Source organism: Seriola aureovittata, chromosome 5 (genome assembly GCF_021018895.1).
Source record: "Seriola aureovittata isolate HTS-2021-v1 ecotype China chromosome 5, ASM2101889v1, whole genome shotgun sequence".
NCBI classification, from domain to species: Eukaryota; Metazoa; Chordata; class Actinopteri; order Carangiformes; family Carangidae; genus Seriola; species Seriola aureovittata.
Genome location: NC_079368.1, coordinates 24,441,465 through 24,513,553, shown reverse-complemented (window position 1 = coordinate 24,513,553; position 72,089 = coordinate 24,441,465). Strand labels below are relative to the sequence as shown.

General features: G+C 39.4%; 1 protein-coding gene and 1 long non-coding RNA gene across 2 annotated transcripts; both read right to left on the bottom strand.

The window, feature by feature from the left end:
• Positions 1-41,182: 41,182 nt before the first annotated feature.
• Positions 41,183-55,333, bottom strand: LOC130169971 (uncharacterized). The gene is made up of 3 exons (XR_008827925.1): positions 55,262-55,333; positions 55,044-55,179; positions 41,183-41,258 (listed from the first exon to the last, which is right to left on the bottom strand). It is a non-coding gene; the product is annotated as an uncharacterized LOC130169971 (long non-coding RNA).
• Positions 55,334-63,734: 8,401 nt separating this feature from the next.
• LOC130169265 (uncharacterized) lies at positions 63,735-71,870 on the bottom strand. The gene is made up of 4 exons (XM_056375844.1): positions 71,590-71,870; positions 70,315-71,353; positions 68,514-68,725; positions 63,735-67,431 (listed from the first exon to the last, which is right to left on the bottom strand). The coding sequence occupies exons 1-4, from the start codon at positions 71,759-71,761 to the stop codon at positions 64,862-64,864; spliced, it is 3,993 nt and encodes a 1,330-aa protein (XP_056231819.1). The 5' UTR covers positions 71,762-71,870; the 3' UTR covers positions 63,735-64,861.
• Between the last annotated feature and the right edge of the window lie 219 nt (positions 71,871-72,089).

Below are 72,089 nucleotides of genomic sequence, written 5' to 3'. Positions count from 1 at the left end.
AATGGCATAAAGCCACATAAAAACCACCTATTTTTACCATTGCTAAAATGCTGTGGCTGCAAAAGTCATGAATCCCAGGAAACTGCTTTTCTCTTGGGATAGGAATGAGAAAAAACAACACTGATAAACACTGATATAATATAGTTTTCAGGGAATAAGCACCATTTACTTTTCTCCCTATATATAGTTTGATGTGCTAGAAATTCAAACGTCTTACCTTTCCTTCTTCAAAATCCTGCTCAACAGGCAAAATGTTAAATGAAGTGTTATGGGGGCGGGATTGTTCCTTTAATCAGTAAGATTAAAGTCATCCATCATGTCAACTAGGCGCTGATCCTCCTGACCTTTTTAACACAATCCACTGCACTTTCAATTCTACAGGATTCAACATCATCTGAAGACAAACTTTCAAAAATAATTACTGCAAGTGTGACCATTTAACAAGCTGCAAAGTATCCTTAAGATTCTTCTTCGTCTCAAATCCTCAAAATCAATCAATGAAGGAATATAAGAACGATGTAATAATCTATGAATTTAAACCGTATCAGAACAACTTTGTTTAGAGCACAACTAAAACTGTCAGTATTAAACAATATGTGACAAAATAAAATGAAATGATGAACCTTTCATTCTCATATCGATCTCCACTAATTTGCCGTCTTCTCTCCATTGTCGATATCAAATAAATAGAAACAAAAAAGGAAATGGATGTTTGTGTTTTTTGCTTTGTTGTGATACAAAAGGAAAATGGCGCCGTAATCAAACTTCTATTTTGCACTTGTTTTGCCACTTAACAGACTTTACTTTTGGTGGCTCCATATCCACACCTTGAGGCCACTCTGCAACAACAACTTTTTTTCCCCTGGATGACAACCTTGTCTGTCTATTGTGGGAGTCTGCTGGCAGGATAATGGTTGTATCACCCACCCCCCCACCCCCCGGCAGCAAAAACACCTTTGGACAGCGCTCATGTTGACCCTCATGTCAACTAACAGTGAAGTCCATTAGGGGTGGAGCATGTGCTTTTAGAAGTGTAATTACATCCAGGTAACTTCTGCAGTATTTATCCAGACAGATCTCTATGAATCTCTACATGGCTTCCACACAACACATATCACACAAGCAGCTGTTGCAACATATGCTGCTCAGCCGTCAGCCTGCATGAGCGGCTGTTTATACAGGCCTGAAGGCCTTTCATATCACTGCAGACAAACACCAGCACATATGGACCAACCAATAAAGACCTAACCCCCGACACAGACATATGACCTTAATCTCCTAAACATGGAGTTCAGCAAGAAAGAATTCAACAATATAAAAACACAACAAAGCATACACATAATCAGTTAGACCACAAGTGGTAAATATTCCTGATCTGCTGTTGATGAAAGGCTCAGTTTCGTTATACAGAGCAGTTACAGAGAACTGTGACAGTCAAACCTGAACTCCAGTATAAACCGCATGCTTTATTAATGCAAACTATACCTAAAAACCTCTATTCAAGTTCAACACCGTAGATGAATGAATATAAACATAAACATAGCCTTTAAAGTACTTACTTTTACTTTATCTTTCTTTATACTATTTCTTCTTACGATTGTTATGCACCAAAAGAAATTCCTTGCATGTAAAAACTTACTTAGCAATAAACCTGATTCTGACTCTGATTGTGCTAAACCTGATTTTAGATAAACTATACGAGTGGGAAAGGTTCCTGACTCACATCAAAAACTCTCATAAAAGAATAACTAAACAGGGACATGGGCACATTTTGGTCGGTACTGAAGAAGTGTTGAGGGTCAATACTATCACAGTGTTTTAATGTTACTTTAAGCTATGTCTTTATCACAGTCCCAGTGTCCCATTAACTGTGTTCACAACAGACGATTCTGCAGGTCACGGTGTATGTCCAATGCCAAAGTTCAGTGCAGGAAGTGGTGTGTGTGTGCTATATGTAGCAAGGCAGAAAGTAAGGGTATGCTGGGTGGGCATGTGGCACATTTAACTTTATACAGTAGACCACGTTGTGTCTTGTTACAGACCCACAATTAATGTTAGTGCCAATGACATCCCAATGTCCTAAAATGTACTTTGCGTTAACTGCTAATAAGTAATAATTTAAACACACTAAACAGTTTTGAATTAAATTATTATTATGCTTCTTTTTCTCCCGTTGAATGACCTCGTGATAATGATAATAACATATGATAATGTGCTACACAAATGCATTTAAGATAATGAGCATAGCTCTTACTGTGAGCATGTTAGCATGCTAGTGTTAGCACCTTAGTACAGCATCACAGACTTGAATAATGGCTGTACAGTCCTTTAGTCGGTTTATTAACTACAACCATACTAGAACCATAACTATAATATACTCTTTCTGTAACCTTACACCTGCAATAACTTGGGGGCGTCAGAAACAAGTTGTAAAAATAACACTGATGATGTCATCACCTTATTTGTTAGCAAACAATTGCTTATTTATACATCCAGCATTTATGAAGCAACATTATTAATTTGGAGTCATGTTTCTGGCCACCAGGCAAATGTAAATCTAATATTCACTCTCTTTTAGTGTTTTATGTCTCTACCAACTCCTGAGAGAAATATCTGCCAGCTAAATATCTGTTCATCAGCTAGTTGCTAACTGTGTTCGTCTGCCGCTTGGTGTAGAGAAGGTAGTGTACAGTAGGGTTTTCACTGAAAACAGTGGCCAGAAATGAAGCTATGAGAGCAGTGAGACCGGAGCAGTAAAGCCGGACAGCTGATCAGCTCTGTAAAGCCGAGGGAAGATGAGGATCCAGCTCCTCTCTGCTGAATCTGCAGCACACATTGTCACATTATTTTCCATGGTCATTTGATATTCTTACAAAAAAAATATTGATTATAGCGGCTTTAACCAAGTGTTTTGGATGCCTAGCGCTAACCATACCTCGACCATGTTATATTTACCATAACCACACTCAACCCTTATCCTCAACCACAGCTTAGTTGCCAGGTCCCAGTGTTGTAGAAAGTGAGTATTTTAAACACACAAAAGAAATACACTCCACTGAACTTCTCTGTGCGTCTGTAGCATTTATGCCACCCAGTCTCGGAGTGCACAGTTGATAGGATATGTAAACATCAGAACACACAGCAGAATGCCATCTCACCATCTCGCACCGCTTTCAAACTTGTGTCCCATAACCTCCTGCAGTTTTTCTGGCCGGCCTCCAAACCTCGAGTACCAATTTAAGAGATTAGACCCAGAAAGAGCACACAAGACCAAGACAAACGGCCCCCCCCCCCCCCCCCCCCCCCCCCCCCCAGATCTCCCCCCACCAAACTCTGGCATCACAGTCTGCTATAGAGACGTCAAGTAGTGCGAGGGGGAATGTGAAACCCTAGCATGTTCCCCCATTTGGCACGTTCCTGAGGCTCCAACGCAGTTATGAGGCCACTTCATAGGAGTGTAAACTGTGTATTTAAAAAGCCGTCATTGTGGGACTAACATTGGCCCTGGTGTAGGTTGTTAGAATAACTGAATGACACAATGGTTTCTTTTCTAAATAAACAGATGTGGGTAGGCTGTTAAAACCTTCATTTTTTTTTTCTCTTCCTCTTCGTCTCCTCCTCCCCTCCTCCATCCCATCTGTAAGTGGCCTCACACACATATACTCTCTCTCTCTCTCTCTTTCACTCTCACTGCTTCACTCTCTCACCCTTCCTCCCTCCGTCCACATGTCTAAGAAAGGCAAAGGGCCGGTTTCCTCCTGCAGCTGTTCAGTACAGACGGGCCTCTATTCCAGCCTCCGCAGTGAAGTGATATCGGTCGTCTGCTCGGGCTGATTGATTGCGTGTCATTCTTAACTCCTCCAAGACCACTGCCCCTCTGCAGCCCTGCACAGCACCCCCAAGCCCCCCCACCCCACCCCACCCCCATCCCACACCCCACACCCCACGTCCTCCTCCCACGCTGCACATGGAGGAAATGAACTCACCACAATCCTGCTGGCATTGGACTTCTATCAAATCTAATTCTCAGTGAAAGATTACTGTGGTATTTCAAAAGGACTGAGGCCGGTCCAAATAATAATAATGATTCATAAGTTCTGTGGATTGATAATGAAAAGCAGCTTCCCTCGCAATTAGAGCAATAATGTGAGAAATATTTTTCACTAATCTCTTTTCACTGAAGCTTAAATATTTTCTACATTTGTCAATCAATTTAAAGTTTGGTAAATAACAATATCTTGTACGAGAAAGAAATATGCTTGAAAAATGCTTTATCTCATCGGAGGAAACAATTTTTTCTTAATTAACTACAAGTTACCTAAAAAAAAGAAAAAAGTTTCCTTTGCAGAAGGAAGGTATTACTTGTCAAGTATTGCCCAATGTGTCTGATTTAAAGCAATCTCCAGGAAGGGCACCATAATGACAAGTTAGCATTAATCTACTACTGTTGATTCTGAATGGTAATGATAAGGAAACTTGTCTAATAAGGTTCATGGCAACCAAAAGATCAGGGCTTAGAGGAGCTAAAACTACAAAAGGTCTGGAGCTACAAACATCTGCAAAAGTGCAGAAAAGGCACTTGTTGAACTCAAATTGTGTCTTTAGTACAGAATATCCAAAACTGAAAGTTGGAACCAAACTCTGGACCAGATTTTTAGGCTTGTTTTCTTTATTTTTGATGATATTTCCTGATTCAAAATCACGTTAGTTTGTACATTTAAAGAAACTCTATCATACTGGAACTGGCATTAACCTTTTAAAGATTTGGTCCATTATTTTTACACTTCTGTTCATTAACTTTCCTCTGATCCTCGGTTCCTCCTGCCTTGTTTTTTCTTGTCTGAATAAGGATAAAGGGTGTGGTATTCTTTGAGGCAAATTTGTGATTTAGATTTTGGGGTTATATAAATTAAATTGACGCAGCCTGAACAGATGCTGAGTCAACATTTTGTAAGACTCGCACACAACTTGTATTTGAACAATAAGCAATATCCAGTTCTGTAGTGCTTTATGGCCCATGGAAAACTACTGCCTCTGTTGTGGGGACGAGTAAAAACTAAAGCAAAAGAAAATTCAATTGAGAACCTGGTTCTGTCAGTGGAAAAAGACAAAATCTTTCTGAGGTTGTTTTGATTTGAAATACTGGGTGGAAATGTGGCTATAAAAGAAAAACACACAATGTGAGCATAAGAACTACTGAAAGTATGATCAGGATAAGTGAATGTAATTATCCAACCTAAGATGGAAGTGTCTTTTAAAGTCAGAACATTTCAAACTTCTCCTCAATGTCCCCAACAAAGTAGTGCAGGAGTGCATTCCCAGCTGGTTCTGCTATGCTGATAAGGCAGCGAGGCTGCCTGGTGACCAAATAAAAAGCACATGTCTCACATAGCATCAGAGATGCATCAATCCTCCATGAACTCTTGACTCTGAGGGGATTACTGTGGATAAGAATGATGTGACCAATCGAGATATTGCAAACTCTGAAGACACACAGGCGCCATTTTGGAGTGTCAGCTTTCAGAAAACGTTTCTGGAAAAGAAATACATTTGAAGGGTTTAATGTTTTAATGTTGACTGTATTAACTTTTGAACCTGCAGTCCCTCTGTTAAGGGCAGTTTTTCTTGTTTAACATAGCATACAGTATTAGAGTTAGCATACTGAATGTGTTGTGTAGCATTGTCCCTTTGTTTGAATCTATATGTAAACTCCCGTTAAATTATAAGGTGCAACATACAGGTTTTTAAAATTACAAGTCTTCTAGATGACTACACTGTGCCTGTGTGTGTTGATCCCATTCATTTCCTCAAAACAGGCTTTTCAACACATAATAACATTATCAGAAAGGAGTAAATTACGAATGCTAAGCCAAACATGTGAAGACAAGACCCGCTGAGAAACCATCGCCAACACCAGTAGATTCCCTGCCTTCACCTTCAGCTTCTTTTGGCTTTACCGATGCCAGTTACCTTGGCCTCAGGCTCGGGGCTGTTTCACTGCTGACAGCACATCAAGATGACTGACAAGTGTTTGAGCAACAGCTGGGGGAGGCGGGGAGCGGGATTAAGAATACACTTCACTGAACCAAAAAGACAAAAAAGAAAAAAAATGTTGATCTGATCCCAAATCTCCAAAACAAGACAGTGTTCAAGTAAACCCTGGACGTCTGACCCTGACAGATAGTGTAAGACTGCCAGCAGCAACAACAGCCACAGAGGCATATTGACACATCTACAGTCTTAACTGAATCAGTCAGGCTGAACACCAATTCTCTGGTTGATGTTGGTTTTTAATTTCTGGTCATCACGCAAACATTGCTTCAAATCCTTTCGCAAGACGAACAACAAGCTTCCTGCCAACTATGTGTGACGCAGATGCTTCAGAGATGATAATGAACCAGTAGGACTGTTCAAGAAGATAAAGCTAAAGCAGCAGTCCCAGAGACGGTCCATTTAGCTGGAGGATTATTTTATCTTGTTTGATTGCGGACCAAAATATGTATATTTACTAACTTAAAGCTCTTTATATTGAAATTAATAAGTGATTACTTTGATAAAAGACTTTCTGTGTGAAGGATTTAGAAACGCAAAAAAGAAGAGCAACTACATCTCACTGTGAGAGTTTTGGATATTCTTATATCGTTGCTTTGTCATTTATAATTCTTTCCACAAAATGTAATGTCCCTGGCAAACAGATGCGTTAATATTGATGTAATTGCTCCACTTGTATGTCATGGTCTGGGATTTCAAAACGTCTGAAATTACCAAATTAATCAGAATTGTTTTGCGTAGCCAGAAATATCTAAGATAAGGTGGATTCAAAAGTAGCGTGTCATGATGACTCCGATGACTTGCTCATCGTTTTATCCTCCTGTGCAAAGACGCAGGTTTCACAACAATCTTCTTCTGACTAAGAATTCAAACTTGAAAATCTTAAACAAAAGCCACCTCGGTGCTGATGTTTTGCCACGACATACCGCGTCAGTGTCTTCCTTCAGCCGATAACCGCCAGGCAATAACTCTTGCAGGGGCCCCAGATGGCTTTAGACAGATTCATCACAACTAACAGCTCAGGTCAGCCGCAGGTAATCCATCAGGACGCTGAGCTAATTCAGCAGTGTCAGGTAGAAGCAAAAATAATGCTGTCTGACTTTTTCCTCTGCTCAGCTGAGGGCTGAGGTTATGACTCCATTGACACAGTTTATGGCTTCTTCCAAGTGTGTAGCTCTGTGCACAGGTTATGCTCTAATATAAAAGCCATCAACAAAATCTATAACACTCTCCCCCTTGAAGGTAAATAAAGTGTGTGTAGTCAGGAAAGTTGTTTACACACACACACACACACAGGATGAGGGGCTGTTTCTTATTATCCTACTACAACATCAACATCAATTATCTCCCGGGAGGAGAAGCTCTCGCTCCACGACGCTGTCGTATAATGTGGTGTTCGACTCAAATCACAGGAGCAAATGACGAAGTAAACCAGTCAACGGCCTCATTATTCAGCACTCCGGGCAACTCCTAACATGGCAGCACACCGGGGAGGATGATCCCACTTTCTGTGTCTGCCGTGTCCCGGTTGCTCACAGCAACTGCTAACAAACAAAACACACAGCATACAGTAACATTTAGAAAGAATTAAGCAACAGTCCAATGCAGGAAAAGAAAAGAAAAAAAAAAGTCTTTCCTGGATTGAATCGATACATTTATGGTGAAGAAACTGCATTAAAACTGCAGAAGGGAAACATTTAAGGCAGCATCCCTCTGCAGTGTCTTGGAAATTGCCACTGTAGTGCAGCGTTACGAAGAGCTTGTTAACGTAAACACAACTCGTGGCTCATTATGCATTTTCTACAAAACATCTGCAGGCCAAGGAAACTAATGACTTCATATCCCATACTGGATCGCTCGGATAATTCTCATTACAATCGTTGCTACAATGGTTTATGTTTGCTTGGTTCACGTTGCATAAACAACCAATAACTCACACAGAATTCATGGCTAATTTAACATTGATCCGCAGGAAGAGGAAGCTCAGGATAGAGATGCTTGAAGCTTAGTTATTGCAAATATTTATTGGACATCCAAATATCATTAGTTCCAGTCAACATTTCTCAAGTATATGATTGCACTGTCTGTGTGATTTATTACCTACGCCAAGGAAGTAAGAAAGTTATGTTTTTTTTTTGTTTGTTTTGGGGTTTTTTTCAGTTTATATGTCCATTAGTTATTAGGAAAACTCCAGGTCTACTTAACAGACTTCAATTAAAATATAGGAGGAATTAATTTCTGTGGAGGCAATTCTGCTCTAAGGTGAGGGAAACAGACAACAATGAGTCTGTCGAGATTCAAAGATTTATTACTGAACAATATGTCAAATTAGAATGAACGCCAGCAATCAACACAATGATCATAAGCAGAGGTAAAGATCAACACATTACTATTTGGCCAAGTCGGGTCGAGTCTCTCTCAACCACACCGGGGTCAAGAGTCTGGACACCCTCCAAGATCTAGCTTAGCTTTTTATACAGTGACTATCACGTACACATGTTTAAGCAGACAGTTCAAATTTCATCCAGGGTACAAAGTATGTTTATCTTGTTTAATCATTGAGTGTACATTCATTCGCGGAGATCAGTTCATTCGGTTTGTTCATACATCAAGGAGAACACCCAGTCCGATTAAAAGAAAACATTACATGAAATGGAGGAAAACTGTTTTTTTCCATTACAATTTCCACTATAACTCTCTTATAATATGAAGGCAAAATTATGTTTCCTTTGTTTCCTTGGTTCAAGGAAGATCAAGCTCATTGCAGATCAAACAAATTTTCAGCAATTTGACAGTTTTGTTTACTTACTTTTACAAATGACTTTAATTCTTCGCAGTGTATTTGGGACCAATATTCACTGACACATGAACATATCAACTCTGAGTGATCATGCAAAAACCTGACAGGTTGGCCATAGGGGATCAATTTAAATGTCTATAACTGAACATTTTTCACAATTTACTCCAAAACCTAAATATTCCCATCACCACCATTAGCTAACCGGCATCACTGTCTTACGCTATGTTTATTTGGATGCATATCTTCTATTAATAAAATAAATTTACATCACAGTTCAGCTCTGGTGGACGTTTGCGTTCCTCGGTTGTATTCTAGTTATTTCAGGTTTTGCTGCAATGATTTGATTATTCAGCCTCAGTAAAATCCAGGCACGTTTGATTAAGGAGTCAATACCCTTTTAAGCACATAACCTGAACTGCTGCCCAGGTCTGTGGGGGTAGTCTTCAAATTAAGTTAGTGAACTTTTAAAATCACTATTTAAAACTGTTAAGAGTAAATCAAACACCACATAAAAGCTAAATTAGGTGTAATATGGTCTAGTGGAATGTGTTTAGTCTTCCTCAAAAAGTTGGAAACACTGAAGAGCTGTCCTGGCTTGTTAAATGAAACAATAGAGGAGAGAGGGCATCAGTGTGCACCACGGGTAAAAGAGTTTGGAGAATCATACACATTTTACAAAGTACACTGATGAAGTTTGAGGTTCCTTGTGGAGTTTTTGACCTCATATTGTTCTGGAGCACCGACATATGCAATAATGTGCTAATCATGGCAGGGATGAAGAATACACGCTAATAAACATGGATATAAACAATGCAGGATTTAAAATGCTTTAAAAAAAAAAATCAGCTTGACTTTTCATATTCAACACGTGCATGGTGAGTAAATCCGACTGTAAACAAAAGTTTTCTTTGTTTACAAGAAAACTCCACAGGCCACCTTTAATATTGTTAAGTCATTTCACTAAAGGACTGCACATTAATATCAGGGAGGTGATAACCTCAACGCTTCCGTTTCAAAGTAATTATTGTGGGATTTGGTAAAATAAACTGTGGACTGTGGCTTTAGGCTTCATAGAAAAGCATATAACAAGGACATAAGACATATAAAGACTCTGCCTCAGACTGTGGGAACTTATAATGCGTATTTTCACAATTTTCAACAACATTTTATTGACAAAAGAATCAATTGATTGGTTGAGAATATAATTAGTTGCAGCTTTAAAATAAAGTAAGTTAAATGTAATGTAGATGTGACAAGTATCTTGATCAGCTTAGGTAAATACTGTGACGTTGCCCCCTGAGGCTGGTTGCTTTTGTTGCTGCGCTCACACGTCCAATCCAGGTGTGCTCCCATGATTCCTCCCTGTGTGTCTCTTTGTGTTAAAGGGCAGGTGTGTCCCGCTGTGGTGGCCAAAGGTTTACGACCTTACGTGCCGCCATTTTCTGTTACCTCACAACATTAGCCTCTGGTCGTCCTCTGAGCTGGTAGGAATGCGAGTATGGATGTGCAGTGGCTTGCTCAGGATGCCTTTTATGACCCTTGGGTGCCTGCTGTCTCAGTCACCTTTTCCAAACCTAACTGGAAATGTTTTGTAGGAAGATGTTATGTTGTATGATGAAATCCAGAGCTTATATTAATGTCTGTACAGACAGAAAGGAAATAAATTGGTGTCTGATTTCAGAGATTGTACAGAGGAGACTCATGGGACAGCAAAGACTGATTCTTGAAGGCAGGCCAACAGTGAGGCCACATCCCAACTCTATTACATACCATATCCATCACCATGAGGGACACTGAGGCAAAGGGGACATTTGGCATAATCGTGGTCATTTCCTGGACCCAGCCGTGCACCCTGGCTGTCTCTATGTATGGAGTCTGAATGTCTGAGCACATATAGACGGTACAAACACACAGCAAACACACTCATCCATCCAGCAGACAGCAGACCTCTGATCCATCTGCGACAGCAGCCGAACAATCTGCTCCTTCTTCTGGCCTTCCCCGTCCAGACATACTTTCTGTCGCAATCTGTCTGCCCCGAATGAAGATAAAGGGGAACACCACGGCCTGATTTATCAGTCAGCATTCAACTATCTGAAAGTCCCTTGCACAGATGGCTGGATAATGTCAACTTGAAGACCTTTATGTCCCCCCGCTGATTTCTTTTATCTACCTCCTCCAGACATGTTCCTGAGAATACTCAAGAGCACTAATGATAACCTTGGAGTTTCAAAGTCAGAACTCAAGGATTTAAAAAGTAGGTCTCTACATTTCTTGTTACGGCAGCAACGAGGCGAAGCGTGCACATGTGGATGATTGCAGCAGAAGTCACCACAACAACTGTAAAAATAAGTCGACAGCTTTCTTCTCGATGCCTGAGGTAAATGATGACATTTGAGGTCAAAAATGTCACGCACTCAAAAACCAAGTTGGTAAAATTAGAAAAGGATAGAAATACAGCTGCACACTCAGCTTCAGTTCATAAAGCTGTGATCAGTGATACAAACAAAACTGGTCTCGTCATTGTGGCTGAAAAACAACTTGACGGGGGCGTTGACAGAAGTCAGTTCTTCATGCATTAAGTAGCACCTCTGTTCATTTGGTGTTGGTTTACCATCACATGATAAAAGTTGCCTTACACATTTTTTAATGTGTCATTTATCCGTCATAAGTTTTGGGACTTTTGTGACTCAAGTTTACATTTCAAACAGAACAAGTTGTTTGCAAACAGATCAGATCAGTCCATCAATAAGTTCAACACATGCAGGCCTACAGAGGTTTCTCTTTCACCTGGCAATGGACAGAGACCAACTGGTATGTACCACTGATATCCTCCATAAAGGCTAATACGACATCGCAAGACACAGTATTTATCCATCTGTGTTACTTCTTGCCGTCTTTTCTACTCCTCTCCTCTCCTGTCAAGTTAAATACTCCGCTGATCACATGAAGCTTAAATGCTTTTCTTGTCTGTCAGCGCAGCTCAGCCCACAAACACACGATAAAAAAACCTGAAGTGATATTATCTGTGCCTGGCATCCGATTTTCTTTTTTAGAGGCGTTGTAATGTCATGTCTGAAATCACTGTAACCTCAAAGGTGTTTTGACAAATCTGGCAGGAAGCGACAGATTTTGTTTTGTTTGTTAAAAGCATCCAAACTCTGATAACTGTCTAAATGTAATCAGCGTGATCTTGATATAAAAAAAAACAAAAAAACAAACAAATAAAAAGAACAAGGTTAATGTGAACAGAAGGAAAAATGTCACCATTCTTGTTTGTGTCTTTGTCGCCTGCTGAAGTGCTGACAATACTCTCCACGGGCAGATGACAGAGAGCCATATTTATAGAGTTCACGTCGCTTGGCTTTGATTGAATTGATTAGATAAGTGCATGCTTCCACGGCATGACATAAACTTTTTGGTCCACCAGCTTCCAAGATGGCAGAGTCGCTCAATCGCAATGAATCATCAATATCTTTCCGATACATGTTTTTAAGTAAATATTGTTTGGAAGACTGATCCATCTCAAATCTTCCACTTGCCAAAATCATATGGTGAAGAGCATGAAGTCTAAAATAACTTGCTTTACCTCGGCTAAACAGTACAGACGTTTTTACCATCACACTGAAAAGGTCAGCACGTCTGCTCCTCGAATCTTTTATATCAAACTATCCAGCACACTCAGGTCTTATCATGAAAGCATTTTCTAGGGTTGAGTAAGCCTCTTCACAGAGGAAGAAAGACACCCAGGCTATGCTTTGAACTTGAGATAACATGGTCTCCACATGGTGTGTGTTAAGGAAGTGTTTCTGTGTGTGTGTGTGTGTGTGTGTGTGTGTGTGTGTGTGTGTGTGTGTGTGTGTGCGCACATTTGCATTTGCATTAGGCATCAGGAGCCTTTGGCGGTTAGAATCTGTAGGGTAAATGTTCTTCTCACGCAGGCACCGCGGAAAGGAGACATGCTTAAGTGCAGAGTATTCAAATTAGTTCAGATGCAGATGTTAAACATCAGCATACTCACTGACTGAATGAAAATCTACTAAAACATTAACCAATCTGCTGCATCATGATGCCATTTCTCCTGATTATAATACCCGCCCCCCCCTTCAACCTTAAACTCACTCCAGTTTCATTTCGGTTTTTCTAGTTGGACATGTTTCGGCGCATCCAGAGGACAAACTCTTCAGCGTCCAAAAGATTCCTCGTAAGTGGGCTGATTTTTCCATCAAGTCTCTGGACGGAGTTTGGGGACAAGCGAGACCTGATTTAAACATCCTGCAGTTCCCCCTGCCGACCCCCTCCCCTACCTGACAGGAGCAGCTGCACCTCATGACAGATAGGCCATGTCATCTCCAAAATTCCTGCAGCGCTGCCCTGCTCTCAGCATTTCTGTCAACACTCAATATGACGTTCTAATTTTACCAAGGCCTGCGCGCCCGTACACATTCAGTGTGCACACTCATGTGTATATGTTCAATTATGCAGATCGTTTCTCTGGCGACATGTTCCAGTGGTGGGAAGTAACTCAGGAGATAAACTCAACTACTGTACTGAAATGCAACTTTGCAGTATTTATAATTTACTCAAGCAATTACACTCTATTTCAGAGGGAAATATACACTACATTTATTTTAACTACAGTTACTATGAACTTTCCACCACATATAAATATAAATGTTTTATGTTCAAAATATAAGATGATGTTGTAAGCATGTCGTCTTGCCTTACATAGACACAACCAACAGTAGATAAAGTAGGTAATTAAGCTCCGCCTCCACCGGCTACGACAATAACATCCTGCTTTACATGTTAATACTTCAGTTATAATAAGTTCATTTAATTTTGATCCTGGAAATACCTTCCTACTATTACTATTACTTAAAATTTAGAAATTCAGGATTTCACCAAGTCAAGATCTGAATGCTTCTTACATCACTGCCACGTACACACAAAACCAAAGCAGGGGCAAACAGACACACCTAGAAAAAAAAAAGAAAAAAAGAAGAAGAAATGGCTGGTATCTCTGGATTTGTGGAGTCAGAAGATGCTGGTGAGAAGTTGGTGTTGGTGTAACATCCCTTGTTACAAATTCTCACTCTTATAGGATCGATCATACAGCTAATGCAAAAGTATACACAAACCAACGCTAGATCCTCCAAGGTCTTGTTAAAGGCCATGGAATGAGCTGCACAGCCCCCTGGGTAATGGACTGGGGATGTGCTGGAAGGAAACTCAAGCCTTCTTGCCATTCCAGGCAGAGCACAGCAGGCCGTGCTCAATATCAATGACAAAAGCAGACAGACAGCAAAGCGCTGATGCATAAAACATGAGCCTGAGAAAGTTCGCACAACTGAGGCAATTATCATTTTTTGAGGAACATGGAATAAGATGCTGCGGCAGAATGTCTAAATTAGTGTTAGGTAAACCACATAATAACTTTATACACCAAAGGAAGTTGCCATTATTTAAGCAGTGTGAATATAAACAATGCTACCTTATTTTTCCTTTATGTGACATCACTGTACAATCTGAAACTCTAATGGGAAGAACGGAGGTAAACCGGACACAGACTGAGCTCTCATTATCACACGGTGTCAAACTCCATAGAGAAAATGACTTAAAGAATTACTGAGGAACAAGCATCGCGTATAACAATATTTAGTGAAAGACGACTTCGCTAAGGAGTGTTAACTCTAACACAAACACATTTAAACAAGCATGTAGTCAAACTACTGTGTAGTCCACAAAGATACAGCAGTTTTTTATAAATGCAGACGAGGCCAAGGAGTTGTTTTGGTTGAAACCATATGGGACTCATTTGTGAGGGAACTTCTGGCATCGATTCTGGGGCCTGGTTTTGATGTTCAGATAGGCACGGTACACATTTCGGTCAACATGAAACTACTCCAAGATAAATGTGTCGCTGTCACCATAATAGTGAGGGGAAAATCCAAACCTAAACAGTGCACACATTCAAATTACTTTTATTTCTTTTTTCCACACTTCAACAGAAATGTTAGGAGTTAGGTTCTTCCATATTTTCTAACAATCCCATGCTCAGTTTTAATATTTCTCATCTATAAAGTCCGGCACAGCTTTTTTTAATGGCAAGATATTCCAGTAATTGGAGTCTATTTTAAAAAGTGTAAAAGCAATTGTGTCTATAAAGTTACAGTGAACGTTCCTCGGTTCGACTTTAACAGGCAGATTTGTGTCTGCTTTTCTCTCCTGCTTGGATCAAATTAGTTGAGGGGCCTGTTTAGGGAGAACTTAGGGCTGCAGCAGGGACCAACACAAGGTTCAACTCCAAAACTCCTTTGTTGCATCAGATTCTCTTATAGTTACATCAAATCTTAAAAGAAAAAAAAAAAAAGTAAGAATGAAAAAGGGACAGAGAGGATGGAGCTTCCCGAAACAAGAAGCCTCCTGATGACTGGCTGAACTAACCTGAACTAACCTCCAAGACAGGGAGCCAAAAAGAAATCTGTGAGAGCTCTATTGACTATAGTTCAACTATTTGATCAGAGGAGATTAAGCTAGTAGTGTGTTTCAAATCTTTTATTTATTTATTTTTTACACAAGTTCAATTAAACATCAGCCACAATGGGTGAGACAGAGAGAGAGAGAGAGAGAGAGAGAGAGAGAAAGAGAGAGAGAGAGAGCGAGACGCCGTTTTTCCCCAAGAAACTAATGATACAGTTTTACTGGTATTTGGTTGTTCAGTTTTTTTTTTTTTGTTTTTTTTTAAGTGTCGTTTTTCTGCAAGGTTCCCACGATTAAAACAAAAGTGCACTGTCGAGTACGGATCCCCAGAGCAGCCAAATTTAGTGATTGGCCAATTCAACTTCCACTGATAAAAACGCAGCTAAATGTACAATCTTAAACTACAGGAACTTGCTGTCGATTATGGTGCGGGTAATCATTCATATAATGCTGTTCTTTGACAACAGCACTGGGTCTTTGTGATCTTCTGTGTTGCCTGGAAACACGGGTGATTCAGAGTAAAGCCCTCACCATGTTAGCCATGCTGTGATTACAATCTAAGCAGCTATGAGAACGCCATTTGCTTAAGATGTGTGGTAAATTACAAGGAAAACAAAGCACACACACACATATAGTAACATGCAGACACTGCGGCACCAAAATATCAAATCACATAGCTCACAAACCTACACTATACTGACACTAGAGAGGAAAACTAGAGTCAGTATTGTACCATTCTCAAATTTCCAAGTTCTTGCTCTTTTAAAGACGAAAGAAACAGCAGAAGCTCTGATCGGACCAGGAATCTCAGCAGGTCACCTTTAAGTGTAAGTGGTTTCCTGGCAGACGGAGTGAAGGTTCTTCAAACTTAGCAGTTTAATCTCGACCTTAAAGGATAGGTTCACATTTTTTTTCAAGTCTGTAATCACTCCTCCTCTCTGTTCTGGGTGTGAAGAAATCCCATTCTAAGGTGTTTCCAATGTAACGTCAATTTCTCATTATGTGCAAAAAACGCATTCCAGAGTTTATTTGAAGCTAATTTGAAGCTTTAACAGTCTGAGTTACACAAATCAAGTGAGTATCTTCTACACTCCCACGCTTTTCAGTACAACATTCCCTCTTTGTGTTACTATCTCTTTCCACTGGCTCTAAGCAAGGAAGCACTCACTGTAGAAACACAACAAGGGGATTTTGTGCTAAAGAGCCTGCAACTTTTAGAAGGTAAGACTTGATTTGACTAAAACTGCTGAAGCCTCATATCCCCCATCATTTATTGTACACTGTGAGCGCCTGAGGAAGAAAGGAACTCTTAACAGCAAGTATGAAGATGAGGGATGAGTGAGACTTGAAAAATGTTTTTTTTTTTTTTTTTTTAAATTGTGTGCTAGATGATCCAATGTCTCCAAGATAACAAAATGACACCATCGTGCAGTCGTGACCGTGTAACTGTCATCACCAAGACATAGTGTCAGCAGTATCACCGAGACATGCTGCTGACACTGCAGGCGATGTCAGCAGCATCAGGTCAGGTAGGAAGAGCGGTGAGGCTTCCTTTAAGATGCAATATAACATATGAGGTACTCAATCTCACCAACCTGTGTCAGATGATTCATCCTCTTTGTATATCGTCGAAAAACTGATGACTGTGCTGGTAAACACACGTGATGTTTGCAGCTTAATATTTAAGATTTTGAATCCTCAGCATTTTCATTACAGCAAACCATATATTTGATGTTTATGGCTGGAAGTTTCCCAATGCAGCTGTTAAATGTATTTACACTATCTCTATATAATATCTTTTCATTGTCAGTGGTAGAACAAGGCTGGGTTACCAACCAGACATCTTCCCAGGAACCCCAGACCCCCGGTTGCTCCAAAAGCCCCAGGTTTTACTCAGTATCATTTCTGTCCAAATAATTTGATTAATCGCATATTTAATAGAAATTTGCTCTGCTGAAGTACAATATCAGCTCTGACAGGCCCCACATCCTCCATCTACCTACACCATGGTTCTGGTCTACAAGAGGAACCCTGTCAATCTAGCCGTAAGTCTTTTATTGTTTTAAAGTTGTGTAATATCAAATCAATTTGATTATTTTTGAAGTGAAGTAATTCACACACGGAGAAACCTCGGCCAAGGTTGTATTATCCCATTACAGAAGTACAAGATAGATAGATAGATAGATAGATACTTTATTGTACTGTAAGGCCACTATCAACAATTATTTTTATTATCAACAGGTTTTATGGAATCTATTTTTTTCTGATTTGTAATCACTATCGTTGAATTGTTTTACAATTACTTCTGATAAAAACCACAAAGAGCTTCCGTCTTCAACTTTAAAGTGTGTTTTGCTGACTGCATAGTTGTATAATAATTAAAATAAATGCTATTAAATTTACTCTTACGGTTGAGTCAATAAAGTAAATTTTCATTATTTGCCATTTTCTTATCATCTGTTTATTTGTCAGCAGGATTAAACAAAAATTACTGAACCGATTTGCACCAAATTTAGTGGGGGGTGGGGCTTGGGCCAAAGAAGAACCTGGATCATGTACTATGAATTTAAATCTTTTTCTCTGGTGTCTAGTGTATATTGTTTGACACTGGCCTTGGCAGAGGCAGCTCTCTGAGTGCCCTTCTAGTTTAATAATGAAGTTACTCATTCATTCAGTCATTGCAGTAACACACTTAAGTGGATTAAAACATTTGTGAAGTCTCAATCCTTTGATCCATAGCACACAATACCAGTTAAGGCTCTCAGCTGCTTCAACTATAAGGCTCTGGCCACAGTCATTATTCCACAGATAACACAAACTGTTTTCATCCTGCATGATAATAAAAGCTAATATGATCAATTCTGTACTGTTTACTGACATTTAGTTTAGCATAATAAATAACCGCTGACATCATGGCGACATTTTACGCAACAACAGTCATTTATCACATTTTATTACAAGGAGCCGACAACACAATGTTAGAAATAATAAGTTACAGCAAATGCAATAAGTGGAATAATTGGCTTTGGGGCAGGAAATCTGAGAGTGCTTTCAAGTGCTGGTATTGCGTATCATTCAGTGGCTGCAGACAGAAGCGCAGTGGTAAAGCCAGCAATCTGACAAACTCAAATCAAAGCGTCTGCATGGAGCCTCAGCCTTTCTTTACTTCATGCAACCTTTATAATGCCAAGAACCAGGCCTCCTCTTTGAACAGTAAAGACGCATGCTGTAGCACCTGCTCCATCGGCCCGTGACTCGCTCAACCTGTAACTTCAGTCTACCAGCAGCTGCACGCCCGCATGGAGCTGCCTCCATGAGAGATCCACTGCCTGAATCCATCAGACGGACAGAGAGAGACTGAGGACGCAGTGCAGGCTGCAGGCAGCCACCTCAGGTTACATTCACATATTGATCAGAGGAGATATATAGGATCACTAACAGGGACTGAGACACTCACTTTCACAAACTCACACAGTACTATCCTTTGGACAACTTGACAATGAGCTGAAACTCACTGTAAAGTAGGTGATAATTCTCAGTAGGTTCACTATGAGTGGCCTCTTTCAAATTGTCATTCGACTTTCTTACATGATTATCATTTTTATAGCTGCTTTAAACAGCTGGGAACTGTAGATTTTAAGAAAACTAACTTAAAAAAGCAGCAAAAGGTGAATTTTGTTGGGGACTATTTTCAGCTGTGGATTAATACACATTTAATACTAATGGCAGCAGGACCGTGTATTTGGGGTCAACTTAAAATAGGTAACAGTACCCATGTTCATTGTGATGAAGGATGATGTCTTCCAGTGCAACAATGTGGCTCGCTGTTGTATTTTCTCCAGTTTTATGGACAGAGGATCAGAATATCAGACTTCGACTGCACAGTTAAGAAACTAATCGCTATTGGTTTTTGTCTTTTCATGGAATTTGCAATATGAAAAACACAGAATAATGTATTTTCTGTCCAAAAGTGTTGACCTGCCTCTTTACATTATCTGCTGCATTTAGGGGATAGAAAAAAATATAAGAATTTTCTGCATCTATATCGTTTCACATTCATGATTTCTGAGGAAGGGCCAAATACTTGAAGGGAAACGAGATACCTTCACTTCTGGTGGTGACAGTTGGTCAGAGAGAGAGACAGAGAGAGAGACAGAGAGAGAGAGAGAGAGACTGAGAGAGGTGTGCAATGTGTGTGTGTGTGTGTGTGTGTGTGTGTGTGTGTGTGTGTGTGTGTTAGTGAGAGAGGATGCAGCTGCAACCTGGCTATATGATGGTAGGGGTCCAGAAGCAGATGGGGGCTTCAGGCTGTACTGCAATCCGATAGCCATTTTGAAATACCCACATATGTTTTTGCAAAAACAAATAAAATCACCTTATACACCAAGTAGTTCCAAGCCCATATTTATCTTCATTTTATCTTGTGTTTTTAAGCTCATATATCCGGATGACATTTTCTGCTTCCTGTGCACTGTAAACACATCTGACCTTAAGACTTCATTGCATAATTTTCGTATGAAAGGATAAGTTGCATTACACTGCATTCATATACAGAGGTAAAGCAGTTTCCATCTCTCTATGACAAGAAGCATCAGCTGATTATTGAGTCCTGCAGTCCAGGCCTGGAATCCAGCTTTTGTCAAAGGTCCTAAGGTTTGAAATGACTGAAGAACTTTGGCATCTGAACTGAAGGAAACCTGATATTAGGAATGCCCCCCCATAAAGCCCCTCTTCCTCCCCCCACTTTCTGCCCTGAGGTCTTTTAGCCAATACCCTCCCCTCCTAAGGCCTCTCTCTAATGATACCAGCAATTTTGGTTGAATAGGAACGTTAGTTTAAACGGACTCTGAGTCAGTCACAGATTGGTTGTCTGTGAGCAGTAATCAGCTTCTGATTACTGGAATTTATGAGAGGTTGTTCTCTGACTGCTGGTTTCTGCTGTTGAGTAAAACCAGAGCAAAACATTTCTATTTTTGCAAAAGACAATTGATTGGACATTTTGGTATTCTCTAAATATTAGTTTCATTTTTAGTAAATGTCAACAGACAAATATGTTTACTTAAGCAAAGTTTGTTATCTTGCAGAGCATTGGATATGTTCATGTACTTTGTATTAATTTAATGAAGGGTCACATCTGAGTAGTCACTATAGAAAATCAATGCCTATACGCTGGTCTATAAATGAAATATAAAATTTGTTCTGTTCTGTACATGTTGTCAAAAGACAACAGGAAACAAAACAAGTCACAGACTTAAGTGTGACTCTACAATGAACAATGAGAGAGACATCAAAAATATAATTCTTGAAACTAATTTGAATCTAATTTAATTTAAATAAACTGTCAAAGCAATTTAATATTTAGAGCAAAAACAGCATTCACATATGAAGCTTTGAACCATTTCTTTATGGTTTATTACTTTTTTGTTTTTACTTATTTTAAGACAGAGTTGCTGTTTTCCAGATGAAGTACTAGAAATATTAACACCACAAATCCAAATTTAAGCAATTTCCATGAAGTCTGTAGCCAGGATGATGACATAGTGCAACATCAGTCAAATCATCATTACAAGACATCCTGAGTTATAGGAGCTCAGATCACCCTCGATAGTGTAGGTTTTGGAGCTTCAATAGGGTTAAATGGATGTTCCAGGCTGAAAAGTGATAAAAGGAGAAAGCTGCCTCTCTGCCCTGGATATGACCCAGACCTGCTGTCCCTGGAGGAGGTCGACCCCATGAGGCCGGGACCTCAGAAACTCCCAAGAATGTCATCAGTCTTCTGCCAGATCTGTTTGATTACGTCTACTTTTTCTCATGTTTGTCTTGTGTGACAGCTCTGGGAAAAATGAAAATTACAGTGGCTGCAATATAATCCAGTGTGAAATATCGCAGATTGATTTCAGGTGACGCGACACGCCGTCTGCATATTTCATATGAATGATATCAGGTTTTCAGCCAGCTCACCAAGCGAACAGCTACACAGTTATCAGCGGAAGTTCAACTTGAGTCCTTGGTTGACAGTTCATGGGAGCTTGGTGCAGCTCACATTGAAAAAGGTCCAATATTTTACATTTTCCCAGCGTTTTATATGAAGTTTTGATCCATATGAAGATATATTTGTTGTTTTAAGAACCAAATACAATCACAGTGTAGTTTTACATCTCCTCTCTCAGGCTTCTCTTTGGAGCTCAAGTAACAACAGGTCAATGAGCCGATCTCAGGTGAGACCTTTTTCTGAGTGATCGAATAAAAATAAAGCAGATTTCAGGTAAACACTCAGAGAAACTAAATCCTGCAAAGTCGGACACTGGGTCCCAGGTGGGCTGAGGGTGGTGGCTGCTTTGTTGAGACATCACAAAGTTACAGAAGTCCCGACAGCTCATTTTAAGGCTCCGTTTCTAAATACAGGATGTGTGCATTTCTCTGTGGACTGAGCGCTTTGATACTTTCACAATATCAATATAGAACCTAGACCTGCTTTATAACTAAAAAAAAGACATGGAAAGCTCACTTCATACAAAATGGGACATTTAAAAACTGGACTAAAGGCCACAAATAACAGACAAACTATCTGCAAAGCTCTATTTATCCATCTGAAGCTAACTGGCATTAGCTCAAAACATGGGTGCTGTCTAGTTGATAGATTAGTGATGGCAAACCCAAATTATTCAGGAAATGTTTAAGACTTTAAGTGACCACAGTGATACTAATTGGACAAGCAACCACCTCAAACCATCTATCTTACTACCAGAGTGACCGACAACAATCCCAAAACAAACATTTGCTCATGATCAGTCTTACTTGGACTCTGAACAACGCTTCTTTTACAGGATTATCCATTAATGTCCTATAACAGTCAGATGTCTGTTGACTCTGATGATGTTATGTGGTTTCCAGGGGCTGTGAAGCCCACACTACATGATGGTTGGATTTTTCTTGTTTCTTGTTATTTCTTTGCAAATTCAGGCTGAAAAAAACAACAAAAAAAAAAAAAAAAACAGAAGTAGAAAAAATTTTAATTAGAAATGAGATTTTCTTAACTGTGGGTTCACGACTAATTCATGTATATTGAAGCGCATTTAAGTGAAGAAATGAATTTCCCAAAATGTTGGGAAATAGGCTCATTTACTTGATTGCCACGAGTTAGATGAGAACAACGATACCACTCTCATCCGTCAATTAAATGAAAAGCCACACCAGCTCATTAGTAAGCTTTAGAAGTGATGGTAGGACCAAGTGAGGCTAAGTGTTTCCAATCTTATCAGCTGAGCAGCTTCATATTTTAAAGACAATAATGAGAAAGGTATCAATCCTCTCATTGAAAGTTAATTAGAAAATGTTGAATTACTCCTTTTAATCAGATATTGTAACATCTTATTTCTCTGTTTAAAATTTATAAATTAGGCTTTCATTAATGATGAAGAAAAGGAGCTTATTAATGTTATCTTTACCCCATCATGCTAGAACCTAAGTGAACACTATGTAAATCCCCCGATATGTTACCTAAGTCTGGACATGAGTTACTGCAGCTATAATGTGGTAGCTGTTTCACTTTTATCGCTCCAATTATAGTTAAAAACATGACGCCTGCATAAATGCCTGTTTGAATTTTCACTGGTCAGGGGGGAGAGGAGGGGAGAGGGGAGGGCTGCGGAGGGAAACGTATACTCTACATTGTGAAGTGAGGGTTTATGAAGAGCCTATCCCCCCCAGCAGGAGATGTTTTATTAGCAGTGTTTAAATGGCCGGCTTGTTAAACATCAAGCGGCAGGCGGGCAGCCAGGCGGCTGTGGCCTCAGGATCCGCTGCACTGCTACATCGCTGGCTATTTTCACCCTCTTCAGAGCTTTATTTGACATGCTAGTGTGTAGACAGGGTTGTTTCGAGACACAATAATCACTTTTAACTTAAGCTGAAACACTAGATTCCCACCCGTGAGTGGGAGTTAAGACTCAGGTGGTCCTAGGTTATTCGGTATCTCCACGGCATCAGAGACAGAAAAAATTAGGCCAGGAAAGAGAGGTTAGATAAATAAGAAGCCTTTCCTGAAATCTTGACGATATTAACACCTTGACATGTGCTGTGTAATGACTTAAAACCATGGCTATTCATTCACACACAAAAAAGTCATAGATTAGTGTTTTTAATCAGATCAAAAGCTCCTTTTTTTAATTTTAAAAAGATATAATGTGATTCCTGTCCTCAAAGGTCATGGGAACACATGAAATATAAATGATCCCTGGAGATGAGGGCTGCAGTCATGGAAAATATGAGCCATTAAGGGTGTCCTTTGATGATGATGACACAGATGGAACATCAGGAAATGGGAAAAGTCAAGCAACAGCTTTAGACGACAATTAATTTTAGGGCATTGCCCAGTTATTGCTGATTATTTCCTCTCATTGCTCTCTCATCCCTCTGAAAACAGCTCATGTCTGCTTGGTCCTGCAGCGTTCACACCCTCTGGAAGGCAGCCACATACACAGTTTTCATATTGAAGCCAGAAAAAAAAATTTCAAGGAAGGAAAAGCATCATCAGCATTATTCATGACTGACTTCAATTAAAAGGACTTAGAGGAATGTTGCAGTAATTAAACGTTGGCAAAGAAACACTTAGAAGACTAATCTAGCCAAGTTAGAGCTGCAACGTGATTGGGCAATTAATCGATTGGCTGATCAACAGAAAACTAATGAGCAAATGTTTTGATAAACGACTAATCTTTTTGGTAACGATAAAAATTCTCAAGCAAAACTCCCTAGAATCAAATGGGTGCAACACAACAATGAACATGTTCTCATATTTTGGCATGCATGACACTTAAAGATGCAGATTGCTTTTTATTTGCATACACGGCCTCCTAAACTGCAGAGACGGTGAGGAGCGTTAGACATCGTGCAAGATGATTATTCTACACCCACAGTCAGAAACCTGCTACTGCAGCATCAAAGCTGCTGCACCAAATCACTCCACATCCCAGTGACTGACAGTCGGCGAAGAAAAAGTATTGAGAACAGAATATTTTTGCAAGATTTTCTCCGTCTCCACTTACAGTGTTATTCTTCTATGACTGAATTATTTCATCCTCTCTGCGGTCTGGATTTGTGTCGGTGCTGCTCGATGGGTGAATAAGAGGACCTCTCCGGCTGAAGACAGAGAATTGGCGAAGGATTCAAATTCTAAGTTGAATATAAACCTCAAGCAAGTTCACTTTCAAGTGTTTTTGCTGCATATGTCAAATAAAAGTAAAATTCAGTCGGCTGCGCTTTAAAGGATTAACCTGCTGACTTTCACTCAGGTAAACTAGAGACTATTTGTAAGTATGAAGATCTTTTACAATGACGCAGCTTTAAACACTCAGAATGAAAAAAAAAAACATTCTTTAACCATCACTATCTACTTTTTGTAGATAAAGTGTAAAATATCTGCCTTTCCTGGGCTTGTTTAACATATCTGTGTTTTAAATACCTTGCCTGAGTCTGTAGGGAGGCACACGTATTTTCAAGGTGACCTGCTACTTGCTGCAGAATAAAACTATGAAGACAAAAGAACAAAGTCAGGGAATATCTCAGTCTCCCAAAGGAGGTAAAGTAAGCACCATATATTCTCTACTATGTAAAGAAAGTTCTGTAAGTTCTCACACAACATTTACACAGACAAGAATAGCATGCTATGTACACTGTAGATAAGTATACAGGCAATAGACCTTGAAGCTATTCCAGAAACAGGCCACTCAAATTCAAAGAAGACAACTTATCTCTGCAGTAACTCAAATAACGCACTAGATTTAGAAACCTTATCGTCAAATCCACCTGCAACAGTCTAAATAAAGCTCGGTTGTTCTGCCGGACGAATCGCTGGAGTGCCGAGCGTCACTTGTGTTAGTTTTCAGCTCATTTGTGATCGTGGTTGGTACTGAACACTAAGGGGTGGTCTGGTCTGTTAGTCAAAGCTGTTACTGATATATTATCACTGTTTCCATGTCCCAGCCTGTAATAACTCCAGGTTTTCCCGGACTGAAGGAAATTATTGTACAAGGGTTGGCCTTCACTCGAGCTTTTGTTTTGACTGGAGGTGACAGAGATGTAGAGTAGGATGGTATTTAAATAAAGGAATAGTTTGTTAGGAATAGCATGTTTGACACAATCAGAGCAGCAGCTTTCACATTTATGTGTTCTAAGAAATGTACGTATGTATTTGTATATGTTTGGTGACCGTAAGGAGAAGTCAGTGCTTGAACTTAACCATAATCATTCAAGTCATATGACAATCCAGGGAGCTGCTGGAGGGCCAGCTCACCCAAATTACAAAAAACATATTCATAGACCAAACTATAAAGAGTTTGCATAGGGACTATTTCTTACCCAACCCGATTGGTACAGTTCAGAAGAACTCTGCTGTGTTTAGTTCAATTCATTTGGGCTGGTGTGAAATCCGTCAATGAAGACTACGTGAAAAAGAGGGTCTAAATCATCTTACAAGAGGACTCTGTTAAAACTTTAATAAGTCCTTTAAGAAGTGTGTGACATATGGCGATTCCACTGTAATATCCCCCCTAAACTCCTGCATAAGATGCCTCTTTTTCCACCATTTCTCCACCTGTTACTCATTATTCATGACGCGTGGTCGATTTCGATTTGCAGTCTAGTCATACTTATGATGCTATAAAACCAGGCAACATAAACATACACGTTAGATGCATTTAAATGCTTTAGTTGACGATGCAGGACGACAAGTCACCAAAACTGTCCAATCAGTGAGTTGCCAGTCAGTCGGCTCAACTTCATATTTATGGCAGTTGGTTCATTTGTGAAAAGCCACTGTGACTGAAAAACAGACGAGAAGTAAAAGGCGACATGGTATCATTTTTTTTTTTTTCCCCCCTTGAGCCGGATCAAATGAAAATCGATCCACAGATGTGAACACACGCCTGGATGGGAAGTAGTCCCACTGAAAACTGTTCACAGCAGTGCTGTGGATTACTCAGAGTGGCCAGGTCATTGATTTTGATAAAGCCACTGTTGTTAAATGTTTAAATGTCAATTTTCCAATGCTGAAAGCGACACAGATGCAATTTAATTTATACCGTCCCTGTATTGAGGGGGCAGCGGAAGTCCCACAGATATCTCACAGCCAGGAGAAATAAAACCAGAATTAGATGCCTGGATACTGTATCACCTGATCTAAGTAAGAAAATGTGTTCTTGTTGGATACACTGACCTTTTCCCTTTCGCAGCTACATATAACCGTATCAAAGGTTTTTATGAAGCCGTGTTGTTTCTTACTTTTTGCTCTTTCAATAATCTAACGTTGTCCTGTAAAACTGATGTGTCTTTTTCTTCTACAGGAGCATAAACAAGCTTTCATTAGCGAGTCCTGAGCCGTCCATTTGATGAATGCGATTTTGATCCAGCTAGAAATTGCTCAGCGTGGTTGTACAGACTGCCTGCGATTTATCTGGTGTCTCTGGATTAAACAGTGTACACTCCTGGCAGCCTCAGAGACAAGCTGCACTCTGAACAATTTCAAATGTAAATACAGCCTGACTATGAAAATCTATCTTCGAGCTTTGGGGCTTCACTGTGTTCTCAGAGCAAACGAGGGCAGGGAGTCAAATCATTGACTGCACAGGGAGTCTTCCAGCAGCTCGTGAAAAACTTTGAGAAAGTTGTGCAAGCCTGAAAACCTGGGGTCGAAATTGTGCAAAAACAGTTTCTTTAGTTTGATACACCTTTGTGCATCAAAAGTACATAGACTGTTGGGATAATTCAAACAACAACACGAGGAGAAAGCAAACATTTGGCCTAACATGGCGTCTAAGCAGAACAAGCTGAACAAATCTTCCTGTACTGTGATTATATTCTATTAACCCCAGCTTGTTTTCTCTGTAAGAGACAGTGTCTGAAAGCAAACGCTGGCAGCACAGACACACTGCTGTATTAATGATTCACCAGGGAGTGGTTTAAGTCCAGAACATATTTCATGAGCCAGAGGGAATGAGTGCTGAGGTTTCTGGTTTGGGGTCATCTGAAGAGTCAAGACCAAACATCCCTTGTGGGGTCCCCACAGGAAGTCATCGCTAGGAGTGCAATTAGAGAATGGAGGCCCTAGTTTTTTGCGAGAGAGTCTCCCTGTCCAAAAGATAGCATTAGCATCTCTATATTGTGTCACGATAAAAAAGAGAAAAATCAAACAATATCCAGTTGGTATCAGTTACCTGAGCTGTAAAACAGTTGTGAAGCCATTCAGACAATAGACACGTAGTCCTGAAAGTCCAGGTGAAAATGTTCCTTACATAGTGAGACTTAATCGTGACGTACATGAAGGATGCGACTTAAATATCCACTGAAGAGATAACAAATTGTGGCAGACAAAAACCCCACACATCTGTAAAGAGGAGACTGTGATGTTCCTCAGATTAATACATGAAACGAACAGAAAGGCCATATTTCTATCACGTTTTCTACATCGATGGCTCGACTGCTGCTCATTTAATGATGTCATGTCGTTGAGTTTTCTTCCCCTGCAGCACCTTTGCACCACCAGCTGTTTCTCTCAATACCCGCAGCGCCTTATATTCGCATCAACAGTGGTGGATGAAAATGCGCATTAATGTCACATTTTGCTTTTGCACATTTTCTGGAAATTCGGTTAAAATCTGCCTTAAGTTTGGACAGAAACTCGACGAAAAACATTTACATAGGTACCAGGATTAAAGTTCTCAATCGCTACAATGGATTCCCATCAGCTGGATTTCCGAGAAATTGTGCATGAGATCAGTGTAGATCAAAAAGAGGGAAAAAAAGCGAGGGGTGGAGGGTGTTACCAGATTTAGGAATTGATAAAACTGTTAAAATTCATTTTGTGGAGCCAAGCCCATCTCCGTGTATTCGTTACAGTTTTAATGATCTTCAATACATCGGAGCCTAAAAGCGCATCAACGCTAGCTGAACATAATCACCTATTAGCACGATTCCTAAATCCCATAAGATCCGGAAATCTGCTGTAGAACTTAAATCCCTGTAGGTATCCAAGTATTGAAGTTCAATTCCCGTCTCTAGCTGGGAATGAACAGATTATACAAATTATTTGGCAACAAAAACTGTTTTCAATATAGTTACTCTAAAAATGAGGCAATCATCTTTTTTTTTTAAATATTTTAGGAAAGTAATCATTCCTGGGGAGTTTCCAGGTTTAAGTGAAACATTGACAATTTAATGATGTTTTATTTGGTTGCAGCCTTATTAGTGATTGATGGAAGGGAAGTAATCCAAGAAACATCTGACAGTTATCAGCTCATTTTCATAAAATTACACCAATGTGTTTCCTTATGTTCCACAGTCTCAGTTGGGAGCTGCTAACCAGTCCTCTGAAACACACATCGCAACTTTAAAAGCTAACTTCCCAAGTCTCTGCGTGTCCATGTCTCCCACTGTGATGACTTTTGCATGACCGCTTACTCACGGAGCTGAATGATGCGTGTTTACGTGCTGGAAGAGTTTGGCATTAGCACCAGGTGGGCTCCTGCTCCAGCTGATTGTTTATGTTCATTCTGGAGACCAACCACCTACGACTGACATCAATTCAGGGAAGAAAGACACAACCACCATGTGTGAGTGTTCTCTTACTGTAAATATTTCCTTAGCTGTGCATTTGTCGGCTGCTGTCCCTGGCAACGCTCACATTTTTAAAAAGGTGTGGGCTCAGACACATTTAGACAGCGGTGGCTCATGTTGTTGAGGATTACTTGTCAGTTGGAGAGTAAGTGCTCTCTCAGGAAAAATATGTCTTTCTACATAAGGACTTAGCAAAGTTAGTCTGGTGAAGCAATGGATGCTTTTACTTCGTGAGCTGATTAATGGGGGCTTTGCCCTCATTGTTACAACAAATTAGTCGTTAGATGCCTCAGATATAAACCTTATATCTGTATTTTTTATTCAACAGAAAATATATCAGAGCCAAGTCGGATTTGGGAAGACTGAAGCCACTAGTCAATTCATCAATTAGTCAAACCACAGAAAATTAAATGCATTTTAATTATCAAATAATTGTTCAAACAAATTTTAAAATGGCAAAAATTGCATTGTCTCAGCTTCTCAAATGCGAATATAGTCTGGCCTTAAAGTCCTCTGGGATAGTAACTGAATATCATCATGTGCCCTCTTGGGAACTTGTGATTTACAGTTTTTGCTTTTTGCTGACATTTTATAAACTAAACAATTAATCAAGTCAATGATCTGTAGATTAATCAATGGTATAAATAACCATTAGTTCCTCTGTAAGTGCTGTAAATACCAGACAAAAATACATTTTTCAGACAATTGTCTCAGCTTCATTTGCAGACATTTGGTTAAACTTACATAAAAGATTGGCCTTTTGCCAGGGTTTAAATTTGATAATTGAAATGTGAAAGTAATTTATTGTCAGTACATGTTAACACAAAATACCACAGTTCATAATTATCTACACACCATCAGATATCATCTATAAAATATCTGATGATTCTCAGTCATGGTTATCCAACAAGAGTTGAAAGTTGCCCTTGATTCAACTGTAAAATAATACTCGCTGGAGTGTACAAGTTGTGCAGGACAGACATGAGAACACATTACATGATTATGTTGGCTTATGACAGGGGGGACGTACTAAAAGAAAAACTGTTCTGGAAAAATATAGAAGAAAAATACCTCTAAGAATTTCATGCTGGCTCATGGTTTTCTCTCAACAGTGACCATAGCAGTTTAAACTTTCACTTCACAGTCATGCGTAGGGGTCTGGAGTTGGTTTAGTGTGGGGATTAGATGAAGTGTATCACCACGGGGTGCGTGGGTGTCACCAGAATCAAATGTTTCTCGTGTGGCATTTCACAAAAGCCGACACATGGCATGACTAATCACACGGCAGTCTCCCTTCTCTTTTTTATTCCCCCCCCCCAACACATTTGACTTTGCACTATTTATCTTCCCAAAGTTTCAGTGTGAAAAAGTACAATCCAGAAAATAACGAGCAACCATAACATATTAGTTGGGTTTAGAAATTTTTATTTTTTTATATAATAAATGATTAGTTGCTATGGCTATGCTGAGGGGAAAATATGATGTTGCTCCATTGGAATGTCTCCTCTGTGTCCTGCCAAATCTGAGCTGGAAACACTTAGTAGGGAACCTGTGTGTACTAGGAACCGCTAATAATTTGCTTAAGGGAACCCACATCTGGTCGGATGGCTGAGGCAGAGGTTAAGAGTGTCGAAACTGGGCCACTGCTCCTTGCCAGTTGCAGGCTGAGAATAGGGCCTAATGTTAAACAAAAATCTTAACTACAGGAAATAGGCCTGTTATCATAATATAACCATTTGCCTTGGCTGACAACCAGACTAAAATTGCTCCTTGTTTACTACTTTTGAGTAGGGCCAGAAGTTTATGGACAGATAAATCACAAATCCTTAGCAGAGCAATAGCAGTCGCTGAGCTGTTTATTTTTGGTATCATGGCCAGAAAGTAGAGCAAATAGACGGAACAAGTGTGAAAAAAGGCAAGTTTGTTTACACAGCTATCAGCTTTGTTTGAAGGCTTAGATGATAATCCGAAGAGTTCCGCCCTCTGAGCTACTGAACACTGACAAGTGCTCAAACGCCTCGCAACTTCTTGCAACAGCTGCTTTTAGAAACAGAAGCAAAACACAAAAAAAAAAAGCATTTAAAAGCTACAACCTGGCTGGAAACTGAAACCGAAAACCAATTAACATGAGGACAGAGATGTTTCTTCAGCTTGCAGAGGTCGTTTCTGTCATTTTGGGAGGCTATAAACAGAAGTTAGAGTACATCCCAAAACCTGTCACTCTTCTTTTTTTTTCCTCCTTTCTGGAAACGACTTGCCGTATACTAACGAAGAAGACAAGAGGGAAAGAACAGATGATAGAGAGGAATGAAATACGTGAAGGAACTTTAGGCAGGGCAGTTGTATTTTAGCATCATGGAATGAAAGTTGTTGTGATTTTTGGCCTCAAGGGTCTCACCTGTGCTCTCCAAACACTGCTAAACTCTGCTGACCGAGCATTCCTTCCGCTCGCTAAACCTCCACTTTTTTTTTTTCTTTTTTTAAATGTAATAAATTAACTCAAACTGACAGCATTGCACCGTTTGACCTAACGTGAAAACGACCTCTCAGATCCCCTCTGAAAGACTCTTTCAGACGACGGCAGCAGCAGGACCTGAGCGGTGAGCGCTGACGAGGAACAAGCCTCAAATCAGTGCGGTGTTTTGGCAGCGCACCCTGTCCTGCGCTGATGGGATCAGTGTTTTGGTTCCTGCGTCAGGGTGTAGTTTTCCATCAGAAATAGGGTGAACCACATCCATATGAAGTGCCGCATATTTGAGGTTATTAAAGCAGGGGTTTAGTGGCCAACGCTGGCACGCTGATCCTCAGTTCAGTGTATGATAAAGTTTTAGGACCCCGGGACAGCGCAGCACCCTTGTTACTACAGCAGACCCGCTGAGAGAGGCCTAGCCTAAGAAGAAAAAAACAGCTGGGAACACTTAAAATCAAAGCTAGCATATTAAGTTTTTCCAAAAACAAAGTAAACGTCTTTTCACTTTTACCATTAATATATACATCAGCTTTTTTTTTTTTTTTTTTGCTCTTTTTAAATGTGCACAGTGGTTGTTTCACCCAGCATGTTTTGTGTTTTACCTGCCAAAGAAAAGCTATTTTATGACGCCTCTGAGAAACTATAAAGGTAAGAAAGTCTGGGACAGGACTGATAAGAAATGAGCAAAGTGTAACGTCACAACAATAAAAACCACAGAGTCCCAACTAGGCAACAGAAAAACTGTTCCTCTTTCAGCTTTTTACACTCAGTCTATGAACATTTTAGCATCTCACAAATTTAAATGATTTTATAGCAAAACTAAAACAAGAAGCAAACACAAAGTACTGTCCCACCCTAGGAGTTTGGTGTTTCCTGCTTGCGGTCTCCTTCCACCCACTCAACTCACTTATGATGATATCTTTAAAGCTGCTATTAGGAAAATTTGTATTTTGACAATGGAATACTTGACCATTTGTATATGAAAGCTCCTAGTGATGAACTCAAGATAATTATGATCCTTCTCTACAAGTCTTTTACACATCTCTCAGGTCTGCTTTGGTTCAATTTTGCTGCTCTCATCAGTCACAGCAAGCAGCTGTTTCCAAGGAGAAAGCTCTGATAAAGCCACTGCACACTACCTCGTACATAATGGAAAATTTAGGAGCTATATAGAGAGTCCAGATATTTCCCTCAGGAATAGGTGGAGACCAAAAACAGGGATAAATGGGAGGTGAATATAAGACTTTCATTCATCAGGTGGACAGAAACTCCTGTTTTTTTTGTTTGTTTTTTTTTTTTGATAGGCAACTGCAATTGTTCCCCTTTAAGTTCCCCATGTCAACTTAAACAGCGACAATAATATCAGGCGGTCGGTCGCAGGTTATTTTTGCTGCCCCCAAGTAGCCAGATTTAAAGGAGCTAAAATAGCAATGGTTAGAATAAACAGCTGTTTACTAACAAGTCTAGAAGAAACGTTTCGAGTTCAGCATCAATCATCACTTCATTCCTTTACTCGCCAAGAGCTGTCTCCGCCCTGAAGAAGTAACGCCGCTCAGTAACCACTCGTATTGTAAAAGTAATGGCGTAAGGTCTCGACATGTAAACGGCTGTTAATGCTAACACTGGCTAATCAAGAAGTAGCAAAACTTACAAATAGCTCCTTTAAAGCAACTGACTCAAGATAACCTTGGGCCACAACAGCTGCAGAATATCTCACATAGAAGTGCACTGACAGCCAATCTCAAGTGGTTCATTTGTGATTTTAATATTTATAACCAAACATGAGATGAGAACTGCACTAAAATGTAAATCTTCAAGAGGAATATGACAAAGACAGAACACAAAAGAAAAACTGGGTATTGTGTGCAGTGTTTTGTCTCAGTCAGTTACACAAACACACTGTGTAGGCAACTCCAGAGGGATATAATTAATGTCTCAGACCAACAAAAAACAGATGTAATTCTGTTCATAAAGAGGCCACCATGCAGCATCTACCCATGTATTACTGAGAAACTATTTGCTCCAGGCACTGCTACATGCATATTTCTTTTAACAAGGATTTCTAGGCTCATGATTCCTTCATATTTAAGTAATGAAATGCAAAAGAGAAGAAAAGTAGACCAGCAATGAATAAAGATGATATTTGCTATAATACTTGGACACTACAGGTATTATAGGAAAGTCACACCACTTCTAGGAAAGACCCCCATTCAAAACTTCATTTTGCTGCAGTTTAGAGTTGGCACGTTTCTTCGGAAAAACAAATGAACATGTGCTGCGAGTGAGAAAGAGGGAGAAGGGGAGGTAATGGAGAGCACAAACCTCTGACACATGTGTAAGGTCACTCGAATCCCTCGCAGCCAAGTGTTTCATTTGAACACCAATTAAACGCGCTCTTTGTGAAAACAGAAGAACCAGCAAGTGACACGGCAGTGCGCACCTACTGAGTCTTGACTTTTGACTTATGTTCATAGTGGGAGTTTATCATAAGGGCAGAGTGATTTTACATTTATTTTGATCTATTAAAACGCTCTATTGAAAGCAGAGTAAAGGTTATAAAAAGGTACAGTGAAGCAAAGACGTACTGAAAAGACGGAACTGTGGAGTCTGACATACAACTATGCTGCTTTTCACTGTGTATTATAGTTTTCAAATTACTTAACATGAAAATGAGAACATCAGTGCGTTCTCATATTACACATATACTCATGTAACTCATGTTAGAAGCTATTTACAGTATATTGTCACATTTGTTTGCCATTGTATGCAGTTTCTTTCTGTCACATTTAACATTCATTTATCATTTGGTCAAAATTTCTCTCGGCTTTACAGTTACTTGTGTCTTTCTAAGCAAAATTAGGCTTTTGCATCAAGTGTGCTCTGCATTTCCCCAAACACAATAATGACCACTAACATCTACGGACGGTGTGAGCCAGCTCTCCAGCTTTTTGTTTTTGGTCACTCTGACTAACACGATGACTCACTTTTTAATAGGGCAATGCAACAGGTCTCTTTGAGGTTTACAATTATTTTTAATGACAACAGCGTTGTTAAGTCATGAGTTACCGTAACAAATTCTCCAGCACCATTCTATGAGATCATTACAGGCAGAGAGTGGATTTTATGTGGGAGAAATGAAGGAAACTGCATCATTGTGGATTAGATCTGCGTTAACTCGACTCTAGACGTAGTTTTTGATGACTTTACAGAACAAAAAGCAAAGTTCTGCACAGACATCTGTGGTTACTGCATTTTGCTGAGATTTTAATGCCATAAAAACATATTTATTCTAAAACTGGTTCCACTGTTATCGCATCAAAGTATTATTTTGTTTTTAGGGTGGGACAGGTAAAAGTCTGTGTGAGACAAACCAGTAGGTTTTTGTCCGCAGGCCTATCTTTACCATCTGAGGGAACCTAAAGCAGGGGGCTGTACCCAAGTCTACAGACTCTTGTCAGAGTTCATTTCCCCAAAAGCTCCTCCACTCAATGAATTCCAGATGTTTTGCAGACGAAAGTGAATTTTAAGGGGTGGAGGGGTGCTGGCATTTGGGGGTGGGGGGGTGGGGGGGGTTGTTCTTTTTTTTTTTGCACAGTATGTATAATCTATGTATGTTGTCTAAATAAAAAATATGTGCAGGCCCCTCACACATGGCAGGACTCCAAGATCGTGCCGAGACATTTTGTCCTCATTGTCCTGAACGAGTATGAAACTCACCATTCGGCTGTAAAAACAATAGAATAATTTGCATTTACAACAAATGCAAAGGCAGCAAAAAACAGTCGATACAGTTGAAATAGTCTCAACCAAGAGAAAGTCCACACATTCTATATAATTGCCAACTTAGTTCAAGTAACAGCCAGCAGAGAAACTATTCCAAGTCTAATGAAGTCCTGACTTGCACATCTTTGGCACAGAAAGTCCACGATTCTGTGAACCCTCGAATTTAAATAGTAGGTCAGGCAAACAAGTAGAGGAGGTGTTTCAGATCTAGTGACCGTGTGTGGTCCGCCTCGCTGGAATAACCTGATGTAATGAAGTCACGACTGGGAGAAATATACTGCTCTCTATTTTTAATAAATATCAAATCCTTCTTGCCTGAGGGCCAGATGAAAAGAGGCCTCGACCTAGTGTTCCTCTTGGCTCGTAATAAAGTGGCAGCCCCCATGCAAGATTCTCAGACAAGGGGACTCAAATGAAAAAATGCATGAAAAACAATTATTGTCCCTGCAGTTTCTACACAGTCTACACATCTAACAGTGAAGTGCACTGACGAGATGTTTCTACTGTTGCAATCAACTGAGAAGGAAGTGACCGCTTGAACATTATATACTTCAAAATTGTATGTAATGTAAAAAGTGTGTTTTTGCTTTTATCGACTTGTGGTTTGTTTTTCTTTCAAACATGAATGAGGCCGAAGTGGGGAATTAGTGTTTTACTATAAACTTCCCTGACCCCTCATCAGAATCATTAAGGCATCCCTCAAACCGCTCCGAGCACCAACATCCTCGAACCAGTCCGACTCCCAGCTGTAAATCATGGTTTCATGCTCGCCACTCTTTTGCCTGACTCACTCGACCAGGACTGCAGACTCATTGTTTGCTTTCCTTCCCGGTAGCGGCACACGTTGGCTACCGCGCCTGACATTGGCAGCAGATGTGGCGGGGCCCAGAAAAAATAAACTGGCCGACGATGATGCCGTCCGCAGAAGCTAAATATTGACTTAGCGACCTGTAATCAGATTCACACACATGACAGAATGGAAATAAACAGCAACATTCGCCTGTGTCGCCTCTGCTGACGCTCCCACCACAACACAGGAACCCCAGATCGCTGGGAAAAACCAGTCGCCTGGGGCCCTCAGCTCAGCCGAACTGGTAATGAGAACTTGCCTGTGACGCCAAGGGGTGGGAATAAGAAAATGGGAGACATATTATAATGTATAATTACTTGTGTGACACTCCTGCCTCCTACCAGCTCTAACATCAAGCTTTGGAGTGGACTCCCCTCGGACTCCTACATTTCTTCTCAAAATAGAATAAAACTTAAAAAGTCAACTGAGGATTTCAGTCAAAAAGCCGACTTTTGAAGATGAATCGGTCGAGTCCGAGATTATACTGTGCATTGCAGCTATAATTTGACCTTTTAAAACCAAACAGTGAATGAGTAAAAACGGCTTTCATATTGGATTCAGTGTTGTTTAGATGCAGTATTTTCTGTATTTGACAAAAAAAAAAAAAAAAAAACTGATGCAGGCTGTTGAAGAGATGACCTTTCCCCACATCTGTTTATAAGATCAATGTTAATCCAAGCATCTGTTTATCTGGCCTAGTCACAGTGCTGGCTCATCTTCTACAGAGAGAGAAAACATTAAGCCTGCATTCTCTGACTTCTATAAATTAAGGCTCCAAATATAAGACCTTCATGTGGTTGGAATCTGGAGATTAAACAATGGTCGTAAATCAGGCGCATCTGGGGTGCAATAAATCTGTCCTTCTATCTTTGGGCTCATCTCGCTCTGGGTCCCGTCTACCAGGATCTGAAGAGCTCTCAGTTGCAGATAGAGGGATCACTTTGGGAGGGGATTATCTCACACAGTTGTATTGTTCATCCATGAAAATCACTTTTTGCTATGGATCAGCATGTACTTGGAATCAAATTGTCCATGAATTTCATTACTTAGATACTTACATTTGGTTCCAAGGATTATTTTGGCTCACAACAAGGGTTGTACTTGCCACTGATCTGCAAAAACGAACATGATTGATTCAGTGGTGACTCACATAGCTTCATAATTTGAGCTGAACAACTTCTAGCAAATCCCACCTTGGGTGTAATATCACAGAAAAGGTCTTCTTGACTCTTGAATTATGAGTGCACCTGCTGCCATACCTGCAGGGACTGAGACACCAGTCTGCACACACACCACAACCACGCCCTTCTTTATGTGTTGAAATATGGCACTCACTCTCTCATTATTATGAAGTCATGTGTTTTCTGTCCTATTCCGAAAACTATTAAACACATTATTGTATCATTATGTTTCCAAAGAGAAGAAGGACGCTCCGATCAAGCTGTAGTCATGTCTATATTTGAGTTTCACGCATAATTATTATTTCTCTCCATGTCTCCCTGGCTTATTTGCAGCAGATGTTTGGGAATTGATTCTGTATTATGCACCAAAACCATCTGTTTTTCATTCACTCTTTATTTGTTTTGTTTTCTATGAATTGAACGCACTCAAAATGAATGTTAAGAATCTTTTATCACTTGCCAGTGGACCAAACTAATGAGGGATATGAAAGCTTTCAGCCGAGCTTTATGTTTTGGCACACTAAAGCCTTCAACCACATGCTTTTGTAGCCTATATATATGTATCTGAAGTCATCAATCTGAAAGTACTGTAAGAGGATAAATTGATGTGGAAGTCAACAAGATGTTCATTTTTTTCCCCCATAAAAGAGTTAGCTGAATAAAAAGCTTTAGTTAGACCACACCAAACTGGTGTGGAGTTTTTCCAACCCAAGCTGCACTCTAGGTTTTTTACACAAGTTCAATACTCCTTTTCCCAGGCTTTTCACAAGCACTTTTAATGCACCAGGAAAGGTTCTACACCATTAGTCTCCTATTTCAAATTCAAGCAACAACAATTCCGACTCCATTAAAAGGTGCCCACTGTGATGTTTTATGTATTTCAAGCAAGTTTCAAGTCTCTGCAAGTGGATTTGGATTCTGTGCTGACATGAGCTGAAGCTACTGGCTGCCTGGAAGCTACAACAGGGAAAACACTTCAAGTCTAAGAACGTATTGTTGTCCGGCAAAATGAAGTTGAACTTTGCTCAACTTTTGCCACCAATGCATTGTTAAGCCTATGAAATATATGCAAGCCCGACAGTTTGTTACTGTTATTAACCTGGTGACTGTCGCCGTGACAACTTTCAAAGTTGTAAAATTCTTCTTAACAATATTATAATCCCCTTAAAAAGCCTTAAGACTTACAGATCAATTATTCAAACTGGACTTCCTGGTTTATATTTCAGCCTTCACCAACACACCTCCTTGTGTTGATTTAATGCAGAGCTGTTTTGGGTCTGAACGGCTGGTAAGGCAGATTTTCAAACCCACAGCCAGTGTAAGGTATTATTTCTCATAGCGGAGAGTGACAATAAAATACCTTCATTATTTAATGTTGTCTAATACACTATTTGTTTGTCATATGAACATTTTTAAAGAGGAGATGCAGAGGCAAGATGTAGAAGCTGTTCCACTAGCATATTTAATGGTGATCAGCAACGTCAACCAGTTCTTCCTGCCTTTAGTTTTTAGCTTGCAGGTAACATTTTACTGACTTAACAAAGCTCAACTCTACTATAGGCATAATCAAGAATTCAGAAACAAGTTTTCAAGTCATTATTTAAAATAGTTTTCCCTCTATCCTTTTAGGACACAGTTAGCTTGAAGAATGTTTTTCTTTGTGAAAATATCTTCAGAGTTTGGATGACAAAACTTTTTTAATCCAGTTAAAAAGCAATTAGCGAGTATTCATGGCTACAGATAAGACTTGTAACAGTTACAGTAAAAGCTTAAGGAGGAAATAGATTTTTTGAAGTACTAGTTTTCCATACGCTCTAAATAGCAGGTTTTGAACCAGACCCAGGTAAGATGGCTGCCATATGGTTCCATTTGTGTGTGGGAATGTGTTTTGACATTTCCTCTCTATTGTTAAGATCTAAATGAACTATCCAAATGTTGCCTTTTATTTCAGTAGGAGGCTGTAATTGTCGGATGCCTGGATAAACTGTCAGCTTAGACCAATTCCTTCTGCAGCCATCTGGACCATTCACGATTTGGCCCATTAGTCCCCCTTCAATGCCTGCACATTTTTGGCCTCACTACACAGGAGAGGAGATAGCAGCTCGGATGACGCCAAAGGTAATCACAGGAACTTGAACGAGCCCCTGCCATTGGTGAACGGACCAGACTGATAAGTTAGACAAAATGCACATAGGAGGTTTGAGGAGGAGATTTTATTTCAGACCAGGCTAATTGCTGCTGATTACCGGGCAGATTGGTGGATCGTTGGCTAATCAAGATGGCAGCAAATTGATTAAACGCTGGCTAGTCCTTTGAATGAAGGCCTGTTCCTTCCAAGTTAAATAACTATCATGGAAAAAAAAAAAAAAAAAACTCAGCAATCAGGAAAGAAACCGTTTCATGAGAAATCTGTTACATGTTCACATGCATTCATCTTTTCGGGCTATTTTGTGATAGAACCGCATATAAAAGACAAATTTGTGAACTAACCAAACAGGAAAACATTAAGGAAATTGGCTGAAAAGACTGTAGCCTCATCACATTCAACGCTGGATATTGTTTTATACGCTACAAAAAATAAATAATGTATCATTACCTGAGAAATGTAGACCACAATTATTACAACTATTACAATCATCTATTGTCATAATGTTCGAGGAAGTGTTATTCAAGGTATTATAAACACAGATTTCACTTAATTGTTTCAAGGAAATTCAATACAGAAGTACTGGTCTTGGTCTGCAAAAAATAAACTGTTCCCATATAATCTTTCAGATATTATATCTTAGCTTGCATTAATGAATGCCAAAGTATAGCTAGTACAAATAAATCTGTATAGCTGTAATGACAACTTCTTGTTTCCATTGTAGGAAATCTTTCTCTTGAATTTGTGCAGTCATGAGGACAATTCTTTGGAAATGAACTGGGTTTGGAAAAGACAGTTTATCCTTCTCTATCTGTAATGAATGGGAATCAGCAGAACCTCTATGCTCTCAAGTTTTACAGTGTGCCTCATGATGGGCTTATTGTGTCGGTTTTAAAATTATGGCTTCGTCTGCTGCAGCTCTGATGTCACATGCAACAGAATCAGATATTCACAGTTTCTGATATTTGCCTGGTTCTGCTGGTCATGGGGAGCAGAGGTTGGGGAATGGTTGCTACTGAATTCAGTACTAAGCACTCAAATGTAAAGAATGTATGTCACTAAGTAGCCTACACATGTAAAGTAAATTAAAATGATTATTCTGCAGAAATTTGTTTTCTTGAGATACTTTCATGCATATGACATTTTTCTCATTATTACAACTACTCATTCAGCTATGATAAAGTTTGTTGACGTAGGTATATAAATTGGAATTTCAACTAAGTGACTCTGTGGATTTGTTCTATTTGTCCAATTGATAGTATTATGTTTGGTGTCGTATGTGGGCGTCCAACCACATGAGGGGACAAATCAATAATAATGAAGAAAGTGCAGAATATATTATCACAATTATGCATTCCTAAAGGTCAATAATGAACCTCCCACGCGAGTACAAACTGTCCTCTCAGCAGGATCCAGTGAGCTTCTGTCTAAAGAAAGCAGGACTCCACAACCACAAATCTTTACCCCTTTTATTCTTTTGGCATCTGCTACAGTCACAGTTGAAGAAAACTACTTAAGAACTTATTTCCATGTACTGTTGTCCCTACTATAACTTTGGAAGACGCTAAATGTTTGGTTTCTAAAGTGGCAGCTCTTCCTGGTTTTCCTGCTGCGGCGTCACCAACAGTGTGAGGCGGTTGTAGGAACACAGAGGTCATATAAAGCCCCCTCAGACCACTTGCTTTGTTTGCTTCGTGACACTTCTTCAAAGACAGAGCCCCTGTCTTCAAATGAACGTGTTGCCTTCACTGACACAGGTGTAGCTTGTTCAGCTGTTGAAAGTGTGTGTTCTGACAGTGTTCCTTTTGTATTCCTCTTTTCTATTCGAAGGTTGATGAATGGGATGGCGCAGCAGTGGACTCACACTGTATCAGTATCAGTTCCTGGAACAGATATGATCCCCAGAAAATCAGCCTGGAGAACATCATGTGCATCTTTTCTACATTTTCCATCTCATCTAATTAATTTCCTATGGAGCTTTGCTCAAATGAAACTTTTCTCTTGCCTCTGGCAAAAGGGAATAATGTGGAGATGTGAATGTTTTACAGATTACAACCAAAATAAGTAATCAACAGAACTTTCAAACTCAATGTTCAGCATGTTACTTTGCAAATTACAATTAATTCACAATAAAAATCTCTCATTTTTAAATCCCTGCATAATTAATTTGTCTGTGTTCTCTTAGCTAAACAATAAATTCAAAAGAGGTTGTGTTTGTCATTTTGTTTTGGATAAGAAATTGATAAAAACTTTTTTTTTTTTTTTTTTTAAAAAAGGTAGAAGAAATGGAATATGTGAAAATGCTTTATTTCATTTATTTATTTAGTCAGCAACACCATACACTATTAAAATTCTCCAATACAGCTTTTCATGTGTGAGTATTTTGAAAGAAAAGAGATGGACAAGTGGAGACAGAGCGGCGACCCTCTGAAAATTACATTCAGATGTCACAAACAGATTTAAGCCTCAACCGCTTGGCTGTCTTTTGTGATTGTTGTGGAGTTTACCCCTGAATTTCACAATGAAGCCATAGAGTTGTTGACCAAATAGAGCATCAAGCTGAGATTTGCCTCGGATGAATCTAAATCCAACCCATTTCCATTTTGGAAGAGCTGTTGAAACACAATCACGTCAGAGGCAGTGGACAGCAAACTGTTGTTTATTCTTTAGTTTTCTCCAAGGCACTGAGAAAATGCCAACAAAGTTTCCTTTGTGAAAGAACAGGCGTCCTTTGTGTGCCCTGCCACTGTGTTCTGTGTTTCCATAGCCCTGTGCTCCCCACCCTCTAAATCATATAATATTCCTGAACTACAATGACATGTGCAGGATAGGATTTCTCCTCTGTCAGACGTTTCTGTCAGAGCATCTTAAGGTTTTGTCTTTGCAAAGAAACCTGAGCCCTCGCTCCACAGCCAGCTCAACACACAGGCTAAAGACAATGGCTTCAGTAATTTATTGGTTTGAAGAAGTCTGTTGTAAAAAGTATATATTAAAAAAAAAAAAGTTAAAGCCTGGCAGAAGAGGAATAATTGCATTTGATTACAATCTTACCATCTTAATTCAGCATGTTACCATGCTAACATTTGCTAAATAACACTAAACACAAAGTACAGCTGAGGCTGATGGGAATGTCATAACTTTTGCAGGTATTTCATCATAAACCAAAGCATTGGACCAATGTAAATTAATTCTGACCAGATATTAGTGCTAGATGGATATATTGTTGTAATGTATCCTGAGGGGGACATGACTGATCCAAATTTCATGATAATCCATCAAATAGTCGCTGACGCACTCAGAAAAGAAGTCAGGGACTCACCAAAGTTGGTAAGATTCATTATCTGGGAATCATGAATTTCTGAACCAAAATGTATGGCAATCAATCTAATATTTGCCAAAATATTAATGAGAATTAGACTGAATGTCGAGTTGCAAGTCACTAGAACAATGTTTTTGGGAAAGGCATGTGCATTCTGGGACCTGCCGACGTTTCTTGTACATCTCGGCAGAAACAGGTTCAATTTCCTCTTTCCCTCTTTTATTTTCTCCCTCCTTCATTCTTCCTGCAGCTCTCCTTCCAGTCACTCCTCTCCTGCTCTCTCATTGGCTGTCAGAGACATGTCTGTGGTTCTGTGGGATTCTCCCATGTAAACAGGCATGTTCTACCGCCAGCAGACTGCCAAAACCCCTCAATTTGTCACTTCCCCAAGTCAGTTAGTGTTTTGCGGCTTGCAAGGTGCTAGCAAAGGTACTTCAAGGGGAAACCTCAGGCAAAGTGAGGCCAGAGATGGTCGAGATGTGGTCGGTGGCTTGTGCTGTTCTGTAGGTGTGCTGAAAGTACAAACCACCAGGCTGCCTCCAACAGAACCCAATACAAACTTCGTGTGTTTACACTTCAGACTATGTTTTAGCTTGACAGATGTTAGTTTTTAGCGAATTAGACCATCAGGTGGTCATATTTCCTCGCAGCGGGGCTAAACAGTGTAGCTAGACCGATGGTCACTGGCAGGCTCTGCACATCCAGGACTTGGCATCTGCCTGGTCTGAACCACAAACCCACCATTCATTAGCAGCACATGGCCATGGAAGGTTAATATGCGAAATGCAAAAGTTGAACACTGTCTTATACAACCTAACACTTCATATGCTCGAGCTCAAAAGTCACAGTGTGAAGAGTTTAACAAAGAAGTGTCAGAGCAATGATCCCTTTAAAACCCATCGCTTCAGATAACATTACTTCCTGATACTGAAAAATTCTGTTGGAAAAAAAATACCTGTTTTGACTGATCACCTTTGTCTACAAAGATAATCAATTACGGTGCCAGTGTCATTAGTAGGTCGTTCGATTTAACCCTAAACTTTACAATTTATCCATGATGAATATATACTCTAATACAAGGGATCTTTTTTCCCATAAGAGGTGGTAGAGTGTTTTAAAATGAAATATAACTGAAATATAATGCAGTGACTTAGACATGAAACAATTTGATAAATCAATTAGTTGCACAGCAGAAAATTAATCTGCAACAATTGTAATGAATAATTAAACATCTGATGCATTTAAGCAAAAACTTGAAAATGTGAATATTTGCTGTTCTGATATAATAAACTAAACTTTTCTCAAAACTCTCTAGAAGTTGTGATGGGCATTTTTTCCTGATATGTTACAGACCAAACAATGAATCAAGAGAGTAATCTCTCTTTAATCAATAGTGAAAAAACAAACTTTTGCAGCCCTATAGTCATAACATCTTGGAAGTTATTCATACAGCCAGAGTCAAAGTGCAGAGGTAAGTTTGGAGCTGACCTAATTCACTGTCATGTTATTATACTGAACATACAATTCACAGATTTGAGAAGGGTCTCAGCTATTTGTACTTGCAACAGCTTGTCAGATAATCTCCTGCTGCATCTTGATAATCTGGTGTGGGTATGATGGTACTTGAGGTTTCATATGTACAAGGGATGCCTAAACATTGACACTGAACAAGCTAAATAAGATCGTATTTCATAAATGGCCTGCATTTCATAAAGCACTCAGAGCACTTTAAATGCATGTTGGGCTCATTTATGCTTTCTTTACGTACGAAAATAGATGTAACCCGTACTGCCTACGTACTTCAGTGACTCATTTACATTTGCATGGATGTCAAGCAATACCACAGAGGAAAACACAGAGTCAAAGGTTTCTGACAATGATAAACATGGTGATAGTGGCAGAGGTCTAGTAATGTATTTTATAAGAAAGTTCTTTTCATTTCTAAAATTTCTTCATCGTGTCCTTTGGTCGTGTCTCACGTAATCTATTGGCTACACTGCCCCCGCGATTTCCAGTGGTACTGCTGCGTTTCGTCCGTATCCGTAATCTTTCAGTAAACAGATTTTGGACAACACAAATTTGGACGAAATGAACACAGAGTACTATCACTGAGTATAAATGAGTCTTATAGTTCACAATCTGTACTTACAGAGAGAGAGAGAGAGAGAGAGAGAGAGAGAGAGAGAGAGAGAGAGAGAGAGAGAGAGAGAGAGAGAGAGAGAGAGAGAGAGAGAGAGAGAGAGAGAGAGAGAGATGTTACATCCAGGTATTTTCGGCTCAAAATAGACCTGGCTGTTGAAACCATCCCTAATTGAATAACAAGACATATAAAAGTAATCTAAGACAAACACAGTCTGCATCGATAAACCATAAACCATTTTAAGTTATGAGAACTTATGTAGGAATGACGACAGTCACCTGACAAATCAACCGGTACGTTTCTGTCTGATTCTGTGCAGTTGTTGCTGAGACCAAGACAGATGGACACACTTGCTGTTAAGGGGATCAAATCTGTCTTCTTCAATCGGTCTTCGTTTTACAGGACAGACGGACCCAACCACCAGGCTTCCTTGCCAGCTCTTGAAATGCAGAGCATGTTCATGATATTAAGACACATTGGTGCATATTGAGAGATTTCAGCAGTCGTGTTGGACAGCTTAGCGACTCAAGTGTCAGTGGTTTTGTGGGTGTTGGTTCAGTGTCGGTACAGAACCAAAAGCTCATATGAAAATACTTTCAGATGGGTTTTAGCTGACAAAGACGTGCAGTTGACTTTGTCATCTGTGCATATGCACACACATGCAGATGTACACAGCCTCCCCCACACACACACACACACACACACACACTCGCCCACACACTTCTCCCATTACTTGTCTGTTGTCTTTCCACAGCTCATGTTCGCCAGATGCACCAAGAAACAGATGAGAGAAAGTGATAAAGACAGAACGAGAGAGAGAGAGAGTAAGGAAGAGAGACCCCAATTCTGAACCATTGAGGAAGAGAGTGAACAAGTAAAAGAAAAAGATAGAAAGAGACAGAAGTGAGAATAGAGGAGCGAGTAGGAAGAAGGGTGCGGATAGAGATGTGTGCGTGTCTGATGATTCACGCCTGCAAGGTGAAAGAGAAGAGGGGTCAAGGGGATCTGCAAGTAGGGGAGGAAAAGGGAGGGGGAGGAAGAGGGAGCAGGGGGAGTGCAAACCTCCTTTGGTTAAGCTGAAGAAAACACATGCTGGCCTCCCGCTGATATCTGTGTTAGCCAGGAGACCGACATGGACAGGTCTCCTCGCTTTCTCTTTCCTTCTTCACTCCCATCTCTTCACACATACCATCTGCGCTCTGCTTTATCACTTTGCCTTTCTCTTCTCTTTCGTTTTCCTTTTCTTTTTGTTAGCTCTGCTGCAACAACATGGCCTTCCTATTCTCTCTCTTGCTCTCATGCTGTTTGAGCTGCAGACTCTCATCTAGAGTTGAGTGATGATTCAGTTAGACTTTGAACATTAGGTTAAATATTCAATTAGTCAGCATAGAAATAATCTCCAGCTATTTTGATAATCAATTACAGGTTTGAGTGTACTTTTCAGGCAATAATGAACACATAAATACTAGTCATCTTGATTGATAATGAAATAATTGGTAGTTTCAGCCCTAAATTCAGCATTTTCACTTAACGACTTTCCGTGGAATTATATTATGATGATATGATTATATGATGTTCACGTTTCCCAAACTTCTGTCGACTATTAAGAGTAACAAAATGAGTTACATGAGTTGTTGTTTCACGTGTCAAAAGTTTGGTCTGGTGTAATGCAAAACAGGGGAACATAAGTCATTACATTCAACAACAATTTGATCAGTTTTAGAGCTGAAGCAAATAGTCAGTGCAGAAAAATAATCAACAAGTTACTTGATAATCGATTATTTGTTTCAGTTATTTTCACTGGTTTATATAAAGATTTGATAGCTTAAGGTAATCAGGTTACATGTGATTTATTGCCTTGCTGATTTCAACCACATCGTCCAGCCCTACTTTTTCTTGAGCAATGCATCTCATGTGTCCATCCACCTCATAACCGTACCTGAAAACGTGCCCACTTTGCTTCCCCTCCACACAGCCTTTCACAGGGCACAAGGTCAAACCAGAACACAGAAAAAGCCCAGGAGCCTCCTGGAGATATCTGGGGAATGCCGAACATGACCGACAAATGAAGACACAGCTGTGCTCGTCTGAGAGCTCCCAGTCTCTCAGGAACGGGGAGTTATGAGGCCGCTCACACACGACTCTGTTTGCTTAGTCTCTGACACGGAAAGACAACCAACACGAGAGATGGGAAGAGAGCGAGAGAGAGAGCGAGAGAGAGAGAGAGAGAGGAGGAAAGAGAAGAGAGGGGTGAGACAAGAGCCGGTGGGTGAAAGACTGATGGTAAAGTATACAGCTCAAAGTTAGCACAAGGACAGATCCCATGAAGAAAGAGTAATACAGGAAGATACTGGAGGGACGTTGCTGTTACTGGAATGCTCAAACACCCTGCAGGCCCTCTGACACATGATCAGCCTGGACTGCTTTCACAATAAGTGGAAGTCAGACTGTACACGTGTTAAAGTGAGATGTCCCTTTAGAGGAACAACGACACCTCATAAGGGTGTTTGGGCTTTTTCTGCAGACGGGTTAATTTGTTTCTTAAAAGAATGCAAAAACACATTATATAAATATATTATGCATTGTGAAAAGAAAAACTGTTCCGCAAATTCTTGTGTCAGCGTGTAAAACCAAAGGGATCCATTGTATTCAGCTTCTGTATCCTCTGCCAAGGTTGCCTATAATCTTTTGAGAAGTATTTTCCCACAAACTTTCTTGAGAAAACGCCTTTTTCTTTTCAGCAGCCAATCACAGACTTTCATGAGATGTCCAAGCTCATGCTGCAGTCCTTTTTAAGATATTATTTTGTGCCTTTCCAGTGGGTGTGACTCTGTGCTAGGAAACAAAATGGCACAAAAATGTGCTTCCATCCCTACATTTTATTACATATTTTATAGATTTTACTATTCTGTTCTGGAGCGAGAATTTAAACTTAGTTTCTGCCTGAGAACAGTGAGATTCAAGCAGTTTTTTTCCTGCTGAATTCATCACATATGCAATTTTCCAGTGACCTTTTTCCAAAGAGTCGTTTTAGATGTCTTTTGGAACGACAGTTCTTGCAAGCAATTTTGAAAACAACAAACACACATATGATATTAAGCGTGATAATTACCTCTTAAGCAAGCTGATTTTCATATCGATTTGGTTCAAAGGGGTTATTTGTATATTTTTGAATGTGGTTTAAAGAGAGTGGTGGTTATAGTTACAAGAGCTTCGGCCATCATTGCATTTACAAGGCAAAAGTTAGAATTCGTCCTCTGAGCAGCACTTGGTCTTCAGGGCAGATTGGAGGCTGCAGTGAGTCGCTATCGGAAAGAGACAAGACGGGCCGGGGTTAGCTGGTTAGCGTGCTAACCAGTAGACAAAAAGACGTGATAGAGACAAGAGTTAACATTGGTGTTGCTTTCCACCCCTGGAGACAGCTCTTGGTGAGTAAAGGAATGACGTTTGATGCTGAGCTTGCAAACACTTCTTCTAGACTGGTAAGTAAAATCACACACACACACACGACAGCGTCATCCAAAAGGTGTCAGTCATTGCTCCTGGTTGGTGGCCCACTGATGTCAATCTCAAGACACACACACACACACACACACACACACACACACACACACACACACACACACACACACACACACACACACACACACACACACACACACACACACACACACACACACACACACACACACACACACACACACTTGAAACAGCTGGCCAAGCTAAACCTGCATCAGTGAAGGCAACAAGTTCATTTGAAGACAGGGGTTCTCTCTTTGAAGTCGTGTCACTTGGTCAGTGAGCCAACACTATTGTGAGCTGAGGAAGATTTACGACCTCTCCAGCTCACCTCTGCTTTCCCACAGCTGCTTTAACACTCTCTGCTGGAGACTACCCAGACACACAACTGATAAAGGCTCCAATAAACGGCAAGAACACCACTGTGTGATGTGTTATACAATCATTCAAGCTTTTTTTGCCTAGTATACCTGTACACACAGCAGTAAAACTACAACAAATGTCTTTTTTTTGTTTCTTCTTCTCTAATGCAGGTGCAGTGTGGATATAACATCAGAGTTGAATTTGTGTCTTGATTTAAATCTTTATTCTGTATCTGTATTAAACTCATGCTATGACTACTTCTCATCCAGTGGAAGAGGGACACTTGAAATTTAAATTCAAGGTGAAGCAGTCACAGCCCAATCAAGCAGTGACCTATCCCCCCCTGCTGGACATGGGCAGGTACTCTTTCTTGGCAGACATTGTTGAGAGTTGAGACTTTGATACTTTCTGGTAAGGCTGGATGTAATGACTGATAATCTCTATCAAAATTAATTAGAATACTGACGATTATAAACGTAACAGTAATTGTTGTTTTATACATCAATGCATGTGTTTTCTATCTCATGTTGTTCTCTCTTCTGATGCATTTGTCCTTCTTATTTATAGTATAACCAGTTAAACATGCTGAACTTCTATATAGATGTCATTTGTTGTAGTGGTTATTGTGAGTGTATGAACATTTACTAAATACATACAATAATGTAAAGACTTGTACTCGATGTACATGTATTAATTATACATTAATGCCAACAAATGTGTTGCTTATCTCAAATTCTGCCTGTCTGACAGTAAAGCACAATCTGTTTCTGTACCAAACACCCACAAATATATTCAAATGTCACATTAATCGCATAGACAGTTGTATACAGTCTACATTTGGCTGATTATGCTTCCCTGCTGCTCTCCTCTCTGCATCTACACCGCCTACCCAGGTTTAAAGGCCTTTTAGAGCTCCACCATTATTTCGGGAAAAAAAAAGAAACCCATATTCTCACTGCATTTGGCATGAATTATTGCAACAATTGAGGTGCACTTAAAGGCCATTATTTATGTTTGAGCTCAGGCTGCCAAGGTTGAAACTAGAGCACCTGTCTTACATGGCCAAGAGGGAACCAGTGAAGCCTCAGCCCGAAGAAATAATGCCACCATTACACAACTCTAATGTGGCTGCTCAGTCTTTGCTCCCTGATGGTGGAATAACTGCCCCACTATGATAAGAACAGCAGTGGCTACCTTCTTACAGAGTCATCTTTTTAACCATTACCTCATGTCACGTTGAAACAATCAGATCAGCTTTCATTACATTTTATTTATTTTCAGAGCTCTTAAATGATTACACTGAGTTCATGGGAATAATATCAGAGGAATATTGCCTTGGCAAATTGTACCACTTTTAATAGCTTGCATGTAAAAGCAGTGGAAGCCTGTGGAGCACAAAAACAGCCACAGTTCAAATTTATGTGAGAAATTTCCATCCACACGTCCATCAGCATAATCCATAAGTAATCCCAGTCAATACAAGCAGAGTAATGTAGATAGAGGCAGCCTTTGATGTTTGTGTAAGGGAAGAAATACAAGAAATGATGGAGTTCAAATTGAGTTTTTACAGTAGAGTTGGTAGAAGCCCACGCTGTTTTCGTCCTTCACATTTTCACTTACATACTATGGTTGACAAAATGTACCTGCACCTGTTGAAAACAACTGCCACACTGCATGAGTCATCCTGTTGCCTCTTAGCGACTGTCACTCATCTGTAGCAGAAGTTGAACTGTAACAAGGTTGGAAATACTGAAACTTTCTCTGGAACATTTCAGTTCCACATTAAACCATACAGCATACTGTACTGTGGCATGTAAGTATACAACATTTTTTTGTTTTAAAACACAGGATCAAAAACTCAAAAACTGCTGAAATGATTTATAGTAAATATGATTTAGTTATAGTTAGTTAATGGGCAGTTGTTCATATTGATCAGTGATTGAATTTATCGAACAAAATGCCAAAAGATTTGCTCGTTTCATCTTCTCGGATGTGGTGATTTAATAATTTCTTCTCGTTTGTATCATTGTAAATTGAGTATCTTTTCAGGTTTGAACTATTAGTTACAATCACCTTGTCGAGCTAGAGCAATAAATTGACCCGGCTAGTTTGTCCACCCGAGAGCACTATCAAGCTGATTATTCAACTATAAAATGTCACATGCGGTAAGTATCTTAATGAAAAAACAAACAAACAAATCTAATGGACCCATTTCGAATGTCATATGTTGGTTAAAAAAATACAAGCCCATATATCATTATCAGATGTTCTGAACTCCCAGTTTCAGTTAGACTATGTCACCTGAAACAGTGTGAAATTGTGATGGATGGGCATTTTTCATTATTTTCTGATATTCCATTAAAGAATTACTCAGTTAACTGAAATAAAATAACTTACAGATTAATAAAATAATAATCTGTACTGGTGCCCTAAAGATTACTATAAAATTTTATATAAAGAAACTACCAGATATTTCCACAAACGGTATGTCAAAATCTCTGACAGCTGCCAAATTTTTATCATCTCATAGTATATACGTACATGTAAAGTCACATTTCCTGATCCCAACTGTCTGTCCATTCAGCCACAACAGGCATGTAGAGCCATTGTACTGTGGCTGAAACATTTCCTATTTCATACAGTATGACTGATAGTAGGCTACATGGTGCTTGTTAGGGTGAAACCTTTTCATTTGTCCCAGTCTAGAGTCACAGCACCACTGCAGATTGTTATACAGGCAGCAGAGTATAATCAACAGTTTCAGGCTTATATGACTTGCCAAACCTCCTGCCAACATTCACTGCACACCTGTTGCTCCAGGATTCATGCGATTTTTAGTCACAACATGTAACATTTATAAAAAATAAAAAAAAAATAAAAAATCCCACATCCTGTGAAAATTAGAGCTCAGTTTTCAAAAACATGCATAACTTCTTACGCAAAAATGCAAACAAACAAAGCCAAAGCAAAACTGGGGTCTCCAAATTGCTACGTTTGTAACCATGAAATTACAAGGTAACATTATAGTTTATACAGCTATAAAAACATAATTATGCACTGTGGCTTTATGAATACTGCGGTTTTTAAAATTAGGTCCCTTAGAAAAGCTAAATACCTTTCTGTTAATTTGTTCCCTTTTCCCAGGCCTTTGATTCGGCCGCTGTGGTGAGATAAACGTTTATAAATCACGGGGTGAGCAACTGAGACACTTTCTGCGAGCACACAAGCGTGTCTGGCCAGAATGAATATGGTTTTGATTTTGTAGTGAACGCCAACGCTCTAGCCAATACTAATCGCCAGGGAAAGCTTGTGAAAACCATGATGGATTTCACAGACATGGTTTTTGAGCTTGGGGTTTCATCACAAATCCATTTAAGCTTTTATGTAATTTGGTTAAATATACAGAATCCTTTTTATCTTTTTATGTGTCCATTTTTGACCCACTAGCCTTGTTGGAAAGTATGATATAGAAGGGGAACTTCCCATTGATATTCTTAAATGAAACTTAAACTCTGCAGTGTGTATGTGTGTGTGTGTGTGTGTGTGTGTGTGTAACTGCATATCTATGTGAATAAGACAAAGAACAATGGCTATGCTGACTGACTGAAGGTAAAGCCAGACAATGTCTGAGTTCTGTATTGTGGTGTTTTGTTTAAGGAGCTCTGTTGGCACCAGCATGAGAGACAAACTCCAATTACCACAGTGTAAACTAGAAAAAAAAAAAAAAAAAAAAAAAAAGGTTTGCTGAGAAACAAAATGTCAAGCAGACAGCATAGGCACTGACAGGCTGCTCCAACCTGCTGAGCTTAATGAGAAAGAAGATGGAGAGACTGATGTTGTTAATGAGACCAAGAAGTCAAGTTTTCTGAGGTGATTCATAAGAGTTTTTGGGTTTAATGCACAAATCCACAGATCTCTTTAAGATTACATTCACACATCGGAATATATTGAATTTCATTTTGAAGTTTCATTCAGATGTGTATTTGTTTTGCACATCTCACTTACAGAATATGCCACAGAGTTCTGACTAAACTGAACCTATAGGAACCCTCTCGCAGCTGCTGCCTTGTCGGCTTGAAACTACATATTTTGGTGCATTTTATTTTGGCAGATTTATTCTGCCATGGACTGATGGGAGAGCAAATGATTGTCTGTATTCATCCTCATATTTCACAAGTCAAAAAATAGAGGAAAAAAAATAGAAAAAGCCAAAAGATTGAGAAGTGCGAGTTAAGATAAGTCTTTCTGTAAAACGTTTTAAGATGAGATCTAAAAGCAAAGTGTATATATGTGCCTACTTCACACCCCCAATGAATTACTGTTTACTAAAATGTAAAGATTGCATTAATTCTTTTAACCAGTTTTCCCATAAAAGTGTCAAGATACAATAAAAGAATAAAATGTCAAATCCTCTGTCACCAACTATATTATAATTTCTTAAAATGTAAAAAGAAATTAGACATACTGCAATAAAGAAATTATATGATAAAAGATGAAAATATAGCCTTATAAGATTTTAGCATGAAGAGACTGACTGTAGACCAGAAGCTAAAGCAAAGAGGTTAAAACCTCTCACATACTGCGGTCATTCTCATCATTGCCGGTTTGTAGAGACAGCACTTCCCTATTTCCATTAAAAAAAAGCCTCCCATCCCCTAAACAGTGAAAGCTTAAGAGTGTCCAACTGCACCCAGGGGTGACTCCAGTCCCTGGTGACGTGGACACTGCAGGGGAGAGCGAGATGAGGGGTCCTGGGACCATCCACCTCCTGCTGTCCTGATCATAACCTCAGCTTTTCATGTCAGCCATCACTAAAAGCTGTCTGTGAGAGACTGCAAGACTCCAACTGGTTTGCTCTTTAATGTGATTATGTATCCACTGTGGGAAAACGGCTTTTTATCACTGCAACGGCCTTTAAGAATCAGCAAATTAATAATAGTCGACACATAAAAATCTGGTATCTTTTTAATGCCTAATGAGGTTCTTACTTGTTTCAATCTCAGGATGTAATTAACTGGAAGAAACCCAATAACCTTAGTAGCAGATCAAAGTACTCTACATTCGTTATTAAATAGAGTTACATTACTCCCTACCTACATACATATTTTATATGTCCCTGCAGGATTTGTTCTTGTGCACTACCTGTCACAGCCACACACAAAAAAATAAACATGAGTGGAGACAAGAGAAAAATAAATAAGGAAAAAAAGACTGAATGATGAGTACCAATTTGGCAAATAATGTGGTGAAGACTACCAACTCAGAGCAAAGGCAAAAGGTGCAAAACAACTGATGCAAGACCATAATGGCACTAAATGCTGGCTCCAAAAATCCTGTCACTCCAGAGCTCAAACTTCTCTGGTAAAAAACAAAGTTGATCATTTTCTGCGCAACGTGTTATGTTCTAAATAGCAGATTTCACATCTTCTGAAACTGTCTTAGTGGCGATTAAACATAAAAAACAGAGGCGCCTCAGCCTGTCACTGTCAGCTGTGGTGCCACCATCAGCATCACACACATGTATAAACTTCAGTCGCTGCCAAGGTGACAGCAAGTCAGACAAACACCCCATCACAAGCCTATGGATGATATCGTGGATCTGTAAATGTTTGCAGCAGTGTTACATCAGAGTGTGAGGATGAGCAGTGCAGCAAAGCAGTGCAAAAACATTGATAACATGTGGGTGGATGTGCAGAATGATGTATATCAGGTTTGCAGCAAAACAATATTAACATGTACATTAAAAATTATGACTGATAGCAAGCAGTATCCTCTAATGTAATAACTTGTAGCACATCATCAGCAACATCAGTACATGGATATTCAGATAAGTGCAGCAGCATGTAACAACAGCATTAACCACAGAGCTGGATATTAAGGAATACCAGAAGGAGACATCCACAAAACCATTATAATATTACCAAATGCTAGTGACACAAATTTGTGAAACACTAGGCAGCCGAAAAGACAACAGCTTGGGACCAAATATGCCACCAAACCAAACCAAAACAAACTCATGTATATTGTGTTGACAACTCATGTGGATTCACCACCACGTAAAACAACAGCACGACAACATCAGAATTCATTTGACAAGCAACAAAAGTTTAGCCACGAAAATAATCAATTCACACTGACTTCCAATGAAGATACTTCAGAAAAAGAAAAATTGGCATGTGGCAAGCAGATGCCAACTGACAACAAGCAAATCTGCACAGACCAGTAACTATAGCCTCACAAATATTGTAATATCAAGCCCACAAAAACTGACTGAACAAAGCCAAGACTCGCAATTTGCATACTAACGCACAAGCAGCAGATTCTTACCTTGGAGAAGTAAAGCAGCTCACCTGTAGCATCTCAACAGCAGCGGGGGTGTGTGGTCCACAGCTGGCGCAGGTGAGTATCAACCCTCCGGCGTTTCGGCTTGTTGTTTCCATCCTCCATGTTCAGCAGCATCGGGCTGTTGACAAGTTGAACTGCAAATTAGCTACTTTACTGCTACTTGTTTCTAGCACAACAAAGTTTGCGTATTTGAATGTTACCTGTTTACGTGTTTGTTACATGTTGACATGTTTTCAAAAGCAGCAGGATAATTCAGGCAGGTGCTTCCGGAACTCAAACAGGCCGCAATGCAAAGGTGAAAGGGTGGGTTGGATATAAGTACAGATTAAGTTTGTCACGTGAGTGTAGCGCTCGTCCTCGACTTCGTGAACAACTGTGTTGGGTATGTAGCCTACATTTTAAACCACCATCTAAAGTTTATTTTATCATGTCTGCCAGAAAGATGAAAACAGCAAGTGAAAAACATAAAAACAAGAATGTACATCGTGTAAAAACCTGAGTGCATTAAAATGTGAGGCAGAGTAAAACAGAAAACAACATGCATGTGCACTGTAGCAATGAAAATGAAGTGTCTCTAGGCTACTTGTATATTACCTTGTATGATTTTTGTCTTGTTTTATCTCCTCTGCTTGTTGTGCATTTTATATTTATCAGTACATTATAATTGTCCCACACATAATTGCCTGAGATGACTCTACTACTATATGTGTAGAGCGTATTTCATTTGCAGTAAATCATGCTGATAGAGGCACAAATAAACTGCATGAGGGTTATAATTACAGTCGCTTGTTCTATGAAAACTTCCCTGTCTGTCAAACCTGGCAACCCAACGTATCTACAATGAATTGGTACTTGTTGCTAAAGTAGGCTATAGTTTGCTACTGAGTTGTATGACAGGGCGACAAGCGAGGATAATTACGTTTGTTTGATCCAACAATGACGTACGTACGCAACGCAACCTGTGCCCCGTGGGCGGGGCCCCTTCCCTCAGTGAGTCAACGGTACGTGAGCTGGACAGTGACAAGGTCTTAAAGAATACAAACAGGCGAAGGTTGATGAAGAAACAAGCTCAATGTAATATTAAGTTGGGTCATATTTAGCTGAAGATGAACGTTTAGCGACAAAACTGTGTTTAATAAGACAATGTGTTCACAACTAGTTAACTGCTTGTACTCCAGCCAATAAAAAAAACACATTTTAATTTAGTAATTAACTGTGTTGTCTTCATGTAGGCTACTTGCATATTATCTAGTATGATTTATTTTGTCTTATCTGTACCTGCATGTTGTGCATTTTATATTTATGAGAAGCCTACATTATAATTGTCCCATATGACTCTGCTGCAACACCTGGTTCAGGTATTAAGGGTACCACAACAAATAATGGCGCTGCTAAGTTAGGCAAACTATGTATTGCCAATGCTAATATGTCTTTGTTTAAACCAAATTGACTTTAAGAATTAATTATTTATAATGATTAAGATGATTTAAATTTAAATTCAATTCTTTAAGTTTATAGACTTCAAAATTAAGAAAACAATTAATCACAACAAATATTAATGTTATCCTTTCATACCAGGCCCATCATCATGACACACTCATGTTGACACTTGTCTTCCTCCACTATGGCAGCTGGAGAGCACTACTGCAGCTCCTGGTTCAGGTATAGAGAATGTCAAAATACATAATACAACAGATGTAGTGCAGTGTACAACAGAGTGTATTTTATTAGCAGTAAATCAAGCTGACAGAGGTACAAAGAAATTGCATGAGGGTTATACTTGCTTACAGTCACTTGTTCTGTGAATACTTCACTGTCTATCCACTGTCCACAAACTTATCCTGCTTAGGAACCCCAGATGTGATGTGTTCAGTGGTCTGACAGGCCAAGGGGGAAGATGCTGTTGCTACTTCTAGTGGTGTTGGGCTTTAACTGGGGTGGGCTTTAACTCAAGAGGGGTGGGAAGAGTCCTTCAGGATGCTGGAGCCCTTTGTAAACATCCCTGTGACTTCGTTGGAGGATGAAAATACTTATTAATGTATTTTTTGGTAGATAAATGATGCTAGTTATACAGAACAGAAGGAAAAGGGCATTTTAATGTAGCCTACTGCAATTTGTGTCATTGTGTTTTTCAGTTGCCCCCCCCCCCCCCCCATAGGCGTACTCACACTTACTCCATCAATCACCTAATGAAACTTTACAAAGTAACACAAGTCATCCAAGATGATTACAAATATTTGCCTGTTTGAAATTGATATGGTGGCTGAGAGAGGCTGGGGTTAGGAGAGTGGAGGGTTGCAACCAGCTGTGCAAACACAGTCTTGGTGATTTATGAACCCAGCTGTGAGCTGCTAATGGTAGAAAATGACACAGGAGCCACTGCAGCTCTGCAAGCATGACCCACTGATTACCAACTGCAACACAGGCTGACAAATATACAGCACAAAGCGGTAGGTAGGAGGTCTGAGAGACAGGGACTGTTCCTGCAATTTTCTTTCATTTACATCAACTGTTATCAATTTTTCATCATTTGTATATCTCTATGAGAATACAACTATATACATTTTGTTTTGATAACTGGCCGCAACCTCTGCAGTAAAATAATATTTTGCACAGGGTGAGCCTTTGATTGTGTCTGTATATATAACAGAAAAGAGAAGTGAAGATGAAAAAATAGATAAAGCGAGTGTCTGTTCATACAAAGGGAGAGTGCAAATCCACAGCAGGAGCAGAACTAAAATGAATAACTGTTTTCCAGCTTTTCCTCTCAAGTTAAAATATTCTGGAGCCAAAATCTTTACAGAAGACACACAATGAAAACACATCATGGGTTTTCATGAGCCGTCTAAGGTGGTAAGTTTCAACCACCAGGCTGAGCACACTCTGTGTCTGGATCTCACCTTTAATGGCTGCTACTACCACTCTCAACCTAGCAACAATAACTGGGGGTCATTATTAAGAGTAGGATGTGTCAGTTTGCCCCAAAACTTTAAAAGATAACTATAAAGTATGTAGTGAAATTTTACCTATGGCAGTCACCAACATGGTACACCAAATTATTTAACTTAAACCGTATTGGAAGGGTGACTTTTTAATTCAAAGGAACCCTAATTTTTAGGGGGAATCAAAAGTAAAAAAAATAAAGCATATGTATAAAAATATGCATATGTAGCCTACAAAAACATAAAACATTGATGGTGCAATTACATAAATGCCCACTAGATAGCAGTATGGGGTTATATAATTCAGTGCTGCTCTCTGGTGACAACATGAGACAGATGAGCAGCATGAGTTATTTTTTAAAAGGGAGGTTATTGAACAAGTTGATGGTGTAGCTTTACATGAGGGACCACTTTTAACGGTCACACATCACAATGAAGCTGCATGAAAGCATCATAATACATGTGCCAAAAAATAAACCAAAACTAAAACAAGCCTCTACAACAATTCAATTCACAATAAAAACTAATGAAAATACTGCAGCAGAAACATGGCAGCCTAGACATGGATTCACATTTTAAACAGGTACAAAACCTACTCAAAAATATAAAAATCCAACTTTGCAAATATATAATGGCCCACATGATGGCAGGATGGAACCATGAGTAATTCAGTGCTGCTGTATTTCCCTGTAACAGCATCTGTTCGTAGTTCTTGATGGTAGAGAGAGTTTTAAAATTCAGTTAATAGACAGCAGCTGATTCTGGGTCCAATAACACAACTGTTTCAGAATCGATAGATCCATTTTGGCGAGGGTTGTAATTGCACCTCTTTCTAGTAATCAACAAAAAATAAACATTCAGCAACCTTGTAATTTTATGTCTAACATAGATATAAAACATACTTATTCCCTGTTGAAGTAGAATTAAATGGTCAAAAAACACATTAATCTTGTTCTGTTGAACTGACATTAATCTCCAATTAGAAAAGTGTCATGTGAAAGTTATCTATGTTGTGTGTGGTGTACTCACAACTTTTTATGTTACTGTACTGCACTAAACTAAAGGTTTTGTATGCAAGCTGTTTCCAATAAACTTAAATTCAGGTAACAAATTGGGATTAATAGGTACGCATTTTCATTATTAAGGTATTGTGTTGTCCTTGTGACTTTGACCACTAATATCATGTGGTGGTGAACAATATTACAGCAATCGATAGTCAAATAACTAAAATCAATAATATTAAAAAATAAATGTACCTAATAAAGATTAATAAAAGAGCAGATCAAAGAAAAACTTCTAACAGCAAATCTTTAAGCATGGCTATGTGCCACAGGGAAACAATACCTTTCTTTGTAATTTAAGTGAACAGACCCTTTAAAATGGAATGTGATTTATGAGATGAGAGCCAGTGTGATGTCACTGATCACAGTAACTGTTGGACACACACTGTTGGTATTACTAGAAGACACGTGTTACAGTTAGTGTATCAAAAGCCAGGATTTCTCCCAGCTACATTCACGACAAATTGTTAGTAAAGCAAAGCCATTTTTTAGGATAAGAAAATGGACAAAGATAGATCTAGAGGACTTTTCTCTCTGGAGGTCCGGGACTCTCTGTGGCTCCCAAAGAATCATCTGTCTGACAATATCTCTATTGAAGAGATTGAAGATGAGATTGAATTCGAGATTGAAGACGAGACTGAAGTTGAAATGACAGACATTGAGGAAGACATTGAGGAGTACTGCTACACTCCTTCCCGTAAGGTAAGAGATACATTTCACAAATAGGAAAACTGTAAGAAATCCAAAAGATGCATTTGAGATTTGTGTAAAAATGACTGGCATTGTGTTAATACTGATCCCCACCTAAATCTTAATCATCTTAACAAGAACATGCATATTAGTACATTTAAGTAGTAGATATACATAAAGTATGTATATTAAAACATTACAAATCCCCTCGTATACAAAAACTATTTGTTCAACTGCATCCTTTAAACATGGTTTATGGTTTATTTGTGAATATATTTGAAATGAAATTAATCAGAAAATGTATGCATAAATAACATTTTGTTTGAAAGTGTAGCTCATTATGTATCTAATATTTTTACTGTGCCCTGCTGTCTGTCATCTTTTTACATGACATGAGATAGTATAAACAACAAACTAATAATCTCTTTGTTTCACAGAGAAATGAATCTGAGAACTCAGAGAAATCTTATGGTCTTCAAGAAGAGGAGGAGGAGAAGGAGGAGAACAGACAAGCCAGTGCTGCTCTTGAAGAGGACTTGGAGATGATAAAGTACGAAGATAAATCAGGAGGACTTTTCTCTCTGGAGATCCAGGACTCTTCGTGTCTCCCAAGGAAACCGTCCTCTGAGAATATCCCTATTGAAGAAGAGATTCAAGCTCACTCAATAGAAGTTGAGGAAGAGGTAGAGAAGTACTCCTACACTTCTTTCAGTGAGGTAAGACATAAATTTCACAAACATCAAAACTGTAAGAAATCCAAAAGATACAGTTGAGATTTGTTTATAAATGACTGGCATTGTGTTAATATTTATCCTACCTGAATCTTCATCATCTTAACAAGAGCTTACTTGTGATTAACTTTTTAAAAATGTACATATTAGTTTCTTAAGAAAAGTTAACATTTAAGTAGTAAATGTACAAAACTATGTATAGTGTTATATGTATATGTTCAGTTGCATCCTTTAAACCACCTGAGACCTTATTTATTTATGAAATTAACCAGAAAATGTATCTCTAATGTCTAATATTTTAACTGTGCCCTGCTGTCTGTCATCTTTTTACATGACATGCGATAGTATTAACAACAAACTAATAATCTCTTTATGTGTCACAGACAAATGAATCTGAGAACTCAGAGAACTCTGGTGGTCTTCAAGAAGACGAGAAGGAGGAGGAAAGACAAGCCAGCACTGCTCTTGAAGAGGAGTTGGAGATGATGAAAAGAGATCAGGTTCAACAGAAAGAAGCCCTGGAGCAGGATCAAAAAGAAAAAGATGCTCTTTCAAAGGCTTTGAAGGAGGAACAAGATGAAAAAGTCAGTCTTCATGTTGAACTGGAGCACATGAAGACACAAGTAGCTGATCTTAAGAAGTCACAGAAAGAGCACAGGCATAGGAATTCAAAGCTTCAACACAAAATGAGTAAAATGACAGCTGATCATGAAGAGGACAAACTGGTGATTGAGAAACTCAAAAATGATCTGGAGGTGTCCTCTCATCAGCACAAAAAAGAAATAAGAAAGCGTGATAAAGCGAATTGTGCCAATATCAAGGCACTAGGAGACCAACTCATCGAGCAACAGAAGGAAAGTTTTGAAAAAGACAATGAGATTCAATCCCTGCGCTTCAGTATTCAGAATCTTCAAAGTGGCCTTGAAGCCAAGGACAATACTGTTTCCTCACTGCAGGCGAAACTTGACCAGTGGGCCGCAGACCTCAAAGAGGAACAAATGAAAAACTGCAAACTCCAGGCTGCTGTCTCCCGGCAGCAGAAGGAAGCAGAAGAGCTAGATCATCTGACTCATGAAAACCAACAACTGGCTTCTGAGAACAAGAGGCTTCAAGGTGAACTTGAGGATGCTTTAAATGAGGTACAGTTTGCTCAAAAGCAGCTCCAGGAAGACAGAGAAGCTTGCAGCAGACTTGAGGAGGCAGTCAAGAAGGAGAAAATTTGTTCCTTGAGAGCACATGAAATGATAAAGAAGCAAGAGACAGAGCTCTTTGAAATGACTGTGGCTTTAGAAAAGAGCAAGACTCAGCTCAAAAAGGCCTCTGCATCCTTAGAGAGCAAGAAGTACGACATGCAGACACTAAAGCTGGAGAATGCAGATATCAGGACTAAATTCATGGCCATGGAGACAAAATATGACATAATAGTGAGTAAACACCAGTCTCTCCATGAGTCCCATGAAGAAATTAGGAAAAATCAAAAGAATTACAATCAAGCTACCATTGCTAGGCTCGAGTACATGGTAGATGACCTCAAAGCACGTCAGTCAGAAGCCAAGACAAGACGAACTGAACTTGAAGATGCCCTGAAACAGGAAAAAACACGCAACTCTAACTTGCTGCAGAGAGCCAATGAAATGGCCTCTTCTCTTGTAAAAGAAAGGACCGCGTGTGAGAAGTACTGTGTCAAGTTTGAGGAAGCTTTGAACAAGCAGATAGAAACACTGGGCGAACGGCAGGAGCTGGCTGTGACCCTCCAGAAAACTCAGGACAGCTTATCCACACTTCAGCGACAACAGCTGGAAGAGTCAAACTTTCAGAAAAATAAAATCTCTGAGAATCGAGCTACCATTGCTCAGCTCCAGTACATGGTAGATGACCTCAAAGCACGTCAGTCAGAGAGCAAGACACGACAAGCCGAACTTGAAGATGCCCTGAAACAGGAAAAGACACAAAGTTCTGACTTGCAGCAGAGAGCCGATCAAGGTGCCTCTACTCTTGAAAAGGTAAAGACCATGTGTGAGAAGTACCGTGTGGAGCTCAAGGAAGCTTTGATCAAGCAGACAGAGTTACTGGAGGAACGACAGAAACTGGCTGTGGCCCTCCAGAAAACTCAGGACAGCCTATCCAGACTTCATGAACAACAGCTGGCAGAGTCAAACTTTCAATCCAGACACATCAATGACACTGAGCTCAGGCTCAGTGAGAAGAAAGTTGCTCTAGATGAGGCATTACAGGCTTTACACAGTCTGCAAACAGAACACACAGACCTGGGGAAGAGATACTGTGCCATTAATCATAATTTTTGTGAACTGCTTAAAACCCACAGTGCCCTCCAAATCAGATATGAGAGGCTCGGCTATGCACAAGGAAACCCCCAACCAGAAATCAACGTACCGCAGTTCACCTTCAACTTGTAATGGTCATACATACAGGACAGCTCATTGGACAAGGGACAAATAAGTGTCCTTTGTCCACCAGGGTTCTTGTCCTACATCTGAAGGACATGCGACACATTTTGGCCGGAGGAGACCGATTGTTTGAATGGTCTTCGACATCACTGATCAGCCACCTAAAATTTAGTTTCAGTCTTGAGATCCCTCCTGAGGCACCTTAACACCCATCCACCACCACCCAATTCTCTCCCTTCAACTCGACCAGCCGAGGCAGATGGCCACCCACCCTGAGTCCGGTTCTGCCAGAGGTTTCTTCCCCTAGAAAGGCAGTTTTTCCTCTCCACTGTTGCCCAAGTGCTTTGCTCATGGTGGGAACGGTTGGGTTTTTTCTTTTCTTTTCCCTTCCTTTCTTTTCTTTCTCTTCTTAAGTTTTTGTTCATGTTAACTTGTGTAAACATTTTAACATGTGACAAATTCAATAAATACATTTCAATACATAAAGAATTTTACTCTTACTGGAGATAATAGTTCCATACCAAAGTCCAACAAGAAAATTTAAAAAAAAAGGTTCAGGTGAGCTAAACTTTTTGGCATAATTACTATGTTTCTGTGAAACTGTCTAACTTGCATTAGACTTACCTCAGATCAAAATCAGGACTGGCCTTAGCCTACACAGATAGGAAAAAGACTATATTTGCAATTACATGTAAAAAGTAAAAAAAAAAAAAAAAAACTCAATTTCACACAAAACTCAACTGAACTTGTTCGACAGACAATAAAAATAACTAACATTTTGAGGTGTTTTTCTAAAACATGAATTTAATTTTTCATGAGTTGACTAGTGAGCATTAAGGCAAATTGTTAAACAGTAATACTTTATTTAGACAGTCTACCAAACAGGATGAACCTGCAACAATCACTGAATCCCAGTTGGTTCATATGTAAAATATTCAACTTTAAACTGTTGGTTTTACATCTCATACAAGTCAGAATAATCTAACAGTAACAAAGGTATCTCACAGATCTGTCCTGTGCAGCTTCATCTCAGGCTTCAAAGGGATATCCAGCAGTCTGCCCCGACAAATGATCTCCTCCTCGTACACAACTATTATCTGCTCACAAACGCCTAATATTTCCCACAGTAGTAGTTAGGTGCTCTTTGGTTAACTTTCTCAAACTGTGGATTAGAAATATTTCAATAAATTAGGAAAGAATTTATTTCAAAACAAACATTTTCCAAAAGTCAAGGAATTAAGGCACTTGGACAACTAAGACGCAGTTGCTCTTCCTTGTTTGTTTGAAAAAATCAATAACATTAAATATGATTAAAACAATATGATAAAATGGATTAACCAATTTTAATTAAAAATTTGTCAAGAATTTGTCTATAAAAACAACTTTACAAGGCACAAAACTGTTGGATTTAGCTCTTATGAACATCCCAGTTTTTAGATGCTTTATGAAAATCTAAACTCCAATGATAAAAATAAATGTATTTACAGAATTTTACGATTAATCTGTAAAACAATCATTATTCTACACCTAAATGGCCATCTTGTTATTTACAGTCCAGATAAAGGAAGTAAAAACCAAAAACCTAAAAAGGGGAACTCCACCAATCTGTCTGTTTACAGATGGGAAGTATTATTGCATATGTGAAAAGATAATATAGATCTTTTTGTGTTAGGTCTGATGTGAGGCAGTGTCTGTTGGGGTTGAAGACTACAAGACTGAAAATGTAAAAGATCTAAGGCTGTGAGGGTCTGCTTAAGGCTAGCGGCTCCAGAGCGCCTTAATTAGCCGTGAATGTGTTGCATTGTGCGTAACGTAGGCACCAGATTGTGACAAGGAAGAGGAATGTATCAAATAAAAAAGACAATATGTCTGGAGTGCAACACTAAAACAGTGAAGTAGTCTCTTCAAAACAAAATAAAAACATAAAATTCCAGTAACAGTTTTACTTTAGTGTAATTCATTCACTTTTTAAGCAGAGGAGCTTTGTCCATCACTTGTATGGACATTTTTGTGTTTGTGGAGTTTTGACCAGGTGGAGAACTGTTCTCCACATGTTCTACAGTTGTAAGGCTTCTCTCCTGTGTGTGTCCTCATATGTCCTTTCAGGTCTGTTCTGTGGGCAAACACCTTCTCACACACATTGCACTTATAAGGCTTTTCACCCGTGTGTGTTCTGATGTGCCTTGTCAAAGTCGTCCTGGTTGCAAATTTTCTCTTGCAGTGGGAACACTTAAAGGGCTTTTCGCCTGTATGAACTCGCAGATGATTTTTGAAAGACGAAGAATCTGCAAACTCCTTCCCGCAGTCGCTGCACGTGTACGGCTTCTCACCTGTGTGAATTCTCATGTGCTTCTTCATATTCACACATGCGCTGAAGCTTTTGTCACAGATGTTGCATTTGTACGGCTTTTCCCCGGTGTGAACCCTAAGGTGCAGGTCGAGATTGTATCGTCGGTTGAATCCGTTTCCGCAAACTTTGCACTTGAAAGGCTTTTCAATGGAGTGAATTACTAAATGTTTATTCAAATCCCAGCTCTCCCTGAACATTTTACCACAAGTGTCGCATTTGAAAGTCTTTTCAACAGTGTGGGATTTCATATGAAATTTATAGTTTTTGAAATTAGTCATCACTTTACCGCACCGGTCACACTTGTAAGGGTTGTCTTCATCTTCGTTACTGCCGCTTGACGTGTTCCCATCTTTCCTGTTTGGTGCTGGGGTTGCACTTCCATTTGATGTTGCGCTCTTATTGTTACGTTTCTCACTTTGTGTCAACTCCGATGTTGTATTGTCATTCTTTCGTCTCTTATTTGGTGTTGCATCAGTACTTTCATTGGATGTTGTGTTCCCATGCTTTTGTCTCTTATTTAGTGTTGCCTGCTTACTTCTTGTAGACCTTGTGTTTACATCATTGGGTTTCTTATTTGGTGTTGATTCAATACTTTCACTAGAAGTTGTTTTCCTCTCGCTGCGTTTCCTATCTGGTCTTGGTTCAGTGCATGTGGTTGATTTTTCCCCATCATTGGGTTTCTTATTCAGGGTTAGCCCATTACTTCTAGTTGATGTTGTGTTCCCTCGGCTACGATTCTTATTTGGTGTTGATTTTGTACTTCTGTTTAATGTTGTCTCATTGTTGCGTTTCTTACTTAGTGTTGGTTTAGTACTTGAAGTTGATGTGGCTTTCTCGTCATTGGGTTTGTTTTGTGTCTTGTGTTCTTTTCCTTCCGGGTCTGTTTTTTCTACTGATGCAGTATATGTAGTTGTGGTTGTGTTTTCATCATTAGATTTCTTATCTAGTGTTGGTTCAGTACTCTCAGTTGGTGCTGTGTTCTCATTGTTGCCTGTCTTAGTTGGTGATATCTCTGTAATTTTGTCTGATGTTATGTTCCCATCATCAGGTTTCTCATTTGGTGTTGGATCAATACTTTCAGTAGTTGTTGTTTTCTCTGTTGTTGGTTCAGTTGTCTTCTCATCATTATGAATCCTGTTTGGTGTAATTTCAGTACTTCCAGTTGATGATGTAGCCTCCTTGTTACAATTCTCATCTGGTGTTAGCTCTGTACTTCTGGTTGACGTTGTGTTGCTATCGTTGCCTTTCTCATTTGGTGATGACTCAACACTTCCAGTTAAGGTTGATCTCCTATCTTGGCTTTTCTTATTTGTTTTCGATTCACCATTTCCTTTTGATGTTGGGTTCTCATCATTACATTTCTCATTTAGTGTTAGCTGGGTTCCTGTAGTCGATATGGTGTTCTTACCGTTACATTTCTTATTTGGTTCAGTACTTTTAGGTAATGTTGTGTTCTCAAAGTTCTGTTTCTGATATGGTGTTAGCTCAGTACTTGTAGCTGTTGTTTGTCCATTATCGTGTCTCTTATTTGGTGTTGACTCAGTACTTCTAGTTGATGTTGTAGTCTCATTGTTACATTTCTCAGTCTGTGTTACCTTGGTAATACTGGTTAATGGTGTGTTCTCATCATTACATTTCTTATCCGAGGTTTGCTTAGTACTTGTTGCTGATGTTGTGTTCCCATCGTTGCTTTTCTCTTCTAATGTTTGATCAGTATTTCTAGCTGATCCTGTGTTCTCCTCATTGCCTTTCTCATTTGGTGTTGCACTTCCTTGGTTAGAAGTTATGGCATCTTGGCTCTCAGTTATACGAGAGTTGTGAGAAAGGAGGCACTGGTCATTGTTTGGTGCTGATACTGAAGAACTCTCCCTGTCAAATCCAGATAACGCATCTTTGTTTGAGATGCCTTGTTGAGGATCTGTATTTGCTGTAGTCTGAGGTCGGTCAGTGTCCAAAGGCCGAGACTGATCACTGCAGACGCATCCCTCACAAGTGGGAGACTTAGAGGCATCAGTCTCTTGTTGCTGTACAAGCTGCCGTCGTTCTTGACTGATGCACATTTCCTCATGTTCCTCTTTTACCGGTAAAGGATCTGGTTGGATCAGACTGGGGTTCGTCTCTTGGTTACTGTGCTGCTGGTGGTCCAGGAGAACCTCCTCCTCTTTACGGACAGATGTCTGGGAGAGCTCTAGGCAGAGGAACAAAGAAATGGGACAGTGATGAAAATTTGTCTGTATATAACAGTTGTGAATAAGATAGTCTTTTATGAGCAATGCAAATTGGAAACACAGAAGCTACCTTTCCAAGGACTGGGAATGCAAGACACATTGATTGCCACAGTTTTTAAACTTGTTGGATATATAGGGTTATGATTTTTAGTTCAAATAAAATATTAAATCTGATATGCTACTGAGCCACAGTGACATCAAACTTGGCATGCTCCCAATGTCTGACTCGATGACTGTACAACATCGTACCACAGAGACAAAATTTGATTCCTATTTACACACAATTAATACATTTCCGTACTTAGGTGCAAGTATTGTGTGAGCCCTTCACTCCCCTTTGCTGTCCTGACTATGTTTTATGATCCAATATTTATTTTTAGTCTATTTTTCACTATTTTCAATCTACCTTCACTATATAGCTTAGTACACATTTTAGGCCCACAATAAAAGTAATGACTCAGTTTAGATATATTTTATAGCTAACAACTCAGCAATAAGACAATACTTTTCCTATAATGTTTTGTACAGTGTCATACAGTATTTCTATCATTTCTAGGACAGGATTTCGACACTTATCAACCTCAGCAGGTGTCACTCACCTGCTACATGTACTGATATTAACTTCAAAAGATTTCTTCCTCCTCTCCTGCCCACATACCTCGCTTATGCTTTAACAGCAATAGGTAGGATGAAGAGAGGCTTTAATATCTGTCAATTACTGAATATTATTGCCCTTCAGGTGTTTATGACAGTGGCGACTTCCGCCTGTATTTGGCACCATGTGTATAACATGTGCTGTAATAGTGTTTGCATAAAGCAGTGCGCATATGAAAGTGCACTAACAATCTAGACACACATTTTCTTAGCAAAATGCTACATACAACACTTTACTCTGGAAAACATGTTTCGTTACACCTGTCAAACTGGTCTGTCTAGAAGGTGAGGCAAGGCACAGCTAAAAAAAATAAAATGTGGACCTGTACCATCGCCTGTTTAACACAGAACTAAATTCATTAGAGACGAACTTTTTAATTTTACCAACCTGTGTGCTGTAACTTTATCTCTGGCGTCAAAACGTTTTCCAACAGTCTGCGTTGTCGAGCGATTTCTGTCTCGTAATCTTCCACTCTCTTTTCAAAGGCTCCCAATATTTCTTGCGCAGCCGCAGTGAGTCGATCACAGACAAACTGTCGCATGCTTTGGACAGAAGACATTGTTGAATTATTAAAATTGAGATACTTTCTTTTGCTAAAACTTCATCAAACTCTTTGAGCAAAACTGAAGTTGTGTTCTCAGTTTTCCTACTTCCGCATTTGCCGAAGTAAACAACATGCTCTGTGGCGCATACTGCCACCTACTGGCCTGGAATATATGGCATTCAGGTTCAACCGGGTTCAAACCATTACATCTACAAATCACTTTATATTAGTTTACTTAAAACTCATATTGTGCAATAACCTGTACGTATCATTCGTCACCTGTTTGTAAGTTTATAAGCATCTTTCCAGGGTTTCCTTATAGGAATAATTATTGCTTCTTCCAGCTTTCTTTCATCTTCCTAGACTTCATTATATAATAGCAATAAATTCTATCCATACTTAAATATGTAAAAATTAAACATTTCATCTTCATATTTTTTCAGTTTTTGGTATTTTTTCACTTTTCACCAATTGTGCAACTACTGTTTCTTCTTTATTTTTTGTGTAATGTATATATACATTATACATAATACATAATACATAATACATATATGTCTATGTCTTCGACTGTTTCTGCACATGAGAAATTTCTGGTGGAATTTTCAGATCATATTGTCTGAAAATCATAGTTTTGCTCAAACACAATACACAGATAAACAGTCTGTGCTATAGCTCTCCTGACTAATTTTCTAACAAAGAAAAAGTTATGGAAGTCCCTCAAATTCAGTCTTTTTGTCCAGTTAAAGTCAGAAAGGTTCTGTCATGCTGCTACATTAAAATTAGGGGTCATAAATATAATGAGAATCATAGTCTGTGGATTATGATAATCCATAACAAAAGAATATCCGACCAAAATATATACTAAATTTGGAAAAAAAGGGTTACCTGAACTTGAACCAATGGCTGCATTGTAATGCATTTACTTTTGTGTAGCTGATTCTGCACGTGTTATATCTTTGAATAATTTTGACTCTTACACCATAGAGATTATAAACAGGCATATTTGGAGTGTGTACATTTCAAGACCTCAACTTTAGTCCGACATGCACATGAGATCCAACAATAAACAGACTGAAAAGCATATGATACAGTAATATCTGGACAATTATTCAAACATATTGTGATAGTGTGCCAGTAAATACCCACCCAAGTAGAACAGAGAAATAATTTAAAAGGCAATAGACCAGTAAATAGTTCGTAAAGAAAGGTGTAGGTAAGAAAATGTTTAATACCTTGATTTGAATCGTGTTTGTCCATATAGGGATCCTGTACATATAGAGACACATTTCTTGTAGATGTTAAAAGATGGTAAAGAAGCAGACCCTCTGTACATTTAGATTCATTATCATTTATTGTAAATAACCTACTGCATAGTGGGTTATTACTGCAGCAAGTGATACTACGATGATGTACCTCATAAGCACTGAGCTAAAAGCCAAACTCAGCCCTGACTGCATAAATGTGATGTGACAATTTTACATGCGAGTCTGATGTCTCAGTAAGCCTCTGAGTCTGTTTTAACCACAAATCTTGAATATTACAGGGTCAGGGTCACTTTTCTATAACGCTTCTAACATGCACAGTCTAATCTAAATTTTTGAACTTTTTTTAACCTTAGCTCGAAAGGAAATTCAGCTCTGTGGCTTCTCCCTTGCATGGATCCTTTTGTGAAACCTCAGTCCTGTGTTATGAGCAAAATTCTTCCCACAAAAGTTGCATTTATACGGCTTTTCCCCTGTATGGACTCTGGTGTGTATTTTCAACGTTGTGCTGACAGCAAACCTCTTCCCACACCAAATACATTTATAGGGCTTCTCCCCTGTGTGCACTCGGACATGATTTGTGAGGGATGAGTGGTAAGAAAACTCCCTCCCGCAGTGGATACAGCTGTAGGGCTTCTCCCCCGTGTGAGTCCGGGTGTGCCTCCTCAGGTCTGCTCCGCGGCTGAAACTTTTCCCGCAGGTGGAACAAGTGTGCTGCTTCTCGCCGGTGTGAATTCTCATATGGGTGACGCTGTTTGACTGACAGTTGAATTCCTTTCCACAAACTCTGCATCTGAAGGGCTTTACATCTGTGTGAGTCATCATGTGTTTCCTCACCAGAGCCTCCTGGGTAAACCCTTTCCCACAGGTGTCACAATTAAAACATTTTTCATCAGTGTGGGTCCTTTTGTGAAGTTTTAAATTTAAGTAATCATGAAACTCCTCATTGCAAAATATACATTTGAAATGCTTGTTCTCTGGTTTGTGATCAGTACTTGCATTCCCTTGGTTTCCTCTTTCATGATCTTGGCTTTCAGCTGTGTGAGAATTATGAGAAAGCTGGTGCTCACCGTTCGGTACTGATACACCTGAGCCCTCTCTGTCAGATTCAGATTTTATCACTACAACTGAGATGTTGGTCAGTGGCTCTTTTTCTGCTGCACTCTGAGGCTGGTCAGGATCCACAAGCAGAGTCGGATCTTCCATATAATCACTTCCATCACAAGCAGGCCTTAACAAATTTGTCTCCTGCTCCAGTATAAGCTGCTCTCTGTCCTGACTGGTGCAGAGCTCCTCCCGCTCCTCTTTAATCTGTGAAGCCTCGGGTACCTCGTGGTTCAGACTGCAGTTCCTCACCTGGTTAAAGAGCTTCTGTTGGTCCAGGAGAACCTCCTTATTATAAACAGATGACCGTGAGATGTCTGAAGGGAAGGACAAAAGAAGCACTGATGTAAAAAAATATGAATCCTCCAGCGGCTGAAGAATGTTTTTTTATTTATGGCTTATGATTTACCAATTTAGAATTAGTAAATTATTCATTAACCAGTGATAAAAACAATTAATTAAAATGTTAACATCCCATATAAAACGTTTGGATGTAGGAGCAAGAATATGAATTCGTCCATGCTATAGCCAAGGACAGTTTAACATGACAAACCTCTCTTGCGTAATCTTATCTCCGGTTTCATGAAGATGTCCAGCAGTCTGCGCTGACGGACGATCTCTTCCTCGTACACTGACATCGTCTGTTCAAAGACTCCTAATATTTCCTCAGCAGCTGCGGTCAGTCGCTCGCTGACAAACTTCCTCAAACACAAACCTGAAGACATTTTCACTCAATCAGCGGGACATGAGATACTATGGAAGATAAAGATAAACCATTTGACGTACGTGCTAAACAAGCCAACTGAGCTGAAATCCGCTTCGCTGTGACTGTATGTTTACTTCCGCCGGACACAATATGATGTTGCTCCGATTTAAAGGGAACGCGCCTCCTGCGGATGTTGGTGTTGCAGATTGCAAATTTCTTCTTGATATTTCTTCAAGGGCATCATGTCATATGTCTGTATGAATTAACTGTTTGAGAAAGAGATGATGGCTCTTGCTGTCAGAATCTCAACCACATGGGTTTATCAATCGCAAGATGTCAATGTATCA

Coding starts and splice junctions, on each gene's coding strand:
- LOC130169265 (XM_056375844.1), bottom strand. CDS start 71,761: ATGTCTTCAGGTTTGTGTTTGAGGAAGTTTGTCAGCGAGCGACTGACC. Junction 71,354..71,589: donor GATAAGATTACGCAAGAGAG/GTTTGTCATGTT, acceptor CCTTCCCTTCAG/ACATCTCACGGTCATCTGTT. Junction 68,726..70,314: donor AGGATCCATGCAAGGGAGAA/GCCACAGAGCTG, acceptor AGTTTGATGAAG/TTTTAGCAAAAGAAAGTATC.